At 42.2% G+C, this 72089-nt stretch overlaps 1 protein-coding gene and 1 non-coding gene across 4 annotated transcripts; both read left to right on the forward strand.

The window, feature by feature from the left end:
- The first annotated feature begins 5939 nt into the window (after positions 1-5939).
- On the forward strand, positions 5940-53928 carry LOC144668507 (serine/threonine-protein phosphatase 2B catalytic subunit beta isoform). Of its 3 annotated transcripts, XM_078530548.1 has the most exons (14): positions 6024-6134; positions 12776-12883; positions 13633-13757; positions 19439-19550; positions 20677-20822; positions 26416-26555; positions 26655-26732; positions 31009-31103; positions 31632-31757; positions 31881-31958; positions 32446-32527; positions 34147-34244; positions 50002-50031; positions 52324-53928. In XM_078530548.1, the coding sequence occupies exons 3-14, from the start codon at positions 13665-13667 to the stop codon at positions 52500-52502; spliced, it is 1257 nt and encodes a 418-aa protein (XP_078386674.1). In that variant the 5' UTR covers positions 6024-6134; positions 12776-12883; positions 13633-13664; the 3' UTR covers positions 52503-53928. The 3 variants fall into 3 exon arrangements, with proteins under 3 accessions (XP_078386672.1, XP_078386673.1, XP_078386674.1); XM_078530546.1 differs by lacking the exon at positions 12776-12883 and having other exon boundaries at positions 5940-6134; XM_078530547.1 differs by lacking the exons at positions 12776-12883; positions 50002-50031 and having other exon boundaries at positions 5940-6134.
- On the forward strand, positions 19666-19803 carry LOC144668725 (small nucleolar RNA SNORA84). Its single transcript, XR_013573549.1, has one exon. It is a non-coding gene; the product is annotated as a small nucleolar RNA SNORA84 (small nucleolar RNA).
- Positions 53929-72089: the final 18161 nt, after the last annotated feature.

A 72089-nucleotide genomic window follows, 5' to 3' on the forward strand; every position in this document is an offset into this window, starting at 1 on the left:
CCTAGAAGGGGAAGTTGTATGTTAAGTCCCTCTTCTACAATGATAGAATCATAAAATGGCTACATGCGCAGAAAGAGGCCATTCAATCCATTCTGTCTGTGCTGTCTCTCTGAAGGAGCAATTCACCTCGTGCCACTCCTCCACCTTCTCCCCAAAGCCCTGCACACATCCTTCTCAGATAATTATTGAGTTCCCTTTTGAGTGCCTCAATTGAATCTGCCTCCACTACGCTCTCAGGCAGTTCATTCCAGATTGCTGCTAGAAAACGTTCCTTCTGGATGACCTTTGAATAGTAAGTGGTTTTAGTAACAGGGACCATATCCAGTAATGCTTTAAGTAGTCCAGCCAGATATGGCAATGGATGGTTAAACCAGTTGTTTCCAAAAACATTCACATCTGCATCCTTTGGACTTAAGGAAGCAGAAATGAGGGGTATACCAAGGGAAATGATTAGGGTGTGTGGGAGAGATACAAATGTACAGCTTTTTAGTGCCTTGCTTCTGTATTTATTCTTTGTTGCTGGATCTATGTGCTGCATCTCCCAAAAAAGATAGTGTAACTTATTGGAGGCTGTGCTTATCAAAGCAGTTGCTTGCATCTCTTGATTTTGCCCTTTTTCCAGGATGAAACTTGTTGGAATGTTCATTCCAACCATAGTAAAACTTGTGTCAAGATTTTGGTTACAGCAGTGCTCAAGTACCTTATATTATAAACATAACCCCAAGATTGTTGATCTGTAACAGAATTCCCAGACATCTGTTTTATATAAAGTACTTTTTCTTACTCATTGTCACCTTCTCCCTGTGTTCACTTTCTAGTTCTCTTTAACTGTGTTTATATTGGTGCTGGATCGCTGGGAGAATGGTCTTGAGGGAAACAACCTTCATAGCCATGCACCCCCCCCCCCCCCCCCCCCCCACCCCAACCCTCTCTCTCTCTCTCTCTCTCTCTCTCTGATTTTTCTCTACTAGTAACCTGATCTCGAATGGAGCATTGGGAAGGAGCCCTGCTATTTCTGCTGGCACTGGTTATGCTCAGGTCCAGGAAAAGTCAGGCCCTGGAAACTGCTGGATGTGCAGTGTTTGGCTGTATTATATGATAATGTGTCATCGTTGGCAGGAGTGGCGACCATCTGCTGTTGAAAGCACACTGAATGTAACAAAACCTTTTAACTCCACCCCAGACAAAGCAACATTGCAATAGCCAGTTATTTAATTCTGAACACATCACTTGCGCTAAACAGTTCACATAAGTTGTTGATATTGATTAGCTTTAACAATTTGTGAACACTACCATAGTTACAAGTCAATGCTAACCCACCTACTGACCCCTCAAAGCCTCCATATTACAGGACTGAGGTCCACTGGAATACTTCCACTTCCAATGCAACAACACTTGATTAGCTCACCATCATCCAGGAGAGAGCAGTTCACTTGATTGACACCCCGTGCCACTTCACCCAATATCCACCCCCTTCAACACTGGCGCTTTACGACCCGCAAGATGCACTGCTCTCAACAATGTTACTTCACCAGCAGTTGCTCCCCTGTGTCCTCAACCACTAAGAAAAACAAGAAACGCGAGTTGTGTGAATGCCCATCACTTCCAAGTTCACTTTTATGTGTCTCAGCCCCATGACTGGGGATGGAAAATAAATGTAACCCTGTCAGTGTCATTCACATTCCGAGAACGAATGTGCAGTCCTTCCATGGTCACATAGCCACCCGCCACTATTTAGTTGAGAAGTTTTTGAAAGTTTTATCCCACATAAAGTTTAAATGAATGTTTTCATCAATTTGCATATATCTTGAGCTGCTACTACAAACGCAACTTGGTGATGCTGTTAAAATGTTAATATTTCTGCATCCTTTAATACATTGCTATTTCTCTATCCTTTCCTAAGTATTTGTGTTTGAGTAGTCTTAATTTTTGGCTGTCGTTTGCTTTTTCGAGAAGAGGAGAACTTCCTAATTTTGTTTTCATAATCAATATCTTTCCAACTTGTTATACACAGGCCACCTTTTCTGTACCTTATAAGGTGGCTGCCTAGATTGTTTCTGTATCTTGCCAATCCAATGATGATAAACACAAATTTGAAATTTGTACTTTAAAAGAAGCAGAAGTGTGATTAGTTCACTCATTTATGGATTTTGTTGTCACTGGGGACATCTTTAGGCAGCAGTGAAGCTGTCCTCTTCATTTTAAGTTCTTATATGCATGAAGTTGCACTCGTCTGCGTAACTGATGTCCACATGTTTGCCGTGTTTTAAGGTACATAGTTGTAACACCTAGTTCTTCACCAATGAGTAAACAGTGCTATCTCAAACTCCAGACCTTTAAAATTAAGGCAAGCGAAGCCTGTGGAGCAAGAAGTGAATGCAAGCGGAAAATTTAGTTGCAAGGGTTTCATGGGCCAAGTAACCCAAGGCTAGAGGGGCACAGTTTGGATACCCAAATCCTAGACTCAGTCATAAAGATTGACTGCCTGGGCGAGGTATTGAAGAACTGTGCCCCAGTAGAAGGAAGAGCCTTCAAAAGAGGTAAAAATAGAAGAAAAATGAACTTGTGTGGAAGGCACATTTGATTGTAGGATGTTTGCACAGGAAAATTCCACAGTAATACGTTGTCAGAAGTTAGACCTTTTCAAATAGCAATCTAATACTGTGAAAACCTACATTCAGTGCTCGGGTTCCTTGGTTGCTTGTGCTGTTTTCCAGTGTTCCCTGTCTTCACACTCGTACTGCATACTTCCTCATAATGACAATTTTTTCTTCAATACTGTTGCAGATTCAATTCTCTCCTGTCCGTCCCCCCCATCCCCGTCTTCCCCTCCGCCCCGCAAATCTCTTAACACACGATATTGGACTAAGTTCTTCCCAGTAATGCAATTAGAAACACTATATCCTAAATGTTATACGATATGGTAAACAACCTGTCTTTCGACTGGTTTGTATTTTTGGCTGCAATGATTCCATCTCCAGAAGTTGTGATTGATGTGACCCAGCAGCAGGGGTTCCCCAGTAAGGGTGTCCTTGGTTTCCCCGGGCTGCTTCTTTTGGGATCAGTTTCCTGCATGAGTTTTGTATAATTGGAACTGAAAGGAGGCAACAAGAAAGCTCATTAATGATAGGCTTGAAGTGAAAAAAATGAATAGAGCAGCATCGCATTTGTCATAGCCATAAAGGAAAATGAGGAAGTGTTGCACTCTGAGGTGTTGTTTTTCAGCTGAGATGTTAAACCAGGATCTCATCTGCTCTATCAAGCGGACGTACATGTCCTGGCCAATATTTGTTCGTCGGTTAACATCATTAAAACAGATGATCTCATCTTCATCTCAATGCTGTTTGCGGGCACTTGCTATGCGCAAATTGGATACTGCGTTCCTTATGTTACATCAGTGACTACGTTTCAAAGTACTTCATTGGCTATAAAACACTGGGTCACCCTGAGGGTGTAAAAGGTGTCATACAAATGATTGTCTTTCTTCCAATGGAATACAAGCTGCTACTGCAAATTTAAAGTCATTTTTTGCAGCCAAAAAAGAAATTAGATTATTCAATAATTTGAATGCAGTGCAATTTAACAAACATGGCAAAGTGGAAATTGCTATTCCTTCATTGTCATTGGGTGAAAATCCTGGAACTTGCTATCGTGCAGCCCTATGGAGCGTGTTTCGCCGTATGGGCTGCAACAGTTTGAGGGAAATGGCCCATGACCTCCTTGGGGGAAACGAGAGGTGGGCAGCAAATGCTGAACTTACCAGAGTGAGCCACATCCAAAAAATTTTTTAAAGTCATTTAAAATTACTTAAACCTGGCAAAATTGCATTAAGTGTAAGGCAGGTACTTTGGACATCCCCTGTTGTAAGGGTTGCTCATGTGAAGTTGAGACTGAGCGGCATTGCTGAGCTGCAGGAAAGGATTCTTTACTTTGTTCGTAACCATACTTGCACCTACCTGGGAGTGTTTGGAGCTGATGGTGATTGTCCAACACATCCCAAACCTGACGAAGCCACAAATTCACAAGAGAAAAGCAAGTGTTGCCGTGTACAGATATTGAATTTTAGTAATGCAGTTCATGGCACTTGAGAGAAAAGATGTCCATCCTTCCCTTTCTCCACACTTGCAGGCAGATGTCGTTGAGGATTTTACTCCATAGCAGTAGAAATTTCTGACCTAGTTATGTAACAGGCATTTTATTGGTTTTCATACTCTTACAGCCCTCTCCTGTGCTCAATACACTAAGCAGTTAGACTAGATGAGGGTTTTGCTGTGCACTGTCCATGTGAGCACTAACCTGCTAATACGACAACTGCTGGCAGAAGGGGTTTGTGGGGGCAGTGCACACAAATGCAAGTGCTTTCCGGTTACTGCCTCATCTTAACCCTTGTTAAAAATGAACACACCACTTATCAATAAGGTTAATGTTGTCCCATAACTACCAACTACCTGTGACTCGCCCATCCCTTCTTATTTGGCAAACAACCAAATTGGGTGTGTATGCCATGTGTTCATAAATGTTGAAAAGCGATGTGTTTGGTATTCCTTTCGTAGGCATGTAGTTTCATTTTGTAATGATCAGAATGTTCTAATGATATAAATACAAACTGAGAATTTATATTGGCTTATCAATAAAAGAGGAACTTGAATTTATTTAGGGTCATGTCTCATCGTCAGGACGTTATGAGATGTATCTCACCAATGACTAACTCTTTGAAGCGCAGTCACTCTTGTTATGTAAGCCCACAAGCAGCAAATGAGATGAATCACCAGTTAGTCTGTTTTTGGTAGTGATGGTTGAGGGACGAATGTTGGTCAGGACACCGAGAGAACTCCCCGCTACTCTTCAAATAATGTCATGAAATGTTTTACATCCACTGAACAGACAATCTGGGCTTCAGTTTAATGACTTCCCTGAAAGATGGCACTTCTAAGTCAGTATAGTGTCAGCTGAGGATATGTGCTGAAGTACTGGAGTGGGACTGAATCCACAACCTTCTGATTTAGATGAGAGTGAAGCCAACCGAGGCAGGCTAGCATGAGTTATTATTTAAGAGCTTGTTTCCTTTGGAAAAGCAGAGACTTCAAAATGAGCCGGTTTAGTAACTAAGGTTTGAAATTACATTTCATGATAATTCTTTGTATTGCACTTAAGGGTTTGTATCTTGAATGAATTACCAATAGGACTTGAGACACCTTTTAATTTAGCTGGAAATTTGATAAATATTACAGTTGATTTAATAGGTTGGGCATATATCGTCGGTTCCATGAAATATTGTTTTTTAATTTTCATTGGTTTTTTTCCCCCCTCCCTTTTTGCTCAGTTGGTGGCAGCTACCTTGCAGTACCTTGCCCATGTATTGACCTAAATGATGAGTTGACAGTTTATTCAACCAGGTAGAGTCTCACAACTTATCTCATTCCTTTCCTCAACCATTTTCTGCGCATTTTCCAACAGGAGTTGAATGGTGATGCCCAATATTGTGAGCAGTTCACTGATTATTATTCCCTTCCTCACCCCTGAAGCACTGAGCTGTAGAGTCCTATTGCTTGAAATCAATTTAGCCCTCATTACAGATCAAGCCTGAACCTCATGGGCAATGTAGCCTAGGGCTACACTAATCAGTCTCTTTATCCGCTAAGTCATCGGGGTTAAATCACAATTGGTGACAGGTGGCAGAGTGAGGAACAAAACTTTTTCATGTCGATCACTTTGAGCTACCAGGGGCTCTAGAGAATTCTTCAATATTTGACGCTGAGAGACGTTTGTGATATATTTTTGTCTCATCCTTTCCCTATCCCACATTGCCAACTCGTTCAGCATTGGAACTATACATTGTTTTGCATTGCCTTTGGTTTTTGATTCAGTGTCATCCCATTTTAATTCAGAAGCAATTAACACATTTTTCTTTGCTCTGTGCCTCCCTCCTGCAGCTGTCCCCTTTCCACCAACCCATCGCTTAACATCTGAGGAGGTCTTCGACGTCAATGGCAAACCTAGGGTGGACATTTTGAAAAATCATTTAATTAAAGAAGGTCGGGTAGAGGAAGAAATTGCACTTAGAATTATTAATGATGGAGCTGAAATCCTGCGGAGAGAAAAGACCATGATTGAAGTGGAAGCACCAATAACGGGTATGATGCCAGTTTACTTCCTGTGCCTGCTGATTTAAATGTGTTATATTCCTTCTCTCTCCTCCCTCTCACTCCTGTTAGAAACCTAGTTAAGGCAAAGCTCAGCTGAAATAGATGATCTATTTTAATATTGCTGTCCAGTGGAATTTCTTAAGGCAATGTAGCGTTTTTGTGTGAGCGCGCGGTGTCCTCTTTAGCCCTAAGGCCGCCACTCTGGAATTTGGCTCCTTTTCTAAAGTAGATCATTAAACTTAAGAATTCACTGTTTAAATGCATTTTTAGTGCTTGCCAGATAGCTGAATGGGTGTAGGAGCTACACCATACAAGCCAAAAGGTCCCAGTATTGATTGAAGGTCAGTGTGAAATTAGCTAATTTTGTTCTTTCATTGATAGTGAGTTTAAGAAGGCAGCTCACCACCACCTTCTCAAGGGCAATTAGGGATGGGCAATAAATGCTGGCCCAGCCAGCGACACCCATATCCTGTAAATGAATTTTTAAAAAGTGTCACTGGCAAGGCCAGCATTTGTTGCTCATCATAATTGCCCTTGAAAAGGTAGTGGTGAGCCTGATCAGTGAACTGCTGCAGCCCATCTGGTGTAGGTACACGTGCTGTTAAGGAAGGGAGTTCCAGTATTTTGACCCCACGGCAGTGAAGGAACAGTGATATAGTTCCAAGTCAGGATGGTGTGTACCTAAGAGGAGAACTTGCAGATAGTGCAATTCCATGCATATACGATACATATAATAGACATTCCCATGCATATGCTGCCCGTGTCTTCTAGACATTAGAGAATGACAGGTTTGGAAAGTGCTGTCGAAGGAAGCCTGGTGAGTTGCTGCTGTGCATCTTCTACATGGTGCAGACTGCTGTCACTGTGCACAGTGATGGAGGGACTGAATGTTTAAGGTGGTGGATGGGGTGCCAACCATGCAGGTTGAGTGCAGCTCTAACAACAGGCAAGAAGCTTGACACCATCCAGCACAAAGCCCGCATGATTGGCATCCCATCCACAAACACTCAGTCCTTGCACCCCCGACACATAGTGGCAGCAGTGTGTGCCATCTACAAGATGCACTGCAGGAGCTCACCAAGTCTCCTTCGACAGCAACTTCCAAACCCATGACCACTAGAAGGACAAGGGCAGCAGATAGATGGGAACACTACCATCTGGAAGTTCCCCACCAAGCCATTCACCATCCTGACTTGGAAATATTTCACCGTTCTTTCACTATCGCTGGGTCAAAAACCTGGAACTCCCTCCCTAACAGCACTGTGGGTGTACCTACACCAAAGAGACTGCAACGGTTCAAGAAGGCAGCTCACCACCACCTTCTCAAGGGAAATTGGGGACGGGCAGTAAATACTGGCCTAGCCAGTGATGCCCACATTCCATGAATTAATTTAAAAAAAAAGTCCTCAATGCTTTCGAGCTTCTTGGGTGTAGTTGGAGCTGCACTTATCCAGACAAGTGGAGAGTATTGCATCACACTCCTGACTTGTGCCTTGCAGATGGTGGACAGGCTTTGGGGAGTCAGGAGGTGAGTTACTCACTGTAGAATTCCCAGTCTCTGACCTGTTCTTGTAGTCACAGTATTTAAATTGTTGGTCCAGGTAAATTTCTGGTCAGTGGCAACCTCCAGGAAGTTAATATTCAGCGATAGTAATGCCAATTAATGTCATGGGGAGATGGTGTTCTCTTGTTGGAGATGGCCATTGTCTATTAGTTGTGTGGCGCAGGTATTACTTGCCATTTATCAGCCCAAGCCTGAATGTTGTCCAGGCCTTGCTGCATATGGACACGGACTGCTTCGGTATCTGAGGAGCTGTGAATGGAGCTGAACGTTGTGCAATCATCAGCGAACGTCCCACATCTGCCCTGTGATGGAAGTCATTGATGAAGAACTGAAGATGGTTAGGCCTAAAACTCTACCCTGAGGAACTTCTGCAGCGATGCCCTGAGGTTGAGATGATTGGCTTCCAAGAGGCACCACCATCTTCCTTTGTGCTATTTATGACTTCAACGAGTGGAGCATTTTCCCACGAATTTTGCTAGGGCTTCCAGATCCACACTCAGTCAAATGGTGCCTTGATGTCAAAGGCAGTCACTCTCACCTCACCCCTGGAATTTAATTCTTTTGCCCATGTTTAGACCACAGCTGTAATTAGATGAGGAGCCAAATGGCCCTGGTAGAACCCAAACTGAACATCAGTGAATAGCTTATTGCAGTGTAAAGTGTCACTTGATAGCACTGTTAACACTTGATAACACTCCCATCACTTTGCCGATGATCAAGAGAAGGCTGATGGAGTAGTAAGTGGCTGGATTTGATTTGTCCTGCTGTCCACATTGTCAGACAGTCACCAGTGTTGTAGCTGTACTGGAACAGCTTGGCTAGGGGTGTGGCTAGTTTTTTAAAAATTCATTCATGGGGTGTGGGCTTCGCTGGCTGGGCCAGCATTTATTGCCCATGCTCTTGAGAAGGTGGGGGTGAGCTGCCTTCTTGAACCGCTGCAGTCCATGTGGTGTAGATACACCCACAGTGCTGTTAGGAAGGGAGTTCCAGGATTTTGACCCAGCGAAGTGAAGGAACGGTGATATATTTCCAAGTCAAGATGGTGAGTGGCTTGGAGGGGAACTTCCAGGTTCTATCTGTCTGCTACCCTTGTCCTTCTAGATGGTAGTGGTCGTGGGTTTGGAAGGTGCTGTCTAAGGAGCCTTGATGAATTCCTGCAGTGCATCTTGTAGTTGGTACACACTGCTGCTACTGTGCGTCAGTGGTGGAGGGAGTGAATGTTTGTGGATGGGGTGCCAATCAAGCGAACTGCTTTGTCCTGGATGGTGTCAAGTTTCTTGAGTGTTGTGGGAGCTGCACTCATCCAGGCAAGTGGGGAGTATCGCATCACATTCCTGAATTTGTGCCTTGTAGATGGTGGACAGGCTTTGGGAATTCAGGAGGTGGGTTACTCACCGCACGATTCCTAGCCTCTGACCTGCTCTTGTAGCCACAGTATTTATGTGGCTAGTCCAGTTCAGTTTCTGGTCAATGGTAACCCTCAGATGTTGATAGTGGAGGATTCAGGTACATCAAGGGGCAATGGTTGGATTCTCTCTTGTTGGAGATGGTCATTGCCTGACACTTGTGTGGCACGAATGTTACTTGCCACTTGTCAGCCAAGCCTGGATATTGTCCAGGTCTTGCTGCATTTGGACATGGACTGCTTCAGTATCTGAGTAGTCGCGAATGGTGCTGAACATTGTGCAATCATCAGGGAACACCCCCACTCCTGACCTTATGATGGAAGGAAGGTCATTGATGGAGCAGCTAAGGATGGTTGGGCCGAGGACACTAACCTGAGGAACTCCTGCAATGATGTCCTGGAGCTGAGATGATTGAATCCCAACAACTACAACCATCTTCCTTTGTGCTAGGTATAACTCCAACCAGTGGAGAGTTTCCCCCCGATTCCCATTGACTCCAGTTTTTCTAGGGCTCCTTGATGCCACACACTATCAAATGCTGCCTTGATGTCAAGGGCAGTCACTCTCACCTCACCTTGGGAGCTCAGCTCTTTTGTTGATGTTTGAACCAAGGCTGTAATGAGGCCAGGAGCTGAGTGGCCAAACTGGGCGTCAGTGAGCAGGTTATTGCTAAGCAAATGCTGCTTGGTAGCACTGTTGATGACCCCTTCTATTACTTTACTGATGAGGGAGAGTAGACTGATGGGGCAGTAATTGGCCGGGTTGGATTTGTCCTGCTTTTTGTGTACAGGACATACCTGGGCAATTTTCCACATAGCCAGGTAGCTGTACTGGTACAGCTTGGCTAGGGGCATGGCAAGTCCTGAAGCACAAGTCTTCAGTACTATTGCTGGAATATTGTCAGGGCCTGTAGCCTTTGCAGTATCCAGTGCCTTCAGCCGTTTCTTGACATCACATGGAGTGAATCTAACTGGCTGAAGACTGGCATCTGTGATGCTGGGCACCTCCAGAGAAGGCCAAGATGGATCACCCACTCGGCACTTCTGACTTCAGCCTTATCTTTTGCACTGATGTGCTAGACTCCTCCAACATTGAGGATGGGGAGATTTGTGAGTTGTTTAATTGTCCACCGCCATTCACGACTGGATGTGGCAGGACTGCAGAGCTTAGCTCTGATCCGTTGGTTGTGGGATCACTTAGCTCTATCACTTGCTGCTTATGCTGTTTGGCGCGCAAGTAGTCCTGTGTTATAGCTTCAGCAGGCTGATACCTCATTTTTAGGTATGCCTGGTGCTGCTCCTGGCATGCTCTCCTGCAGTCTTTATTGAGCCAGGGTTGATTCCGTGGCGTGATGGTAATGGTAGAGTCGGGGATATGCCGGGCCATGAGGTTACAGATTGTGTTTAGTACAATTCTGCTGCTGCTGATGGCCCACAGCGCCTCGTGGATGCCCAGTCTTGAGTTGCTAGATCTGTTCAAAATCTATCCCATTTAGCACGGTGGTAGTGCCATACAACACGATGGAAGGTATCCTCAATGTGAAGGTGGGACTTTGTCTCCATAATGACTGTGCGGTGGTCACTCCTTCCGATACTGTCATGGACAGACGCATTTGCGATAGGCAGATTGGTGAGGATGAGGTAAAGTATGTTTTTCTTTCTGGATGGTTCCCTTACCACCTGCTGCAGACCTAGTCTAGCAGCTCCCTCTTTTAGGACTTGGCCAGCTTGGCTGAGCCACACTTGGTGATAGACATTGACATCCCCCACCCAGAGCACATTCTGCACCCTCAGTGCTTCCTCCGATTGGTGTTCAACATGGAGGAGCGCTGATTCATCAGCTGAGGGGGCGGGTACGTGGTAATCAGCAGGAGGTTTCCTTGCCCATGTTTGACCCGATGCCATAAGACTTCATGGGGTCTGGAGTCGATTCTTGAGGATTCCCCGGGCAACTCCCTCCCAACTGTATAGCACTGTGCCACCACCTCTGCTGAACCTGTCCTGCCCAGGGATGGTGAGGGTGGTGTCTGGGACATCATCTGTAAGGTATGATTCTGTGAGGATGACTATGTCAGGCTGTTGCTTGACTAGTCTGTGTGAGAGCTCTTCCCCCAGATGTTAGTAAGGAGGACTTTGCAGGGTTGACAGGGCTGATTGCCGTTGTCGTTTCCGGTGCCTTGGTCGATGCTGGGTGGTCCTTTTCAGTGGTTTGTTACAATTGGCTTAATGAACCGGATGGGCTTTTACAACAATCGACAGTGGTTCCATGGTCATCGTTAGACTTTTAATTCCAGATTTTTATTGAATTCAAATTCTACCATTCGAATCCGGGCCCCCAGAGCATTACCCTGGGTCTTTGGATTACTGGTCCAGCGACAATACCACTAAGCCATCACCTCCCCTCCTGGAGTACAAGTCATCCAGGGTAACAATTGGCCTCTGTACCCTGTGTGATGCAGTGAAAAGGACAGTCAGATTTTCTTCCTTTGCTCTGTTACCCCCACAGGAAAATTGACTTAACCGAAGATCCACTGAGATCTGGATCAGTTTTGGCCTTGATGGTTAAATAACTGGTTAGTACTGACCAGCAAAGCCCACAATTAATTGTAAAGGAACACATTTCAGGCTGTGTGGAAAGAATGAGGGGGGCGGGGTGGGAATAGTGAATAGTTCTTTCAAAGAGCCAATGCAGGCACAGATAGACCCAATGACGACCTCCTGTGCTGTAAGATTCTCCTGTCAGAGGTAAACATGCACTCATCACTGATAATCTGGCTACTGGTTCTGATTCATAGTATAAAGAAGAGTTATAAAATTTCTCCACGTTTGGATTTGTGTACCGTCCATAGCAAGATTGAATGTGGTTCTAGTCAGGACCTGGCCTGAAAAGATATTGCTGGTGACAGAAAATGCCTTGCTGTTCCTTCTCTTGACACTCCGAGCAGAAGGAACCGATTGAGTAGTCTGCCTCACTGAAATGAAAATATACTTTCGATTTGTGAATTTTTCAAAAAGTAATCAGATTCTTGAGGCAATAATAAATTCCCTTCCCATTTGGTTTCTGCGACCTGCATTCCTCAAATACCTTGCACCCTAAGCATTTTGTGAGCTAGGGGCTTGTACACTCTCTGATTGTCACTGGATGCTGAGTGATCTCTGAAGTAAATTTATTGAGCTGAGTTATCAAGTGCCGGACACCCAGGTTGATGAAAGCTCTTCATGCGCGCAGCTAACTTGTCACAATTCACCTTTCAGTGCCATTTATTTTTTTTAGCTCTCCATAGATACCGCCAAAGGTAAAGTTAAAAAGATAAATAGATAACTAATGTATGTTGGAAGCTTCAAAATAAAACTAGAAGCTACTGTAAGTATGGAGCAGGTCGGTCAGCTTTTCGAAAGAATGGTTAAAACTTAGGGTGGAACCCAAGACTTCATAGTTTTAAATGAGTTTACGAAGGATGGATCGTTCTATGTTTTGCACCCTGTGTAGCGGAAGACTGTGGGTGTTCAATAAGGTTAGGAGATTTCTTTGCAACAAATTAGATTCCTAGTGAAGTAGGATTTAATGAAGCTGGAGAAGGGCACAGTACTGCACAAGCATAAATTGAAAATTATCCTGTGTTTTGACACTCTTCTAATTTTTTTTCTTCTTGCTCCCAGCTTAGTTGAGAAGTTAGTCAGCAAGACTGATCACTGCAAGGAACTACAGATGCTGCATCAGCTGCCATGCACTAGAAAAAGTTCAGACAATTGATCTTTTATTTTACGGTAGCTACACTGTTAGTATAAGTGATTTATGTAATTGCTCTTCTCACTGCCCCACACACACAATCTAGATTAAGCCTCTTATGGTAAGCAATCATTTGACTGATGCCTGATTAAGCAAATTATAATTTTGCATTAAAACTATTCCCAACAGACACCACTGAGTGTAAGATGAGTAGTAGCAGCCTGAAGGTTAACATTACTTTATCCATTTCATTTCAGGCTGATTTATCATTGTTTCATATTTTGGAGTTTGCCATTTTAAATGTGATGTCATAAACAAAAACAAAAGTCTCAAATGATTCTATTTAAAGTGTAGAATTAGCAGTTCTACTGTTGGGATTTAAACTTTGTGGCTATTTGTGTCATGTTTTATGACGTTTTAACTTCATGGTTATTTAAGCACGGGGTCGGTTACCTCAGTTGGATAGATGGCTAGAATGTGATGCAGAAATGGAACAGGTTCAATCCCTGTACCAACTGTAATAGTTCATGGAGGCCTATCTCCTCACCTTGTCCAGGCTTGTGGAATAGTGCCCCTCAAGCTATGTATGTATATGCCCAGTGGGATGTCTCTAATGAAGAGAAATGCCTGTGGTCCTTATGGACTGTAGCTAATTACATTAATTACCTATTTAAGCCACAAAATGAATGGGGTACATTTCTATGTGATAGATGTTCTGGGTGAGTATCTATCGGTGTTTTGATGATAAATGTTGATTTGAGTCTAAAATGCAGCTGTTGTCTTCTAGTATGTGGTGACATTCATGGTCAGTTCTTTGACATGATGAAGCTATTTGAAGTGGGAGGGTCACCAGCCAGCACCAGATACCTCTTCCTTGGCGATTATGTGGACCGAGGATATTTCAGCATAGAGGTAAGCAGGACTGGTAAAATCCCTTCATCAGCAAACTTTGCTTCGCACAATAAATGGAGAAGAAGGAAAATAGTATAAAAGAGCCATTTACGAAGTGCTTGCACGTTCATTATTGAATTTGAGCATGTATCAGTCTGTTTAGTTCTCTTTCTAAAACAAGTTGCTTTCTATGTAATCACATTACATTAGACATTATCAAATATTGACTGTCAAACCATACTACCTTTGTTCTGCAGTTGAGCTGCATTGCAGAATATCATGTTTAGTTTCTGGTTGTGTTGTTGAACCTGGGTTAAGATTCTTGCTGCTGATTGCTGTTTAGTGCCTCTTACAGATCTGCATGTGGATCAAAACAGGGATGAAGTTTGCCCATTATGCCTGCGGTAGTTGAATAGTCTGCTGTCCAGGTCCCTCACGACTAACCAGTTGGTCAAGGAAGCACAGTATTGCCACTACCAATGCTGAATTCTGTACCCCAGCAAGAGTCAGCCCTTCTGACACAGGAGGGATGCCCCAAAAAAGTGGTGTCAGCAGAAATATCCTGAATATACAATTTGTTTCAGTTTCGGAACATAACGATTTGCCACTATTCTCTTGTAAGTGTTGTGGGGGGTTTCTTCTTTTCAAACATAGACTCCTCGGGAAACCACCAATGATCTTCATCAATATGAATAGATTTTCAGATTTCTGTGTTTAAGCGCGCATGTTGATAGTGAGTGCTGATAGCATCAGTATTATTCTTATTATTCTAAAATCCAAGCCATTAGCGCCCGCTTGTTTGCTCGCTCTCGCTCTCACACACCTTCAGCTGTTGTGATGGAGGGGGAGATTTTTCAGATGAAGGCTGTCAGTACGTATCAAATCTGGTGTTGCTCGGATTGAGAAGTTTCTGGCCAAAACTTAATGGGGCACAGTTCTGTAGGCTGTGCTGTGTGGCTCCAGGCTGGTCAGTCTCTCCTTATTCCCACCCGGTATTCTCACAGGCACACCCTCCAGTAGAGATCAATGCATAGTGTTTAAGAGTGGGAGTGCTCTGGCTAGCTTTTCTGGCTCCAGAGCTAGTTGTAATACCTTAACCACTCCCTTAATGGGATCAGCTAATTTATCTGAATTAAACCTTGCCTTTTTGGGACAGTTTCCCAGATTTAACAACACCGTTGCCCTATAGGCTGATTTAAGGTACTGCTTGAGGAAGAGATCCCATACACGTTTTAGTAATGTTATTCCCTTTTTCCTGTTTAGCTGCTGCGTTTCAATTAAGAAGTAATTAAAATCTCCCAAACAAGTTTATTTCAATTTGTCTCTCTAACCTGATTCCTTACACAATTTGGAGGTTTGTAAAATATTCTAAAAATGTAACATCATTATCATTGAGCTCCAACTATATTAACTCTACTGTTTCCTTGTCTACATCAGCATGTGTTCCCTGTTTTACCACTGTTGCCACTCCAAGTCCTATCTTATCTTTTCCTCACCTTCTCCATTCCTTCTGCATATTTATTTTCCATTCTCATCCAGTTTTAGAGCCAGGTTCCTACTTGAGTCTAGATCTTCCTGTAACATAGAAACAGGAGTAGGCCATTTAGCCCATCAAACATGTTCCTCCATTTAATGCAGGCTTGTCCAACGTACAGCCCGGCCCACAAAGCCCCTCTATGCACCCCCGGAGCTAGTTTTCAAAATGCCGGTCAAACAGGTAAATTTGAATGGAAGATTCTGCATGGAGAAGCTGCTCCAATCACAGTCAGTTTCTCTCCCACATTTGCTGCTGATAGGCTCACTGTGAGCAAATGTGAGCAGCAAATGTGGGAGAGAAACAATCTGTGATTGAAGGAGCAGCAAACACCAGCAGTGGTGAGTTTGGGGCCCGGGGCGAGTGGCCCAGGGGGCAGAGGTACCAGGGCAGGTGCCCCAGGGAGCAGAGGCGTGAAGGGCTGGGTGCCCCTGGGGGCGGGGGTGTGGGGTGTGAAGGGGCGGATGGCCTGGGGGTGGTGGCGTGAAGGGAAGGGTGGGTGGCCCAGGGGGCAGACGTAGTGAGAGATTGGAAACTGAGAGGATATATGAAAGTGGGGGTGAGAGGTGAGATGGGGCGGGGGGTGGGGGTGGGGGTGGGGGGATGTACAGAGAGAGAATGCGTCCATCAGTCATCTCACTCCCAGTATCTCATTCACCCTCATCCCCATACACTACCATGAGGATGGATGAGAGAACACCCTGAGACTGGGAGTGTGCCCCACACACACACGCCCTATTATTTCTCATTGTCTTTTTGGTCAGTAAGTTGTTTCTTTTTGTACCTTAGTTTTATATTGAAATTCTTATTTGTTGTTGTACCAAAGCTTTTCCTTCCAACACTTGCTCATTGGCCCCTAGAGTGAGAAAAATCTTGAAAAGTGGTTCCCCCCCACGCGAGAAGGTTGGACAGACCTGATTTAATGGGATCATAGATGACCTGTGACCTAACGCAGCATACCTACCTTTGCGCCATAACTCTTAATACCTTAGTTAACAAAAATTTAGCAATCTCAGATATAAAATTAATTATCAATTATTGTTTGCAGAAGAGAGTAAAATAATTGCTTCCACTTTCCCCAGTTTATTTCATGCAATACACGAAATTTTAACCTGTTTATGATTTTTTAAACACTTTGTTTTTAATGACTATTGTACTTCTCCTCAGTGCCTTCTCTTCAGTATTTCTCTAGTCCATTTTATTTTATTCCTCCCTTGGCTATATTGTTTCTGCATGAATATTAGCAGCAACTATTTCATCCTTCATTATTAGCTGTTCCTGGTTGGTTTTATTTTCCCAGGCCTTGTCTATCCTGATCTAAATATCTCATAACTTCCTTTTTTAAGAATGTTGCCAAAATACATTTGCATGCTCCTTCAGAAGAGCTCCCATCTGTCCTAGTATTAGTGCTAATGCCTAACGGAATAGAGCCTCTCTGCTCTCGCAGCTTATTAAACAAGCATTAATTTCCCTAATCTTGCCATTTTACTACATGGATGGGAAAGTAAATCAGAGATTATCACCTGTGAAGCTCTGATCTTCTGCCTGTTTCTTAATCTACACTCATCCTTCAGAATTTTGGACCTCTCTCTGCCTATAGTATTGAGTCCCGCAGAGGCCACGGTAACTGATTGCTGTCTGTCATCTTCAATCTTTTCCAGTTGGTACAAAAAAATGTTAATATATCCAAGCACCCAGGAGCCAACAAAACACCAGGAATATCCACCTAACTTGTAGTTGACAGGCAGTTAACTGTCAACTGGGCTATGATTACAGAAATTTTGATAAGTAAAGTTCACAAGAATGGTTAGACTGACTGCTTGCCACTCCTTGAGATCTTGTGTGAGCCTGGATGACCCTTGAATAAGATCGCACTGTGTTCACTAGAAGCTTTCCACTAACGGACACTGCTGGGCAAACTGTGTTTTGTCAACATAGCTAACCACTTCCAACTTTAAAATGTATGCATATGTTTTTAGTTTAACTAAGCCCACTAGTATTGGTGTGCTCCTCTTGATAGAAACATTTATAAAATCAAATAGTGCTGAAGGAGGCCAGTCAGCCCATCGTGCTTGGACTAGCTCTTTAGCAGAGTTATCCAATTAGACCCACTCTCCCCTTTTCCGTTGGACCTGCCAATTTTCCATTACACTTGTATACCCGTTTGCCTTTTGAAAATTGCTATTGAATTTGATTCCATCATCCTTTTCTGGCAGTGCATTCCAAATTATTATAATTTTGTTGCATTTTAAAATAAATTCTCCTCATCTCCCCTCTGGTTCTTCTGCCAATTATCTTAATTCACTGTCAGGTTACCAACTCGCCCACTAGTAAAAGCTTCTCCATGTTTACTAAAACCCCTCAAAATTTTAAACATCTGTGTTAGATCTCCCACCAGCCTTGTCTGCAATAATAAAAACAAACTTCTGCACTCCCTCCACATAACTGAAGTTAGTCATTCCTTTTTTTCATTTGTTCATGGGATGTGGGCTTTGCTGGCTAGGCTAGCATTTATCACCCATCCCAGAATTGCACTTGTTCAGAGGGCTTTTTTAAGAGTCAGCCACATTGCTGTGGATCTGGAGTCGCATGTAGACCAGACCAGGTAAGGATGGCAGATTTCCTTCCCTAAAGGACATTAGTGAACCAGATGGGTTTTTACAACAGTCAGCAATGGTTTCATGGTCATCATCAGACTTGTCCAGATTTTTATTGGATTCAGATTTCGCCGTCTGCTCTGCCCCAGAGCATTCCCCTGGGTCTCTGAAATACTAGTCCAGTGACAATACCACTGTGCCACCCCCTCTCCTGTTGATCCTTTTTTGTCGAACTGGCATTGTGCTCCTGCCAAGTAACACACTATTTACCCAGACAAAAGAAGCAGAATTTTATAATCTAAACTTAAAATCTCAGTTCAATAAACAGTTGCTGTGCTACTATCCACAGATTATCTCCTCCTTGCCAATAATTTCCCACTCTTGGGTGTCAGTCGTGGCCTAGTTCATAGCACATTCACCTCTGAGTCAGAAGATTATGGGTTCAAGCCCCATTCCAGAGACCTGGGCTCATAATCCAGAATGAAACACTACTGAGGGAGTGCTGCACTGTCAGAGGCACCGTCTTTTGGGTAAGATGTTAAACTGAGGCCCCACCTGTCTTTCGGGTGGATGTAAAAGATCCCATGGCAGTATTTCAAAAAAAGCAGGAGAGTTTTCCTTGGTGTCCTGGCCAATATTTATTATCCCTCAATAGACATCAATAAAACATGTTACCTGGTCATTGCTTCGTTTCTGCCTGTGGAACCTTGCTGTGTGCAAATTGGTTGCCATGTTTGCTACACTACAATAGTGACTACATTTCACAAAAAGTACTTAATTCCTGTAAGAGTTCCTTGGTTTGTGCTGAGTTTATAAAAGCTGCTATGTAAATGGAAAACTTACTTGCCTCTTACCAGATATCCATTATAAAAGTCATTACGTGCTCTTCCCATCTCACTCTGATATTAGCACACTTCACTTTGTGGTCTCTGCTTACTAGAGGGAGCTTTACTCTGTATCAAAACCATGCTGTGCCTGAGCTGGGAGAATTTGATGGGACAGTGTAGAGGGTGCTTAACTCTATATCTGCTGTACCTGCTCTGGGAGTGTCTAATGCAGGAGTTCCCAGACTGTGGTCCAGTCATGAACTCCCAGGCAGCAATGGCTGAGGCTGCATTACACACATGTGCACAATTTTCCTAGCTCTGCAGACCTGTCAGAGTCTTCAAAACTATTGTAGACAAAACCATTTGTCGCACTTAACTCCTCCCTCTCAACTCAACACCTGCACCACCCACTGAATCCACCCTCCATTGCTGCCCTCACTCCTGGGGTTGCACCAATTTGATGTGGGAATGTTTAATGCTAGCAGGAATGACCTAAAACAGTAAGTCTTTCCCATTGCCTCGCACGAATGTCCATCCACAACATTAAAACAAAAGGTGGATAAAAATCATCACTCAAGATGTTTGGTGCAAAAGAAGTAGATGTTACATCAGTGAATTATTGGAAATAAACTATAACCTGTCTAACTCATGAGTAACATTTCCAGTATTTCACAGCTTCTTTTGGAGGGGTGCCTATATGTGTATGCTAACCTGAATCCTAATTCGGTGTTTTTTTTTTTACAGTGTGTACTCTACTTGTGGGCTCTTAAAATTCTATACCCAAATACATTGTTCCTTTTGCGCGGGAATCATGAATGCCGACACCTCACAGAATATTTCACATTTAAACAAGAATGTAAGTAACTGTTAGGCTTATATTGCATAGTTTAAGGTTAAGCTTTGTCACTTGTATCCTGTAGCTGTATAGTGTTCTGGGTGATTGTAATGACTAGACCGTATTCTGGGGTTTTGCCCTGTGGTTACTGTGAACTGGGATGACCATGCAGTTCTGCAGTTATTAAGGATGGGCAAACAATAACACTGTGATATTTGCATGGAGCCTGTAATGGTTGATCTACAGTCTCTGTAGCCCGGTCACAGAGACATTGAATTGAATAGTTGTGATTTTAATTGTGAGCTGCCTTTAAGTTAATAGGGAAGGTTTCTCCTGCACCCCTCAAGTTGGTAACAACCAGGTTGGACAGCTGTTCAATACTTGTGCATCCCAGTCAAATTTTTCAGGGCCTCCTTTTATCCTGGTCTTTGTTGCGCTATGTGGAGCAGCTGTTCCCGATGATTGGCTCTGAATGTAGAATGCTTTACAGTAGTGGAGTCTTTTCCTTATGGGGAAAATATTTCTTCTGGCACGCTACAAAATGTATGGCTGAGCTGGTTTGCGGCTGAGAGTACCTGTGTCATACAGCAGGAAGGCCCCAGTTTCAATCCCAGTCTGAGTTTGCTGATCTGTCATGGTGGCAGTGGTGGCACTACACTTGGCCCTTGTGTCTGAGCTGGTGGGTAGTGAAATCTGCCAGGCTCACACTCCTGGAATTTTCACGTGTATGGACATTAGGTGAGGACAGAATCAAGTTGGTAATTAAGAGCAACTGTCCCCAATTAGGCAAAGATTAGGGAATCATTGCAAGAGTCTAAAAACAAGTTCATATGGGTGTTGGGGGGAACAAGAGGAATCTGTGCCATTACTCTGCAGTCTTGGAAATAAACCTGGCTTAAAGAAAAGACTGGCTTCAGATTCATCCTTTCTTCAATATATGATTAGTGAGATTAATAGTAGTCTCTGTGAAGCTGAAGGACTCTGCTTGGAAACAAGTAAACCCTATGGGTTAATATTACAAAAGGGATCGTATTGGGAGGGGAAGAAGCATGAAAGTAAATGTTACCAGAGGTAAATATGAATATTTAATTGCATACTTATTTAGTATGCAAGACCAGAATATTAATCCTTATTTCTTTTTAAATAGGTAAAATCAAGTATTCCGAAAGAGTATACGATGCGTGTATGGACGCTTTTGACTGCCTTCCTCTTGCTGCACTTCTAAACCAACAGTTTCTTTGTGTTCATGGAGGGCTTTCACCAGAAATTCATAGTTTAGAAGATATTAGAAAAGTAAGTATATTATGCAACGTTTATATCCATAATATAAATGGCCGTTGCAGTGGTAGCACTTCAGACAGGGATGAGGAGAAATGACCTTACGAAATCTGCAGAAATTTCAGACCTTGTGTTTGGAATTTTGATCAATGTTTTGATCTTTCCCATGGACCTGGGCGATAACTAAAATACAGAAGTGCGCTCCTTCTCATTTGCTTAACTTTCTCATGTGAATGGATTACTTTCTCCATCCCGCAGGAGGGAAAAAGCAGCCGAGGACATTGCCCTTGAATAAGTGCAAGAAGCCCATTCAGCTGATCAGTGCTTATTCACTAATCCTTCCTTTCCCCCCACTTTCTAGTAGACCTGATTTCTTTCCCGTGTCAAATTTTTGTAACTTCTTTTGTTGTGCTCAAGTTTTCAGACAATGAAATAGAAATTCCTCTTTCCCTGGTGCTTACTGACATCGTAACCACCTCCCTTTAAAGGCATCATTTCCCTTCATTCAGAGCTGCTTTGAACCTCTTCAACGAGCCCATGCTGAATAACTCCATCCTCTTAAACTTGTGCCCCTTCTCTGAACACCTCTTACTCAAGTTCCTTCAGTGTGTTCTTGCCACCTCCCTAAATGCTCAAGTTTTCCATGGACATGCCTAGTGTGCTTTCACTGTTTATCTGCCCCTATGTTACCAAAGCATCTCTGGCAATGATGCCTGCTGCTGCTCTCATAGCCCGAGGCTCCATCCTTGACTTCTGACTTTTCCTTGTTTGTTGTTTCTGAATGGCATGATTCACAGCAATGCTATTCACTATGTAGCCCTCAGGCGGCTCCCAGCCCACACATCTTTCTTGCTGCGCCCCTCCTGCCTGTTGTGTCCCTCCCGCCCCATCACTCATTTGCTTCCTCTCAAATGCTGAATAAAGGCAATTACAAAAGTATGAAGACACAGTTGGCGAAAGTGGACTGGCTAATTGGGTTAAAAGGGAATGGTGGTATAGAAGCAGTGATAGACATTTAGGGAGATATTTCATAACGTGGCTAACGAATGAAGTTAAGAGTGGCATCAAATTGAAAGAAAATATGCACAGTGCTGCAAAGATTAGTGGTTATGCCAGAAGATTGAGAAAGTTAAAGAGACCAGCAAAGGAAGGCCAAAAAAAAGGGAAAAATTGGGAGTATGAGAGAAAACTAGCTAGAAATATAAAAACGGTAAAAGCTTCCACGAGTATATAAAAAAAAAGACAAGAATAGCTCAATGAGTATTGGTCCCTTAGAGGGTGAGACTGGGGAATTAATAATGGAAACAAAATGGCAGAGGCTTTGAACAAGTATTTTGTGTCTGTCTTCATAGTAGAAGACACAAAACATTCCAAAAATTGTAGAAAATCTAGTAATGGGAGAACTAATGGGACTAAAGGCTGACAGATCACCTGGACCCGATCGCCTGCATTCTAGCATCTTAAAAGAAGTGCCAGCAGAGATAGCGAATGCATTGGCTGCAAGCTTCCAAGATTCCCATGATTTTGGAAAGGTCCAGCAAATTGGAAAACCACCATTGCAATATGCTATTCAAAACAGAAAGCAAAAACTATAGGCCAGTTAGCCTAACATCATTGGGAAAATGCTAGAATCCATTATTAAAGAAGTAGTAACAGGACATTTAGAAAATCATGATACTATTGGGCATAGTCAACATGGCTTTGCGAATGACAAATTTATTAGAGTTCTTCGAGGATGTGGTACAATCAAGCGTGGTTAAAGAGGAACCAGTAGATGTAATGTATTTAGATTTCCAAAAAGACATTCTATAAGGTGCCATGTAAAAGGTTACTGCACAAGATAAGAGCTCACAGTGCTGTGGATGATATTTTAGCATGGATAGAGAGGGTCGACTGACTGGGAGCAGAGTTGGGATAAATGGACCATTTTCAGGCTGGCAAACTGTAACATGTGGGGTACCACAGGGATCAGTGCTAGGGCCTCAACTACTTACAAACTATATTGATGACTTGGATGAAAGAACAGTGTGTATTTTAGCCATATTTTCTGACAGTACAAAGTAGGAAAGCAAGATATGAGGAGGACGTAAAACCTACAAAGGGATAAGGGATTTGGATAGGTTAAGTGAGTGGGAAAAAATTTGGCAGGTAGAGTATAAAATGGGAAAATGAGGTTGTTCACTTTGGCGGGAAGAGTAGAAAAGTAGAATATTAGTTAAACAGAGAGCGACCAGAGAAGACTACGGTACAGAGGGAACTGGGGATCCCTGTACATGAATCACTAAAAGTCAGCATTCAGCTGCAGCAAGAAATTAGGAAGGCAAATGGAATGTTTGCCTTTATTGCAAGGGGGCTGGAATGTGAAAGTAGGGAAGTCTTACTACAATTTTTCAGGCCATTGATGAGACTGCACCTAGAGTAGTGTGTGCAGATTTGGTCTCCTTATTTAAGGAGGGACTTTCATTGGAAGCAGTTCAGATAAGATTCACTCAGCTAATTCCTGGGATGAAGGAGTTTGACTTATGAGGAAAGGTTGAGCAGGTTGGACCTATACTCGTAGAATGACGGTGATCTTATTGAAACATTTAAACATTCTGAGGCGGCTTGACTGGGTAGATGCTGAGAGGATGTCTTCTCTAGAACTAGGGGTCACAGTTTAAAAATAAGGGGTCTCCCATTTAAGATGAAGATGAGGAATTTCTTCTCTGAAAGTTCTTAATTTTTGGAAATCCCTCCCCCAGAGAGTAGTAGAGGCTGGGTCAGTGAATATATTCAAGGCTGAGTTAGACAGATTTTTGATTTGCAAGGGAGTCGAAGGTTATGGGGTGCAGGCAGGAAAGTGGAGTTATGGTCATGATCAGATAAGCCATGATCTTATTGAATGGCAGAGCAGGCTTGAGGGGCTGACTGGCATACTCCTGCCCCGATCTCTTAGGTTCTTTCGCTGCCCCTTTCCTGAGTCCTCACTTACAGTGAAGGAGAGGGTCGGTCGGGGAGGGAAACAATGAGCAGGAGGGAGGTGACAAGTGAGAGAGACACGGCAAGCAGGATGATCAGTGAGCTGGTATGTGGGAGGGATGAGTGGGGGTGGGGGGTGGTGGGGGAGTGTCAAGGGAGAGGCCCTGCGAGCAGGACAGAGGCAGCAAGCGGGAGATTGGAGAGAGTGAGGGAGGAGGGAGGTAGCGAGCGGGAGGGTGGAGACACACAGGAGGGGGGGCTATAAGGGGGAGGGGGAAGGAATAGGTGAGAGGATTGGCAAGTGAATTAGATATGGCGAGTGGGAGGGTCAGCGAGCAGAAGGGGCTGGGAGTCGGGGAGGGTTGAGAGAGAAGCGGCAGGTAGAAGGATCAGAGAGGAGGTTGGGGAGGGAAGTGGCAAGCAGGAGGGCCAGCAGGGTAGGCAAGAAGGAGAGGCGGCAAGCAGAAGGTAAGTTATTAAACACAGTAACTGTATGCTTGGTGTACTGTGTACAGTTACTAATGTTTATATTTTGTAATCATTCTTTGTGTTTTGCATACTAAGATACCTTTTTAAAGAACTAAATCTCAACCTAAGTATTTTTTAAGTTGTACTTGTGGCATGGTCAAAATTTTCCCAATACCCCAATTGGTCCTCGTTATTTTTCCAGCTAATACCACTGCTTAGTTTTCACATGTGGACAGATGGCATCCAGCGCTCTCTTTAAACCCCCCCCACCCCGACTGCATAACTAATGTTATGTTGACAGCTTGCTGTCTGACACCATGTTGAGCATAAGTCAAACTTTCTGCCAAACCTGCACTGCCCATGTCCTGTGCCATGCATGCAGTATCCCACTGACAATTACATTAAAAGTTGTTGTCTACAAATATCCCCTGTCTAACCCCACTCTACACCTGTAAATTGACAAAGCCTATGTCCCATTCTGTTCTCTTCAGTTCCGGCAACTCTTTGCTTCAGTTCGCTATGCCGTCGGTGGAAGACGCTGCACCTTTTGAGTCCCGGCAATGATCATCTTCCTGATACCCCTTCTTTGCCATATCTGTCCCAGCTCTAAAGGCCTCTTCAAGGCACGTCTTTCTGATCATGCTCTTTGTTATAACTTTTTTTAAAAATATGCTTGACAGCCATTTCCTCTCTGAAAGGCACCATGGGGCATTGCCTACAATAAAAATGTATGTACACTATTAAAAAGCTGACACAGATATCCGCTGTCAAGAGGGATCTCTTAAAGGCATGCTCTTTATTTCCCTGCAGTTGAATTTGCAGGGTATGGGGATTGCAAGGTTATATGGAAGCGGGGAAAGATTGAAGGAGTGGCAGTGAGATGAATTGGCTCTGGAGCCAGAGCTGCCCGTACCTCCCACTACCTGCTGGCTCAGACATGGATTCAAGTACCAAGCAATTTCTGCGGAGACCTACCCTCACAGGCACAGATTCGGCAGAACCGCGCTATATGCTGCAAGGAAACCTGTAGCCAACCTTCACCATACAGCATAAATGGCAGTCAATGTCACCACTGCCCTCAAATTGCCAATCTGCATCGCTTTCCAGGCTAATAATTTACTGTCCATAAGTATATTAGACTGGTAGAAAAGCAAAGTACTGTGGATGCTGGAAATCTAAAGCAAAGACAAAAAATGCTTGAAATACACAGCAGGCCAGGCAGCATCTGTGCAGAAACACTTAACATTTCAGCTCAAAAGATCTTGCATTAGACTTTTCCCAGTTCTGACGAAAGATCATCTAAACCTAAAACATTAACTCTCCGCACCGATGTTGACAGACCTGCTGAGTGTTTCCATCATTGTCTGTCTATCTTGTATCCAATAACAGTCTGATGTAGTCTTGGCCAAAGCTAACATTTATTTTCACCTCTAAACCCAATGAGTAATGACAAGAGTAGAACGTGGGCCACTCAGTTTCAGCTCTTGACAAATGTAACCCAGCAGGTGTATCAGATGACTGAACTGACCCACCAACAGCATCGTAGCAACATGGAACTGAAGGAGTAAGTTAATAAATTGAGGGACCCCTTTAAGAACTCCTTTAGTGCTATGGCCTGAGCCATTTAAATCCTATACCACGAATTGGGGTTGAATTTTAACTCCCAAAAATGGGGTTGGGGTCATATTAGAGATTAAAATGCAAGAAGCATGAAATGGGAACCAAACCACCCTTTTTCCTACTTTTACAGAGTTGGGATGAGGGGCAAGCCACCTTGCAGGAAGCTGGTTGGTCATTTAAATATTATAATTGGGTTGCATGCCTTCATTTTAACAATCGTTGTACATAGGCGGCTGGCTTTCGCAGGCCTTGGGAAACTCCGGAGGTTAAGGGAGGCACCCTGTGATCTGTCTAATTTTCTTCCCTCCCTGTTGCCCCTAACCAGCATCAGGTGTACTGCGCCTTCCAACCCCCCCCCCGCCCCTCCCCAAAACCAAGCTCCCTGAATTAATGTTGGGCCCTCCTGTGAGATGCAGGAACACGCCCCCAGGTTAAAATCCAGGTCATGGTCAGTTTTGTGGAGCTGTCTAGTCTGGAAGTGTTTCTGATTTATATCAATTGAAATTGTTGTGTTTGATAAGTACTATTGACTCTCTTGTTTTCCTGACTTGTCTCTTTGCAGTTAGATAGGTTTAAGGAGCCACCTGCATTTGGGCCAATGTGTGACTTGTTGTGGTCGGATCCTTCAGAGGATTTTGGAAATGAGAAAACACAAGAACATTTCAGCCATAATACAGTGCGGGGATGCTCCTATTTCTACAGGTGCAGTTTGTGGGCAGGTGCACAGCTTTGTCAATGTGCATTCAATTGCAGTTTTTTGACATTTTAAATGGATATTAATTGGTCACCTTTGTGTTTCAGTTACCCAGCTGTTTGTGAATTTTTACAACACAATAATTTGCTATCAATAATTCGTGCTCATGAGGCCCAGGATGCAGGGTAAGCAATACTGAATTAAACCATTTTCATTGACACAAAAACATTTTGATTAAAGTTTAGCTGTAAAACAAGATTCCAGAAGCGCATGTGAAAATGAAGGAGGATCGTTGAGCTGTGGTTTTGTAATTTATGTTATGAGCAAGTGATGTGTTGGAGTGTCGACATATTGCTGGATGTGTTTGAGTTGATGCCAGTTCTAATGAATTCTTCTATAACCTGCCCAGTTCAGGTATTAGATACAGCTGAAAGCAATGCGAAGTATGTTGTGGTACAAAGTTAGCAGTCTGTGCCTGTCAGCCCTGTGTGAAGAAACAGAGCTGTGTTTTACCTCTGCGATTGTGCTAGGAAGGGTTTAAAATCGGTCAGGATTCGCACTTGCTGTCTGGTGGCATGTGAGATATGAGCTTGGATGTCTTGTGGACTGGATTGTGCTAGACTGTGAGACCCTTTGTAGTGGAATATCCTGCTAACATTTAGTGCAAAGCCCCACACAAGGAAATGGCCACTTGGGATCAGTGGAGCTGTCGGTTGAAATGTTTAATTCTCAGGCCCAAGTCCACATCACGATTGAAAAATTCATATCACAGGACATTGCACCCATACCCTGGTGATGAGTAGCTTGAAAATCCTGACCAAACAGTGTATCACGGATGCAGGGAAGATATCAGAATAATCTTGATGTCTAGAGTTTACTGTATGTTGTGTTTATCATAGATAAGTAGTGATGAGCAGCTCAAAGTTGTAGCTCCTAACAATTTTTCTATATACCTGACCAAAATGTTGAGGTAACCTGGTAATGGGAGTAATCAGAAATAATGCGGTGACTGGGTTTCATACCTACAATAGCACAGGGTTAGCTGGGTTCAGGTTAACATAACATAGCTCAGTCTGTCAGCTCTGACTGGGTTTAGTTTAATATAGCATCTCTTAATTCAGCAATTAGTTTGGAGGATTATGTTGCACACATTCTAATGTAGTTTGGATAGCAGTATAGTTGGTAGCAGTCATATGTTCAATGTTGGATATTAGTAAAAGGTGTGCACCCTTGACTTATCTGGGCTGTTCATTCATGTGGTGGCTGGTTGCTGCATTTGGATCATGCCTTCAACTAGTCCTTTACAGTCTTTCATTCCTGGATCATCAGGAATCTTCTATGTTTAACTATTATCCTATACTTGTCATTCAGGAGCTTGCATTACTTAGTTGTCGTGACTGTTACACCTCTCTGAAATGAATTTTTGCGAACTTTCTAATGCTTTCCAATTCCCTTTTCTTTTTCTCTGTTAGTCCTTTTTGGCTTTTTTTCATACCTAAACTTTAGGCTATCTGGCCTGATGGTCATTCTTTTGTCAAGCCCCTAATCCTTTGCCTTCTAGCGAATCTATTAACAAGGTGGCTGCGAGCTGCTTTGGCTCCAGGATCCATTAAAGTCACCACTACCTCAGGGTAGTCAGGAGACCGTTTTGTTATCCCAACACATTCCTAAGATTTTACTGCTGTCGATCAGAAATTGCTGCAGAGAGTTATTATTATAGTCGTCACTCGAGCCTAAGTGGTCAGTAGTCCTTCGGTGTCGTTGAGAGGGAACAGGGTAATTGTGATAGCTGTTTTTCTGCTTATTCTTGACTGTGCTCCATTGGCTGTTATAGTGCTGCAGAGCAGGAGTTTATCTGATATGGGCTGTCATCAGGAACTGATCCTCAGGATTTAAGAGCTTGCACAGTGCTGCATAAGGGATCCTCCGACTTGTCAAAGTTAATTCAAGGAGCCCCAGAAGCCCAAGGAAAGTAATGTAAAAGGAGTTTTCATTTTGAGTTTCTGAAGCCACTCACCCAAAAGTACGGTGATGGAACAGGAGAGCCTCCTTGGAAATTCAACCGATAAAGCACATTTTATCAGTTTAGGGTTTGTGAAGTTTAGCCATTTGCTCGTGTCCTTTTATTTAAATCAATAAATCAACATTTTTAAGAACCTTCCAGCATTGAGCAAGGTGGAGTTTTAATCTTATCCTAGCTAATGAACTTAATTTTATTGCAGTAGTGTTAATGGACAATGAAGAATAAATATGGTAAAACATTGCAAAGAAATTCATCACTGAAATAATCTATCTCTACAACTATGCTGCAAAACTGATAATGAGCTCTTGGATCCAATTAGTAATCTGGTTTGATAACAGTTGAAGTAGGAAAAATGAATCACTCAACAAATTCGAGGGGTTCTGGTGCATTTGCAGACAATGGGGTAATTTCAATCTCCTGGAGTTGGGTGTATAACACATCTGAATTTGATAATGTAACTTAGTAACCAAGTATATTGTAAATGCCGCGTTTTGCTTATAACTCAATTGATTAAGCAAAGTATCCTTCCTTCCCTTTTCACTTTATTTTCAGTCATTATTTTTGATATGCGCATGTGTGTTACTCAGCCACCCTTCAATAGTATACGCTATCTTGAAACCCATAGTATGTGCAGTCTCTCAGTATGTACAGTCTTGGGGCCCATCATATCTGTAATTCCATAGCATACGCAATCATGTTACACAAAGCAAATGCACAATGCAGCATAAGGCAACTGATTAGTATTAAGAGTGGAATGAGAATTTCATTCAAATGGTCAGACTTAGAAATATTTAGTGCATCACAAAGTAAGCATGCAAAAATGAAGATTAAAAGCATTAACCAACCTTCCTTGATGGCTCAGTGGATTTATTCTGAGAGTAGCTGAGCCCCCACTGACCAATAGTTTGGACCGTACTCTGTCCTGATTTAGCCGAGTTGGATATTTTAGATGGGCTTCAGTGCACATGTAATCTCATGTATCAACTATAAATATATTCCCATTAATTTGAGTTGAGGCCTTAGCCACCAACGAGGCAGCAGAGTTACCACAAGTGCTAGTCTAGATTGTGTTGAAACAGCTCTTTTCAAAACTCAGGGCCCACAAAATTCAAACAGGGCGCTCCGTCTACTGCAAGAATAAATAGGACTGAACTGCCTGGCTTTAAGGCCCCAGATTTTCTGGATGCAAGCGTGTCAGGGTTGGACAGCTGTGCTCTAACGGGCTGAATTTTCACGGTCCTTCCGATGCAGGCTGCGCGCAAAATGAGAAAATGGCACGTTGGGTCACTTCCCTGGTGCGCTCCCACTTGCAAGCAGTTTTGCCAGATGTGGGGACAAATTTGCACGAGATACCCAGCTGCCAATGGGTGGAAAATTGCTGATGCCACCAAGATATTTTTGTTGGATAAGCTCCCTGCTAAGGCTGAAGCCTGGCAGTTGCCTGGAGGCAGCCTCCGGCTGACAGGACACCTCGTATGATTCCCTATGTCACGGAGCCACGGGGATCAGAGAGCCATAGCCATAACCAAACAATCCTGTGGAGGGGCACACCACGCCTTGCTGGCCTGACAGCTGTGGCCATTCTTTATTTTTATCTTTGCCAGAATGCCTCCATCTTGAGGTGGCATCACACTCCCCACCCTGCACCTGTGGTGCTGCTTTTTGATCTGTGCTGTGGATCCCTGATTGGGCCTCTCGCTTACCATCTTTATTTCGACGGGCAGGAGGCCAACTCTCAGAGTATAGTGCTGGCAGGCATCCTGATGGCACACATGCAGGCACCAAAGCCCTATATCTTCTCAATGTCGCTGGAAAATTTAGCTCTGTCTGCTTGTTTTATTCCCATTTCTCACATCCACCTTCTTAGAGGACCTTGCCCATTATGACGGTTATTAGGATGCACAAACTAATTTCATATGGAACTGTTCCATCAGACTGCACCAGATTACTGGTTTCTGACCCACTGCAGTAGGACTCTTGCCATTATTGTGGTTATCTCAGTCCAGAGATTTAAGCACATGATCCAGGCTAATGCTGGCATGCTGTATTGTTAGAGATATCTCAATTTGGCTGTAATGCTAAACTAAGGTCTCATTTTCCTTTTCCCATTATATAAAAGATCCCCTGACAGTGAAGCTCTCTGGTATTCTGCCCAACATGTCGAAGGTAATTGTCTTATTGCTGTTTGCAGGAGTTTGGTGTTTGCAAATAGGCTGTCAAGATTCCCTATGTAGTAAGTGACTGCACTTCAAAAGCACTTCATTGCTTTAAAGTGCTTAGGGATGTTTTGAGGTTCTGAAATGTGTTATATAAATGCAAATTATTTTTCTTTGGTCACCAGTTCTGATTTTATAATAACTACAAGGATAGTTTCATTATAGGTTATAAATTCATCATGTAATTAAATATGACTGCTTTCAATATTTTTGTTTCTACAGCTACAGAATGTACAGAAAAAGCCAAACCACTGGGTTCCCGTCATTAATTACAATCTTTTCTGCACCAAACTATTTAGATGTCTACAATAATAAAGGTAAATTATTTGAATCCTATTTAATTGGTTTATACCTTTTTCCAAAAAAGAATCTTTCCTTTTATCCAGCATTGACAGAGGCTTACATATTGATGTAAATTGTGTGCCCCCAGACCACTGTAATCTTCACATACAAAACCTGTCACTAGAATGCTTGACTGTAGGGGAGCACCGCTCTTGTTCTCACACGAGCTCATCCATTGTTACTGTTGGATAGTGATCAGCATTGGGAATCTTGCCTAATTTTCATGTCCTTTTCTGTACCCCTGAGCCATTGAGGCCAATTTTAGTAGCATTTTGACCGTCATGAACAGAAGCTAATTCAGCAGGTCACCCAGGGAATATTTCGTCAGTGTGCTTCTGTTTTACTTTTCACAGTACGTTTACCAACTCAGCCCTCAAAGTAATTTCAGCATTTTATTAAAAACGGTCCGAAGAAAAAGTTTTTTTCTCTTTGAAGCATCTCTCCTTTTTTTTTGATATAGTGCAATGCTTAGTACATCACTGAGAAACTGTTTTTCATTTCAGCTGCTGTATTGAAGTATGAAAACAATGTGATGAATATTCGACAGTTCAACTGTTCTCCCCATCCCTACTGGCTGCCTAACTTCATGGATGTCTTTACATGGTCGCTGCCGTTTGTCGGAGAAAAAGGTATAGCTATTGAACACTCATTTTGCTAAAGGTAAATTTAAAATATTGGCAAAGTAAAAATTGAAACATGTGGCACAGATGAAAGGTAAACTTAAATTAAACAAAATTATTTCTGTTGTACAGTAACAGAGATGCTGGTTAACGTCCTCAATATCTGCTCTGATGATGAGCTCATGTCTGAGGGAGACGATGCATTTGACGGTAAGGGAGTTTTGTGTTTAACTGGTGTGCGGCTTAATCCATTTACCAATGGGTATTTAGGGTGTAAGAGTTCTGAGAATGTTTAGTTATGCCTATGTATCACAAGCACCATTTTTGTTATTTGCAGAGGTGCCCATGTCAAGGATGATGCCTTCGTTGCTGGGAATTTAAGTGGTAGCTTGAAGACAATTGATCAATTTGCATTGCATTGGTCCCACCCAAAGATATCTGAAACTTTTTACAAAACTTCCTTCCACCCACCTTTCAATTCCAGCCTCAACACCTGTAGTTTGTCCCAAGCCTTGCTGGAGCAAGGATGGAGCCAGGTATCCCATTGGCAAATTAGCTTTCTCTGGATGGGATTTGAACCATTAGCTCTGCAGAAGGGGAACAGATCACAGAGAGCCAAGTGTACTTGAGAGAATGCAATGTAGAAAAGTTGTTACAAAGTGATTCTAAGCTTCAAGCATTGTCCATTTTTAAATAGGCACAGCTGCAGCTCGGAAGGAGATCATTAGGAACAAGATTCGAGCGATTGGCAAAATGGCCAGAGTATTCTCGGTCCTCAGGTGAGGGTTTCAATATGGGTTTCTTTTTTAATAATCTTATTGGGCTTTTCTCCTTGAGATGCTCCTTAAAACCTCTCTTTGAGCAAGCTGATCATTATATCGCTGTCTTAATATCTGCTTACATGGCTTGCTACGACCAGGATGGGAGGAGTGCGCGAATTATCAAACCCCACTACTCCACAGGCCATACCATTAATTTAAATGTTTAATTTTCCCACCAAAATGGCCAGTTGTGTACCTATATCTCTAGTACCCAGAAGAAAAGAGACTCTGACCAAGCTTCTTTCAAAAACTCAATGATTAGTTTATTTTAAAACAAAACTTCTTTTAACAAGTTGCAAGTACTGGTTGACACAATTGTAATCGGGTGGTTAACATACAGTTATAAATGGGAAGTATAACTATCTATCTCTTTCTAAAGAATTCCCCCAGCGCGCACACAGACAAACAGAGTCTCTCTGTAGCGATAGGCTTTGGAGGGTGGGTGTTATGAAATAAAGGATAAAGCCCGCAAGGTCTCGACACTATCAACCTGGAGTTCTGTCGTGTGCTGACGGGCCACTGGTCCCGATAGATGCCTGGACGTTCCCACTTGCTGTCCAGCATTGCAGGTCCAAATGCAGACTGGTTACACTCAGGTGAGGGTTCTCCAGCTACAGGTTGATAGCGCCACACAATTTTAGGCAAGATAAAAAGAGGGAGCCACTTTTCCTCAGCTTGTTCTCCAACAAGACTGCCTTCAACAAAGCAGGTTCACAACTTTAAGTTTTTTTTTTCTCTCCCATGTGATGGCCTTTTTTTGTGTCTCCCAGCTTCGTTAATTAAAATGCTTTGCAACTGAACACAAGCAGAACAACTCCTTCTGAAGTACCCTATAGGTCAGGTGATTTCTTGGAAGAGGCCTGCTTGTTTACAGTTCCAAGATGAACTTATGGCCTTTTTCAAAAATAAAAACCCAGGTTAGCGCCCACATGTCTAGATCATGTCAAATCCTTCCGTTTTGTAAAATAAAACTTTAGTCTTGAGAGATATGATTCTGATAGGCTCGGTGTCTCTAGATGCTACATTGGTTCCAATTTGCTAATCCATTTTATAAATCTAAATGAATAAAATCATGGATTTAAAAGGCAAATATGGCTCCCCACTCCCATCATGGCTTAGTGAGTAATTAGTAATTAGGTGCAATATTGATCGGGATGTTCCTAAATCAATGCCATCTTGAGGTAGCTGATCTTGATGGTGACCCTACAATTGATCTTAGTGCAATCTTGATAAGGAAGGGAGTATCCAATCAGGCCTGAGTCTCCTGAGCACAACTCAGTGACACCCCTACTTCACGTTTCTCCCGCCTCCTCTGCCCCCACCCCAGCCCTCACTAGAAAGTACACGTAACTGGTGAGTAGAGTTGTGAATTTGATAGCCTGATACTCTCAGATGAAAACTGGCTACATGGATGAAAATTCGGCCCAGCATGGGCCAGAATCTTAGAGTGGTGGGGTTGGGAATTTAAATAGCAGTTTCTCTTCAAGTGACAGAACATGCTCGCTTTAGACTGTGTAGGAATTTTATTTCCCTTATTACGCAGTTCTGAATACATTCTCAATGTTCGACATTTGCAGAGAGGAGAGTGAGAGTGTGCTGACGCTGAAGGGATTAACTCCCACTGGAATGCTACCAAGTGGAGTGTTGGCAGGAGGACGACAGACCCTACAAAGTGGTAATGATGCATTGCGTCTTCCTGTGCCTCAGGTGGATTGGGGCACATCTCGCTGTTTCACTAGCACTGCACATAATGCATGTTGGGAATTTGTGATGCTTTTTAGCTCCTGTCTCAGTGGCTGATCCAAGCATAATGTTACATGTAACCTGGGCAATATGAATGCACGCTAACCAGGGTTTAGATATGAAAGCTAATATTGGTCATGTTTTCTTAAATTATTTTTTATTTTTCCTGGCTTTTGCTTTTGCTTAGAAGCTTCTTTCCGGCCTGGAGTATTGATATTTTCAAAGAAGGTGATTATTTTAGCAGAGCCGTCCTGTATGTTGTGAATTCAGACATTTAAATATTTTAAACCTTGTAAACTACAACTCCTGGTGCCTTTAGCTGAACAGCCAGGCTGTATATCATGTTGACTTCAGTTGACCGTGATCATACGTACTAAGCTTTGTGTTAGATCACAAACATTTACAAGCTACATCCCATACTATAAGCCTGTTTATTTATGATTATTGTACGCTGTTTCAGCCTTTTACTTGGGAAGAGGAATAAATGAGGCACAGTAACCATGGAGTACATCACATTTACCCCATGAAATGGCAGCAAAGTATTTGTCTTTTGTTCATATTTATGTGTACTGTGTACCGGTGTCTCTCTGCTGCCAGCTTGTCTTCAGACCTTGTAACATGCCTTTCCTTCCTCTGCAGATAAAGCAGTCTTCTGTGACTCTGTCTGTCAGTGTTAGGTGTAGTTATATGTCTGTACAACTTTGTCAGAAGCATCTTTGCAGGAAATATTGTGCAGTCTGTATGTTAATTTATATCGGCACTTTAGATGGTTGCTTGTGCAAGAGTGAGTGTTTGAAATTGTGATCAAATCTTTTGAGACTATTTCAATTGAATGGGAAAAACTCGTATCCCAGCACTGGTTCGTGATTAAACTTCGTTTGAGTGTGCATATACTTGTTTTATTTCAAAATAAAAATAGTCTGTGCAATTCCAACTATAACCTGGTTTGATTCTAATACTTTGCAACACGGAGGGAGAAAACTGTTTCCCAGAATATTGCTCATGTTCAGCTGGAACATAATTCAGTGTTTGCGAGAGCATGTGTTTGTGTCTGTAACATCATAGGACACCTATGCTGATGCTAGTTGCTTAAACAAAGCTATCTAACCTAATACCATTTCCTTGTGCTTACCCATGTCCTTTTTATTTTCTTCCTATTAAAATGCTGATCCAGTTCTACTTTAAGTGATTTTATAGCCTTTGCCTCATTAGCCACTTGTAAAATGTTCTGCTGCAATTAACCCTCTGTGTGAAACATTATTCTAACATCCCCCTTTGTCGCCCCTCGTTAGTTGATTCACTAACCAGTAGTAACAGTCTGTCATTTGTCTCAATAACCTTTCATTGTTTGTCAAACTTTCACTGGATTCTTCCCCTTAACTTCGGTTCAATTGGAAAAGTAAACCATTTCTAGAACCTTTCTTGATAATAACCTCCCATTGGTATCATTCTTGCTGGACTCTTTGAATGACTCTAACCTCCTACTATTAAGTTGTCCACAATCACATGGTACTCTGGTCTACCCAAGGTCTTGCTTTTATGCATAAGAACATTGATTTTGTAAAATCTGTTATTTCATGGTCTTTTCTACCTACAGTCTTCACCATTTAAAGATTTGTATATCTTCTCTGTTACATTTCAGTTCCTGCAGTCTGTTCGGGATCTTACTGTGTAGTGTATGTTTTCTATCACTATTTCCGAAAATGTATCCGTTTATGTTTCTCTGCATTGAACTACATCTGCCATTTTTCTGCTGACCCTGCTACTGCATCTGTGCTCTTCACAGCAGCTTTCCTTGTTGTCTAAGTTGGTATCATCAACAAACTTTGATATTATTTCTCTTGTTCCCGGGTCCAAATCAATACTATAAATAGCAGAGACCCCAGATCCCTGATACCCACATCCCTGCAATCTGAAAAAAATAACTAGTTATCCCAAATTATGACTTGTGTCCTCTTGCCAGCTTTGTAGCCTTACTCTAATACAAGGCATTAATTTCATAGTAAGTCTGTTAAATGATGAGTTAAGTGCCTTCTGGAAATTCATATACATAATCACTGCATTTATTTTATCTTTGCACCTTAATTTCATCTAAGAATTAATTTCATCAAGCAGTCTACCTTTCAGAAACATTTGTCATCTAAACCTACCTAACCCTTGCCTTTTTTAATTGTTTACTACCCTCATCCCTTATTATGGGCTTTCAAAGTTTACCAACAACTGAGGTAAGATTAATTGTATATACTTCCTTGTCTGATTGCTTTCCTGGCAGATTATTGGTAGTGTTAGATTACTGTAATACCTCGTGATTTGGTGACATCCGTCATTCCGTGTGATATGTAAGCACAAATATTTCTTCCCAGTACTAATAACTTAGTGATTGCTCACACTGATTTTTTTTCACAGAAAAATGAGCTATTAAACATTTTTAATGTCTGAATTACACTTTACTGAAATCAGATGATCTATAAATTTGGACTTGCAATGAAAAATTACATTTGCCCTGCACTACTGAACTCATGACCAGACTGCTACAGCTTCACAAGTGTACATTCCCAGGTTCTGTAAACATAAAACATAAATTGGTTTCAAAAGTATAGTGATTGTTCAGCTATACAAATCAGATCTCTCTTTCAAATCTATTTCCTATTTATACCAGTGTATCTGTCTTATATAATGACTGGCAAACTTTTATTTGTAGGAATTAAATTTGTTTCTGTAATGTTTGAGGAGAAGGAAAATTTTGCATCTTAGTTAATTGCAATTCCTTGTCAGAAAAAGTATCTAAGCACTCGTCGGAGTTCCATTTAGAACTGATTTGACCTGCGTGAGTGATAAGACCAATCAATACATATTCAAGTCAGTCAAGGGCACTTTGTGGTTCAGAGCATCAGATGCCTCCAGTAAGTAGACTATGCACATGGAGTTGACCCCACACTGCACAATATCTATTTACACCTCTTGGTTACAGTACTATATAACAATGTGTCCCTCCTTGACATTTTAAATTGGATATTATAGGTGCAGAATTGGTCTTCACCAGTAGTGTGAAATGCGCTCATAGTAAATGGACAGTCTGGTTTTCTTTCCGATAGAAATCAATGATAAAGAAAATCGAGCATGGTGTAAAACAAGTATCAATTCGCTATGAGCACATTCTGCACCACTGCCAGAGACCAATTTCATTTTCTGTGCCTTCTGCATGAGTTTCTTCAATTATTTTGCAGACGGAAGAAGTCGTCACTTGGTAAGATGAGGCCATGCACTATTGCTGGAGGTCCTTTGTTTTACATGCAACAAGTCAACATGGATCTATTTAATTTAATCAATACAATTTGCCTTCATGCAGTAATGCAAAATAATGAAAATATTACATTCCTCACATCAATGGATTAATTTACTATGACAAACAAAGTGCTGACTAACTACTGCTTGCATTCTAATCTGTCAGCCTTTGCTGGAGCTCCCCACCCTCAACTTTCTGTTTTCTTTAAAAAGAGCAAGCTGACTGACTGCCTGTGTATCTGTCTTTTAATCTCTTTTTATGTTTGCAACCCCTGCTGAACACATGGAACTAAGCACCCATCAATACAATAAAATGACATGTTTATCAATTGCCAAGACCAGCTAACGAGTTGCATATTTGTAGTTTTGAGAGTGGGGAGAGGGAAATGACATCAAAGCTTAACCCATTAATGGTTCAATTTAAAAAAATCACAGGGCGTCCAGGAGCAGAGAGGTACACAAATCTTTAAAGATAAGATAATGAGGCAAACCTATTTTTAACAACTCTTCTATGTAGCACATATTGTTAACATAATGAAACCTCCCAAGATACTTCACAGGAGCATTGTAAAACAAAATATGACAGTGAGCCACATAAGGAGCAATTAGATCAGATGAGCAGAAGCTTAGTCGAAAGAGTGTCTTAAAGGAGGAAAGTGAGATGGGTCAGGAGGGTATTACAGAGCTTAGGGCCTTGGCAGCTGAAAGTGTGGCCATCATTGGTGGAGCGATTAAAACTGGATGCTCAAGAGGTTGGAAAACATTTGGGTTCCTTGTTTTATAAACAGAAACATAAGAGTTCAAAAAGCAAGGAAGTTGTGTAATCCTTGACAAATCATTGGTTAGGTCTCGGCTGGAGTATTATGTCCAATTCTTGGCACCACGCTTCAGGAAGGATGTTGAAAGCCTCAGAGGGTCCAGAAGAGATTTACTAGATCTTTACCAGGAGAGGGGAACATCAGTATGTGGAGAATCTGAGACTATTTTCCTTAAAGCAAAGAAGGTCACGGAGATTTAATGTAGTTCAAAATTATGAAAGGTTTGGATAGAGTAAATGTGGATAAACTGTTTCCACTAGTAAGAGGGTCAATAAACAGAGGATACAGATTTAAAATAAACCAGAAGGGAGATGACAATGTTTTTTGCACGGTGAGTTTGTGATTACTTGGACTACACTGCCTGAAACAGTGTTGGAAGCAGGTGCTATAGTAATTTGCAAAAGAGAATTGGATACTTAAAAAGGAGAAATTTTCAGGGATATGGAAAAAGAGCGGGGAGTGGGACTAATTACAAAGCTCTTTCAAAGCTGGCACAAGCAGGATGGGCCGAAGGATGACCTTATCTTTGGCATCATTTCAAATCTCACCATAGCAATTTGAGCATTTGAATTCATTTTTTTGTAAAATTGGAAATAATCTGGTGTCTGTAAAAGTGGTCATGAAGCAGTTGGATTGTGGTTAAAAACACAACTCATTCACTAATATTCTTTAGGGGCAGGAGCCTCTTCACGTTGATTCGTGCTGACATTTATGTGACTCAGTCCAACACCATTGTACATGTCTGCTATCTGAAATAGCCTAGCAAGGTACTGCATGATATCTAGGGATAAGCATTAAATTCCAGTATTGAAAGCAATATCCAAATCCTGAGATGGAATTTGTTTAAAAGAAATTAGAACCCATATTGGAAACATATCGTAAAGGCTCAAATGTTGAAACTGAACTTCTAAGCTACTTTAAACATTTCAGGCAGAGACTCTTGTGTCTATTGTTTACTGTACTGTGATTGCAGCTGTTTCCCAGTAATTAATGAAGGCCATTGCTTCGAGGTGTACACAGTGATCAACTAGTCTGTAACCAAGAGTTAACCCAATTCCACTCAACATGATATAAAAACAGAAAATGCTGGAAAATCTCAGCATCTGTGGAGAGAGAAACGGAGTTAACGTTTCGAGCCCAATATGACAACTCTTCGGTGTTCCGAGGAAGAGTCATATTGGACTTGACATTAACTCTTTCCCTCTCCACAGATGTTGCCAGACTTGCTGAGCTTTTCCAGCACTTTTGTTTTTGTTTCAGATCTCCAGCATCCACAGTGTTTTGTTTTTATTCTACTCAACATAATGCAGCCCAGATAGCAGATTTATTTTTTTTTTACAACTTCCCATTCATTTCAATTAAAACTGAAGGTCTCCAAAGCGAAGCAGACCATTATAGATATTACATGTAAGCATGCTAAGGACTAGTTGTGCAGTTTCTTTCCCCTCCAGATTTTTTACAGCGAGGGAATAAACCTCAATGTTCTTTTAAATCTGTTAAGCTCTGCTTTCGTTGCCTATTTAAGCAGAGATTGAATAATGCAACATGTTCTTGATGGGGAGGGAAAAGAAACTATTGTGTGATTTAAGTTGAATTCTGTCTTTCCACCTCCATTTTGTTTGCAGAATTCTTAAAAGTATAGTGGGGGAAAAACCTTTTAACGTTTTCCCCCTCCCGATATTTTTTTCCACTCCGCCCCTATCTAGTACTCAATGTGTGTGCGAGGAGCATGATGTGAAAAGTTTTGAACTCTGACACCGGTGATTTAAGATGACTGCACTGACACTGGAGTCTCAATGATTGCATTTACGGAATCTAATTATCCCCACAGTCTCACCCAAATTGCCTGTCTGCAACATTTATCTTAATATCGCTCCTACTTTCAGACGTGGTTGTTAAACCATTCGTTTGTCTAATCCAAACGGTACCACAAATAAAATTTATCATTTGGAGATTTAATGAAAGCTTGCTTTTCCAAATTAACGTGTGGGGTTTGAAATAAACCTCGTGACCGACTATGCTTTACTTTTAATACTAGTTTATTAACTTTTGGATTGCAAGTAATAGCATGGAAAGCTGGTTTAAACCACAGAGCATACAACCGAAGGCAAAAAAAAAATTAACTAGATGCTTTAAAATAGTTTATTGTGCTCAGAATTGCAAAGTAACCCATAGTACCTCTCCAAGTGCTGCTACCAATGGCAACCCAAACGCCATGTTGATGAGGTGATGTGGTTGTCTCCAGGGGCACTAGGATCATCTGATGAGGTCTTTTGGAGACTCTGATCACCCTATATGGCGACCACGAGCAGGCTGAGCACGGAGGCTCCTTCCACAGGGCAACCCTTTGGCTTATATCTACCTTCCCTATTCGTCAGGGAAAGGTCAACAGTTGCCAGGCCACCCTCTCTGTTCGCTGGATTCTGCCCTGCAATATAAAGGAGGTAGAATCCAATGGGGCACTCTCTCTCCTATTGCAGAGCTGCTTTGACCATTAAAGAAACTATGTAAAAGGCTGCTGTTCAGCATGCTTCTGTGAATGTAATGGAGTGCGCATGACTAGGGTTTACAAGTGCCTTTAAAGCGATGCTACATACACTTAAGTATTTGACATGTCACCTGCTCTTCTGTTCCCCGCCCAACGTTCCACCAACTTTAGAAGAGAGCAGAGCCATACCTCGCAAAACCAAGAGCAAAAAGTGTGACCGGTTCAGTGAGAGTTGCTTCATTTTATTGTGTTGGCTAATTAATAATAAGGTTGCCAGTTGTTTAAATGAAGGTACTGTCCCTGTAAGTAAGCCCCTCAGCTTGACTTCTAAATAAAGATTTTCTTCAGAAGTTCTCTGAAATGCCTCCGAGGTTTTACCCAGCTTAGCTGTACACCTGGAACGTCCCAGGTTCGTGCTGAACTCAGCTGTAGCGGCTGTAAAGTTGATGTGATCGATCTGGTGCCCCTCATTCTGCTCAGGCAAGATTAGCGTAGATTTTCCGCTCCTACTCGTCATCCAGAGGTATGAGAGAATGGGCCTGGTTGTGATGCCTCCCCACCCTGATCCATAACCTCACGGCCTATCAAGACTTCTGGGTTCACCCGCAAGCTTTGGCAGCTTGGGTGAGATATCTTAAGGGGCCATCACCCACAGAACTATACCCGAGAAAAGTGGAAAGAATTTGGCAGGGGGGCCAGGGATGAACTTGGCTGGAGAAGGAACAAAAATAGTGGAATGCAAACCAGGCCTCAAAATGGTTGTTGGCTTCATTGATGTGCAGTTGCTTTCAGAATATTGTTGCGGACCATCTAAAGCTGTAGTTTCACCACCCTCGATAATCCCTGTGGACAGAGAAACATAGAGTTAACATTTTAGATCAATGACCAGTTCTTACAAAAGGTCGTCAACTTGAAAGGGTAATTCTGTTTCTCTTTCACAGATGCTACCTGACTTTCTGAGAGTTTCCAACATTTTCTGTTTTTGTTCCAGATTTCCAACATTCTCCGTATTTCGCTTTTTCCCAACAATCCCTCTCTGCTTTGCTGCCAATGTTAGATTCTGTTCAGTGGGAATAAAATTTGCTCTTGTGCCACTAAGTTTTAGAAAGCAAATACATTCTTGAAGAAAATACAGGGCAAAAACCTAAGGACTGAAAGTTAGTTTAAAATAAATCTGATAAAATGTTTGTCCACGTCACCCAGTCTGTCAGTCTGTGCTTTGGTGTCTGGTCCAAGCCATGGTCAGTGTTACCTTATATGGGATCTTGCTTATTGGAATAGTTCCTGAAATTCTGTCTAGTATTTGTATCACAAAAATGGAGATTGGTTTTTAAAGTGATGGACATAAACATCTAATATGCTAACTTCACTTTCCCTGAATTATAAACACCAATATGGTAAGTAGTTGTGAAAACAATGCAGAAAATATTGAAAACAGACAGCAAGCCAGTCAAGTCAGTAAGGCCCTGTCTCTTACACCTGGAACATTCAGTTGCTTCTTACAGGATATCAGTCAGCATCTACAAAGTATATTTCCAGCTTTTTCCATCTTTATTTCCAATGTCCCACTTTTGCAGTTCACCTCTATTTGATAAATTGTCAATTTTACCAGCTAATAAATCTATTTTAATTAAAGCTTATTTTACAATGTTACATTAAATGATAACAAAAGCTCCTTAGTGTGGGGTAATTCCTTGCTGGCACCACTGAATGAGCTTGCTGTTCAATTACATGAAAACTTAAAACTACCTCTGTGTCAAAAAGCATTTGTTGTGTAAGATCGCTGTTTGGTCCCACGTGTGTTTGTGCCAGTACATTCATCTTTAAAACAGTTGCTGCAATGGCAGATCCTGACTTATAATTAACTCTTTTTTGCATGTAGTCAACAGAGTTTGTATTTTAAGAGAACTGTACTCCTGTATCTCTATACTTGAACTGTACTCCTGTATCTCTATATTTGTGTTGAGAACCAGGTGATCCTTAGGAAGAGTAACATGGAAACCAATATACTATGAATGGAGCGACTGTGAAAAATGAAGCTAAGTAGAGAGACCTTGGTGTCCATAAACACAGATCCTTAAAGGTGCCAGGGAAAGTAGAAAAGATGCATAAAAACACGTAAGGGTTTCTTGGATTCATAAACAGAGGAAGAGAATATAAAATCAGGGGGGGCGATGCTAGAATTTTATAAATCACTGGTTAGGCCTCAGCTGGAGTATTGTGGACAGTTCTAAATACGCTTCAGGAAAGATGTAAAAGGCTTAGAAAAAGTGTACAGAGGATGTTTACCAGGATGTTGCTAGGAATGAGGGACTTCAGTTACGAGGAGAGGTTGGGCAAAGGTAAACATTTTGATATAAGTAGGTAGAGGAAGATTGTTCTGTATGTTGTGAGTCAGATACAAAATTATTGGCAAAGTGTCGAGAGGGGAGAATTATTTTCACTGAAGTTGTTGGGATCTAGAATGCTGCTCCTGAAAGGTGACGGAAATAAGTTCCATAAATAATTTTAAGTTGGTATTTGAGGATGGGGTCAAACAGGTTACAGACAAAAAGCAGGGATACGGGTCTACGAACAACTGCTCCTTCAAAGGGTCAGTGGAAGCATGATGCCAATGAAAGACTGTCAAGCCCGCATACATTTCTCCTCATTTTGGCAGATTTCACCCTCGTAGCAACTCAATTCCACCTGCCGGAAGAGGTAGAAGGCCACAGAGCCGTAGCCAGTTCATAGAATCATAGAACGGTTACAGCACAGGAGGAGGCCATTCAGCTCATTGTGTCTGTGTTGGCTGTCTGAAGGAGCAATTCACCCAGTGCCACTCCTTGACCTGCCCATAGCCCTGCACATTCTTCCTTTTAGATAATCTAATTCCCTCTAGAATACCTTGATTGGCCCTGCCTCCACCACACAATCAGGCAGTGCATTCCAGATCTTAACCATTTGCTGCGTGAAAATGTATTTCCTCATGTTGCCATTGGTTCTTTTGCCAAATACCTAAAATCTGTGCCCTCTGGTTCTCTATCCTTCCACCAATGGGAACAGCCTCTCTCTATCTACTCTGTCCAAGTCCCTCATGATTTTGGACACCTCTATCAAATCTCCTCTCAACCTTCTCTTCAAGGAAAACCATCTCAACTCCTCCAATCTATCTACGTAACTGAAGTTCCTAATCCCTGGAACCATTCTCGTGAATCTTTTCTGCATCCTCTTTAACGCCTTCACACCTTTCCTAACGTCTGGTGTCCTGAACTGTATACAATACTCCAGCTGAGGCTGAACCAATGTTTTGTCCAAGTTTAGCAGTTTTTTGCTTTTGTCTTAGGATAACTTCCTTGCTTTTGTACTTAGTGACCTTATTAATAAAGTTTAGGATGTTGTATGTTTTATTCACCGCTCTCTCAACATGTCCTGCCATCTTCAGTGAATTATGCACACATACACCCTGCACAATCTTCAGAGTTGCACCCTTCATTTTATACTATCTCTCCCAAAACTTCTCTACATTAAATGTTATCTGCCGGTTCTGTCCATTTCCATCAACATATGTTCTTTGACGTATTACACTAATGCCTTTCCGTTCATAATACTTCCCAAGTTTTGTATCGTCCTTAAATTTTGAAATTGTGCCCTGGGTCTAGGTGGCTAATATACATCAGCAAGAGCAGGGGTCCTAACACTGATCTGTGGGTAACACCAGTCTGAAGAACAACCACAACTACTGTCACAGCCGTTTTCATATCCATGTTGCCACTGTCCTTTTGATTCCATGAGCTATAACTTTGCTTACAAGCCTGTTGTGTGCAGCACTTTATTAATGCCTTTTGGAAGTTCATGTATACTATATCATTACCTTCTGTTATTTCATCAAAAAACTCAAGCAAGTTAGTTAAACATGTTTTGCCCTTAAATTGTGTTTAACTAACTTGCTTGAGCTTTCCTTAATTAAACCGCATTTGCCCAAGTGACTATTGATATTGCCTCTAGTTATCATTTCGAGAAACTTCTCCACCGCTTAAGTTAAATTGCAGTTGCTGGGCTTATCTTTACACCTTTTTTTGAACAAGGTGTAGCATTTGCAATTCTCCAGTCCTTTGGTACCACCCCGAGTCTAAGCAAGACTGAAAAATTACGGTCAGAGCAATTCAAGAGTTAAAGAATCCCCTCTGAACTCGAGTAATCAGACAAGTCCTGGGTGGCCTCAAACCCATTAATTATCCAGAATGATTCACTCCCCCTTCCATGTGCTGTGCTAACTCCTGTGTTCCCATAAATCCTAATAACTTCCTGGAGGTTGCTGTAAAAAATCACGTTCACCATCTCTAGAATCTCTAGAACCCCACTTTACAGGACCATTAGCCTTGGGGTTGGAGGGTGGTGGAGGGGATGTAAAACTTGCAGACCTCTAGCGTCACCTTGTTATGATCCCAGCTGAGATTACCCCTAGACAAACCTGATCCCAGGGTGAAACCCAGCTTGTTAGATCCTAACATTTAATTTGTCTGTTTAGATACGTGTAGAGTGGCTACTGAACAGTCACCAGAGTCAGCTAGTGAGCTTGTAACAAAAGAATAAAACATTTATTAAACAAGAAAAGATGAACTATATTACAATATAGTAATAACACACAACTATACCTTTACAGATATATACAGATTTGTAAGGATAACACAAGTTACAAAAGCTCTCTCATATTTTAATGTTCACACTAAGTACACAGTCCATGTTTCTTTTAATTCATTCATGGGATGTGGGCTTTGCTGGCTGGACCAGCATTTATTGCCCATGAGAAGGTGGTGGTGAGCTGCCATCTTGAACCGCTGCAGCCCGTGTGTAGGTAAACCTATGGCACCCTGTGGTCAGACACACCACACTCTGAAACCAAGTGACAAATACCACCTCAATCAGATGCTATGGATCTCTCCTCAACTCCCCCCAGACGCTTACTACACTGTGAGCCAACCAGCCTCTCTGCACTCCGTCTTTCACACGTCAATCTCCACTTTCCAAGGATTCACTTTGGAATCTTCTCCCAAATGCCTCCCCCATCCCAAACACCTCCCCCAAGCATTCACTCCAGGGTTTTGAACTCTCCTGATGTTCCTCTCCCCGGGTCACCACATGCATTCAAGCTGTCTTCCACGCCCTCCCTCCCTCCCTTCCTCCCTCCCTCCCTCTCTCTTTCTCCCCCCCCCCGACTCAGCCATCAACGTACACCACTGCATCACATGCCCATAGCAAAGAGTTACAGACTTTCAGTTGTCCCTTTGAACCTTCTGGCTTCTCAAGCCTTTACCTCTTTAAGCTTGAAGCTTTAAACTTGAAGTTTGGAGCCTTTCGCTGCCCGTCACTCTTAACTTCACTTAACGGGACCTTTTCCCCAGCTTCCTGTCTTTCCTTTGACTAGAAGGCTTGCTTGGGACTTTCTCCTGTTCCACCCCCCTGAATTCTTGGGGTTTTCTTTAGCTTGGGACTTGCTCTCTGTCCTTTTTGCTCCAGTCTCTCTGGCAGCTACTTTCAACCAATTTTAGTTTGGGATTGGCTACCTGTCCCTTCTAGGTGGCTTCTGTTTGGTAGCTGTCATCAAAACTGCTGATTCTTTAGTTTTTCTGTGTGCGCCTGTGGGACGGACCAGTTTCTCTGGACCCCTGTTGCTAGGCCACAGCACTTTTTTTTTCTACTTTTGTGTTTGCCTAACTTAAGTCGTAAAACTCTCATTAGAAATGCAAGCACCTTTTAAAGTGAAACTACAACTCAATTTGATCCTTTTTAAGACATAGATTCAGAAATACAAATCAAACCTAAACATTTCCAGAGTCCCTTCATCTGATTGCTTTCCAACTGAAAAGTGCATACATTTAGGCACGGATTGAGGACATGATCCAATGTGATGCCTCTACAGATGAATAGTCTGCCAGCATTGAATTCCTAAGCTTGCACATAAAAAATGATTCAAAATGTTTTTATACAGATTAAAAATGTAGCAGCAATGATGTAGAGAATTGACAAATGTTTGAGAGAAACTATTTGGCCTGTGTTAAAATTCTGCATTCCCTCCCCTGATTCTTTATTCGACCTTTCACCTTGCAGATGTTTATACCCTGGAGTCTCAATAATTGGCATCATTGCCCAAAACAAAAAGCTAAAACTCATTCCTAACACTGACAAATATAACTACCTCTGTTTCCTAACAACCTCAAGCCTTCTAATTTATGTGGCTGGGCCCTAGTTCTACCTAGTCCTATCATATCTACTCTTACGGCAGCTGTAGCATTAATAATATACACCTGGATTAGATCCCTCTGTGTGTGCCCAGGGTGCTGAGTCGATGTAGCTTACTGTCCTCGGGCTAGGGCATTAAGCTCCAAAGATCTTTTACCTTTCTCCAGAGTCGTCATGTTATTCTTGGGCTGGGGACCAAAACTGAGCAAAATACTGTAAATAAGGTCCTTCCAACAAAATGGTTACACTTAATTCAGGAAATACTGTGCCACTCTTGCCTCTCAGTCAGAAGGTTGTGGGTTTAAGTCCCACTCCAGAAACTTGCAGACAGAATCTAGGCCAACGCTCCGAGTGCACACTGAAGGAATGTTGCGCTGTTGGAGGTGCTGTCTTTCAGATGAGACCTTAAACTGAGGTCTGCCCCCTCAAGTGAATGTCATAGATCCTATGGTACTATTTCAAAGAGAAGGGAAGTTAACCCTGTAGTCTTGCCCAATATTTATCCCTCATCACTAAAAACATTATCTAATCATGTATGTCATTGCTTTTTGTGGGACTTTGCTGTGCACTAATTGGTGACCGTATTTCCCTATATTACAACATTACAAATTACCTAATTGGCTGTAAAGCGCTCTGGGACGTCCTGGTTCATGAAAAGCACTATATAAATGCAAATCCTTTCCAGAGAGGCAGGTTAGAAACTAGTGATAATAGTAATGGGGATATGAGGCTATCCCCTGGGTAGAGGGTGTGTATTTTCATTCAACAGGCAAAAGATCTGGTTCCCAGAAGCTGAATAATGTTAGAGGGAGTTAACTGGTTCAGAAACTGGTGGTGAAAACCAAATTTGATTTCCTGTGCTGTTTCTATTGGCGTGTACATATACATTTTAAATTTATACTGTCAGACTGCTGCATTATGATGTACTTAATCACATAACTTCTACTTACTGATGCACGACAGATATTTGTACTATGTTTTTATAAGAAAACTGCAAATGGCTGAATAATTTAAAACCAAGTCCCCTTCGAAAGTTGCTGATACTGCTTGTGTTTGCTAATGCAAATTAGAACCCTTTTCCGGATGTTTGGACATTGCCCAGAATAGTACTAAGCTATACACATATGAAGATCCCAGATCAAATTTCTGTTCTGTGGGGAGTTAATTGATCGTGCCAGAGTGGCAATTGGTGTATATGTCCTCTAGAGGTTGGGGAAAAAAAAATATCCAAGGTTCCTTCATCTGATTGCTTTCTAACTGAAAAGTGCTTGCGTTTAGGCATCGATTGAAGACATGATCCAATGTGATGCCTCTGCAGATGAATAATCTGCCAGCATTGAATTTCTAAGCTTGCACATAGAATTGCTAATTTAGTGAGGTACTGGAAAGCTACCAGAGCCCAGTGAGAGAGCAGAGACTTGAAGAGGGTAGAAAACTCGAAGGCAAAATAATTGAACTTCCCTTAATTAGGCTCAAGGTAGAAGGAATACACAAAATAAGTTTGGGGCTTTTACTCCGAAATTAAAAGGGGCTTTTCAAGCCTACAAGCTTGGTGTGAGCTGACTAAATTATATTTGTTGGTTAGTAGGGTATTTACAGCAGAAGTCAATGTCCTGTATCATGCTGCTCACGACTTTCTTAACCACAGAGAATGCAGTTTGATATTCACACCCGATGAAACCTTTGATTAAATTGATTTGTTTCAGCACTGCCTATATATCTTGTTATTGAATCCCGATTCTAAATATAACTTCTTTGTTTGACTACTCCAGCTTTGAAGTGGGACAGGTGGACAGGGCTGAAAATGAGCCACAAAATCCGTAATCCTGGATACCTTTGAATTCTTGCTGCCCCTCCGTGTTTCAGTCTGAAGCAGTTGGATATGGTAGAGTAGAGGGAGCTTTACTCTGTCTTACAGGGATGCTTGGCACTGGATCCCTGAAATGGGTTGCGTTCCATTCCCCAGTACTAATGCCCCTCACATTAATGAACATAATAATTCAAAATGTTTTCATACAGGTTAAAAAATGTATCAACAATGATGTAGGGAGAATTGACAAATGTTTGCGATAAACTATTTGGCCTGTCTGTTAAAATCTTGCATTCCTCCCCCTTATTCTTTATTGGACCTTTCTCCTTGCAGACTTTTATATCCTGGAGTCACAACAATTGACGACATTGCCCAAAATCAACCCAACATAAATCGTCCCACAGACCTGTCCCAATTTTCTTTTTAAACCACAACTCTCAGTTCTGTTACTACTAACCCCTTAACACAATACGTACATATCGGAGTTAAGAGCAGGAGTAGGCCATTCGGCCCCTTGAGCCTGCTCCACCCTTCAGTGACAACATGGCTGATTTGATTGTGGCCTCAGTGCCACTTTCTGCCAACCCCCTGTACCCTTTGACTCCCTTGTCAGTCAAGAATTTCTTGAACACTGCCTTAAAAATATTCAGTGACCCCCACCTCTACTGCTCTCTGGGGAAGGAGTTCCACAGACTCACGATCCTCTCAGTATAAAATTATGTCTGAGCCGTTATCAATTTTTTTTTTCTCTTGAGGCCAAGATAAAAAAGCAAAACTAAACTGAGAGCTGAAATGATTCATTTCCATATTGTTTTGCATTAAAGTATCAGTATTAATTGTGGTTTGAATGAATGGTAAACTGTGCATTGTTTGTTGAAACTTCTCTTTCCTATATTGTGTATTAATGCCTTTGTGTATTAAAGCTGCGGTTCTGAATCTGGAGTTCATTACGGTTCTGACTGGGGATAATATGTTATGCTGCTGTTTGTTCCTTGCTATTTCTATGAAAAACTACGCTACTCATCTCTCTTATTCATTTTGCATGCAACTGCTCACTTCTGTACAGCCACAGTTGAGGCAATTGAGGCTGATGAAGGTACGCCCAGTATGTCAGCAATCAGATGTGGTGCGGAGTTTGGGGCGGGTTGGGGGGGGGGGGGGGGGGGCGGTGAGGAAGGGGAGAGGAGGGTGAAAATGATTGGATTTTGGGTGTATCTTAACTTGCACAAGCAGGAATTGAATTGGTTTATCATTCATTTTTATTGTGAATATAGAATATTTTTGAGGAATATTGTGTTTTTTTGCTTTGCAAAGGTCAGTTAGGCTTAGTCTCACTGTATTACCTTGTACAAGGTAATATTGTGGAAGTGAGTTGGTATCTGAATAATTTCATTAACAGTTTTGTCAATTTGTATACAGCATGTTTCATTAGTTTGATTTCTGCATGTTAGAGTGAAGTTTGAATGTCCAATGTTTGAAGTTACTGCATGTGAGTGCTGAAACATTTTGCACGCTTCTGTTTGATTCTTGAAGTCGGGTATGCCACCATCTTGATAGTAAGTGTGCTGAAGAGGGATTTCCCATTCCAGCATCTTTGTTTTTTCCTTCTGAACTAACCGGGATATTGCAGTTGGGCTTTCTCTGAGCTGTGCCTCAGAAATTCTTTGCACTGCTTGTTTCAAAAGTGGATGGTTTAAAAAGTGAGAATCCTGCTCCTCCCAATGGGCCCGTGAGCTGGTCCAGGGAGTGGCTGAGCTCGGTCACACTAGGGTGCAGTGTTGGGTGTTGCAGCATTTGTGGAGTCAACTTTGGAATGCTCAAATCAACATAAGAGGGGGAAAGATTGGGGCAATTTCAATCACAAAAGATGGTTAAATTTGTGCATTTTCTTAACTCCTTTTTGAATATGCGATTGACTAAATTATGATTTCTTCTGGAACAAACTGATGCATCAGAATTTGCCTGAAGAAATCAGGCAAACCAACTGAGAACTGTAAAACGCCAGTAGATATTTGGCCCAAATAAGCTGCCTGCAGATCTCACCAATGTGAGTTGTAGTGAAATAGGCCTTCAGCTTACTTACAATCTGTGAAACAAGGTTGCTCCTTGTCTTTATGTAGATTAGTATTTGGTTCACACCTCATCATCTGCCTGGTTGTGCAAGATTAATGGTGATAGACTTTAAACTGTAAATTTGATGGAAGCCCTACGTATTCGTGTTGATCTTTTCAACTGTCTTCAAGTAAGATAACTAGTGTTACACTCGATAGATGCTTATTTTCCCTCTGATAAACTACTTCATAATAGACATTTTAATTGTTAAGTGCAATGTTGTTTTACATTTTACATGGATGTTGGTATATTTATCAAATAGTTAAGTATCTTTCAAAAATTCTTAAATTTGCTTGTACCAAATTCTTATGTACCAGTCTAAGCTCTGTTAACACATCCTTAAGATAGCGATCATGCAACCACGGAGACAGCCACTTTATATGATTGCACTGTAACCCTTTAAAACTCTACCTTTTTTACAAAAACTGTCTCTTTTTGAGTAGCATTATTTGAAATCAAACTCACCAACATAGTCCTCTGTGTTTAAAGTCAGTTGCTTCCATTCCTTTGCTGCCCTACCAGCTCCGTTCTGGGCCAGATGATACAATAGGTCCCAGCTGGCCGTGCGTAGCAGAAGATGGCTGCGAGGCTCCCAGTGCATATTTGGGAATTTGATCCTAAAGATTGATTCTAACTTCTGATTGCAAATGCAAAAACCCGAACCAAACTAATTAAAAATGAACTAATTCACACTTTTTTTTATAAGGGAAGAAACTAAAGCCTTTCCAATGATTGCTGATGCCTGATTTCACTCACTGGGTGGGGGAGGGTGGTGGTGACGCAGGATAGAAGAATCCTTGGCTATAAAACACACTTGTAGCCATGACAGATGGAGAAAATGACAACTTTCAGATACTAGATGTACCTTTGCTTCTCTGGCAAACTTCTTATTAGATTATTCCACTGTTTTGGTGAACAATGCAGGGCAGGGGAACCTCACTTACCCCAATACGCTATGGGGAAATCCAGCCCTTGTATGCCCTTAGTTTTCTCTGATTGTTCTCAGGCAGCTTGCTTCAATAGGACTTGGGTGCTCTGTAGTTTTCTCCGTCTGGTGCTCAGTGCAGTTTTTCTCTCCAGTAACAGTGAAACAGCGTCTGCTGACAGACTATTATGTTGGTGAGCAAATGACAGAAATGTTTCACTTAATGATAATCAAAACATTCTTAAAACTGCCCAATACCTCTGGTTTTGAGCAGCCCGTCTGTCGTTTCTAAGAAATTTACCTTATTGTGCCATTTCCATCACTGACTCGTTTATTCTGCATTTCATTAAGCAATCCGAGGATTCTCACCACAGCACAAAATCTGCAGTTTTGAAGAAGCTAAGGGCCTGGACAGGATTAATGAGCGAATGCCTCCACGGAAAGATGCTCCCCAGCAAGATGGTATCAATTCAGTGAACACGACAAATACTAATGAGAACAATGGAACTGGCAACAGCAACATACAGTGACCGTCTCCCCTTCACACACTCACATTGCCTGAGATTTCCCTGAATCACAGCTTCTGAAATGGCTTCAGTTTCTTGGCCAAAACGATCTATCCATATGTTTTTGAATGGCTGAACAAATTTGGTGACCTTTAAATGATCAGATATGGTAAAGCCATCCTGCTTTTGAGAGAACAGCCTGTGGTAGATGAAGATTCATGTGCATGCAGCATATATTCAAGACTTCTGGGCCCTTGGAAAGACATTACTGTTTTCACTAAATCACATCTAGAATAGCATCTCACGCCCATCGACTTCAACACCTGTTAAGTTTACAAGCAGAATCCTCCTTGAATAGCTTTAGCCAATTCCAATCAGAATTTGAACAGAGACCCTAATTAATGCCGAAGAGCTGACTATTTATTGCTGAACATTGTTTCGTAATGTCTACTAAAGACAAGTTTTTAAATGGTAGAATGGTCTTAAAAAGTAATTGAGGCTGCAAAAAGATGTATTTTAAATTTAGAAAATGCCAAAATAAATCTATTGGATGGCAGGGCCTGGTAACATGCTGACCTCAGCTTTATTCCTTCTATTGGACGTTATTAATCTTGTGTTACAATTGCTGCATCGTAGTTTGTAGGAACGTTCTTGCTTCAAAAGAAACCAAAGCTATTTAACCCAGAAAGAAGACACTGACCCCATAGAACCCCAGCTGCTGTTAAATTGACATTTCTGGTCCCTTTTAAGTTTTAACATGTATTTTGAATTAATAGCCCACACACAATATTAATTGAAAGGTACTTTTAATTGAATTTTGTACATTATGGAAAGACATTTGATTCATATCAAGTCTGTAAAGCTTAGCTGTGTAATTTGTGTATGCATGTTATTTCATTTTGCAGATATTTAATATATAGACTTATAATGTACAGGACAGCATCCTAGGGTTACATAAATGTAATGGGTACCTTTTAGTGCATTGTGAGTATTCGACTGGCTTATGTTGCACCGACCCCCCCAGGGTGGAAAAGCTTCAGGCATTTTGACATGTTTCTGTTTACGCGATGCAAGCTATGGCCCAGTTTAAAAACAGGATTGTGATGGCAGTGTCAAATCAAGGTTGCATGTTAATTTTTTTATAAGATTGCTTTGTTCAAATACATCGTGTCAAAAAGGTAATGTTTCATTCGATTAATAATGACACTGATTGTCACAGTACTTGGCTGCATTATTTACGACCTGATTCATTTTTCAATCTCTCCCCCCCTGTCGAACTTAAAACATCCATCATCGGTGGGAGGGGGGGGGTAAAAAGTCATCTCCCCTTTTTGTTTGCCATGAGCACATGTACATAAGTCTGTCTCAGCTGGAAGCTGTATGCCTGCTCTGAAATATTTAAATATTTTCTAAGACAGTACACAATAAATGTTGTGTATGGGTCACTGCTTTTATTGGACGGTGTGGATTTATTCTTTCTCCTCTGCTGAAAATGGTGAAGTTCCTTCACTGTCACTGCTGAAAGTGTGGGTAATGTTCAGTCTCTCCAAGGTAAATGGGGCATTCAGTCAGCTCCTTGAGTCGATTTGATCAGAATTCATTAACTTGCAATACGAGTGCTAACTTTTCATTGAGTGTTAAATTTTTATGGATATATTCAATGTTTTTAAACATGATGCTTCCTTGCTCCGAGGTGACAAAGGTTATAAAAACTGTGATTTAAGGATAGATTTTCTCCACTGTTCTTCCTCTCCTGAAAGTTCTGCCTCTACTCCAGATTAGTAGCTTTACATTTGATGGTTTCATGTCTAATTATAATGGAGTTTAAGTTTAGCAACTTAAAATATTTTGACTTGCGTTTTGTGACCAACTTGTACACAAAAATTGAAATAGTTCCTTTCAGAACTCAATCTTCATTCTGCATCCTGTATGCTGTATGTGAAACTTTGGCCCACGTTGAGAATATCACTGTATGCCTTCAAAACATTGACATGAGGATGTCATGATCTTCCTTTCCCACAGCATTTAAGGTGTCAACCTTGTCCACTTGGTACCACTCTCGCCACTGAGTCAATTTCTGGTTCAAGTCCAATTCTAGAGCCTTCAGTGCATAATCTCGGCTAACATTCCTGTGCAGTACTGAGGGTGCTGCCTAATTGATGGAGCATTAAACCAAAGTCAGTGTCTGGCTACTCAAGTGGATGTAAAAGATCTGATGCGTTATTCTTAAGAGCAGGAAAACTCTCTGGCATCTTTGCAAATATTTATCCCTCAACCAACAATTAACCTAATTAAATATGGACATAGGTGAGGGTACCTCACAGCCATCTGTGATGAGCAGGAGAGTTTGAGTAATTAAATAACTCTTTAAAATTCTAATTACATTGATGAACACGCTGAAAGTATTGTAGCTGTCCTTTCTCAATTATCAGCCTCTATTTATAATTTGTTCTTATTTTATTATCGTGCTTGTCTGTTAATACCCACTATTTTCCATAAGCAGAATATGTTGAAATTGTGAATCTTTTGTTGAGCTACTTTTATTATCCATGTCTCACTGTCAAAAAGGATGGCTGGGGTGATGAGATGTGAGGAAAGGTTTGGCTCCATTTTCACATTGGATGTCAGTCTCCTCCTCCTCCCAATGTAGATGAGCAGGTTTTGCTGCTTTCAGTTGACAATGGAACATAATCCTGTCCTCCCTTTCTTCAGCCACACATCCTTTAGTGATGAAAGATTGGCGTGTCTGCCCACAGCATCTGCTTTCATCAGATCTATGATCAAAGCGATATTGTTCACAAACTAAACAAATTGAGCCATTTTACCTGTGACAGTTAGACTATCTTTTGGAAAATTGCCCAGATTTTCCAGGTTTACATCATAAACTACACCAATCTTGTTGATTTGCTTCCTCCATAACTTGTCAAATTTCTGATCAGCAATATACTGCCATGAATCATAATCACCAAAGTCAATGGTCAACACACTGACCCCTCTGCTAATGATGTGATTTCTTTGTCTTGAGTTATATCACTAATTTATATCTGACGACTGCAAACTAGTTGGATATCAGTCCTCGAGAAGGATTCGCCAGAATGTTACCAGGACTTAGAATGTTAAATTGAGGACAGGTTGCATAAACTTAACTTGTATTCCCTTGAGTTTAGGAGATTGGAGGGTTGTTAAAATAATAAAAGGATTCAATCGGGTAGAAATGCTCTTTCCTGTGTGAGGGAGCTCAGAACAAGGGGCACGATCTTAAAATTAGAACCTGGTCATTCAAGGGTAATGCCAGGAAAGGTTTTTTTTATGCAATCTGGAGCACTCACCCAAAATGTATTTGATGCTGGAACAGTTAGAGCTTTTAAGACAAAGATTTTTCTTGGGTAAGGGTATCAAGAGATATTACAATCCCTGTAGAGACCGATAACTTGTAAAAAGATACTTGAATTTCCAGTGATCGATTGAAAGGATCACACTGTAAGATTTAGGTTTTAAGACCTTCACTGTAATAAACCAAATGCAGCATTGGCTAAACACTAATTTTGTAGGCAGCTTACACTCTAAACTACAGAATTTAACCTTTAAAACGACTAAAAATCCTCCACCACAGTAGTACGTTATGCTGTGTCTTAAGTAGACATTTCATTCTCCTGAAATCAGTCCAAAATAATTATCTGATGCCAATGGTCTACTTTCCTTTTTTTTTCTCAGCCAAGTAACATCTAAACCCAGAACTGATTTTCACTGAGGGTTACACTGGAGATTCCTTCCCTCTAGCCCAAGCAAGGCAAATCTTCCAATCTCCTTTAAATCCTCACAAACTCAGTCTCTTCATAGGGTCAGCATTTTGTCTGCTTCAGGTGTAGGACCAGCTGCCTCTATCACCTGTTCTCTACCTCTTACAAGGCTGGAGACTGACGAACTGAGAGTTTCAGGGATATCTTTGTAACCCGATACTACAATGGCTTTGCATGGACTCTCCCCTTCCCAAAGCCCATCTCTGTCAATGTGAATCACGTGAGCTTGTATCCAGGTAGAAATGCTAATCAGATATCCTCTAGACCCCCAACTCAATTCTGTCTTTGAATTACACAGTTCAAAGTATAACCATTTATAAAACCTGACATTCCTAACACCTCCCTAAGAGACTTGGAGACTAATATGTCTACAAGTGTGAGAACTTTGCACCTTGCTCAGCAAGTCTCTTGTCTTGGGTTGCCTGGTCCAGATAGCAACCTTGCCACATGGACTTGCTATCAGGCAGAATTTGGAGCAGGTCACATGACCCTTTCATCACCCCAGTTTATTTGAAAATAAAGAGACTATAATCTCATAAACTTTGTAACAATATGGATCAGTGGGGTGGTGGGTGGGGTGGCACGTGTGATCAGTGAAGTTGTTACAGCTCAGCCACAATGTATTCGAATGGCATATCATGGCAATGACCTTCTGCTGTCCCTATGAGTTCAGCCAATTTGAGATCACAAGGAATTGGCTTTTCCAGGTTTATTAGAAGTTTGATTTCTGTAAAAGAAATGAAATATAAATGTGCCCATAAAATGTGTTAGCAACAGTGAATCCCAATTCCCATAATTGATCATATCTGATGGGAGGGCTGGATTCTTTAATCATCTTAAGTTTCATAAATCTTGGACATCTTTATTAAACTAATTTGCAAAGGTGAATAAGCAGGACCATTCACTGGTTGGGTCAGTATCAGGAAGGTTTGATTCCATCGTTGAGCAGAGGTCTTTTTAGCTATTAATCAGAATATTTTCATAGTTGACCCCAGTAATCAGATGCTTCTGTGACAGATGGAAATTCATAAATACTGCATGAGAAACAATTTATCAGTTGATTTAGACTGCACAAACTATGGGTTTAAAATATAGTTGTCAACAAATTGATTCACCCTGTGTTTTAAAGATGATTGACAAAATTGGTGTTCCAAGCTGGTCTCAGCATCATCCACATATTCCGAATACACGTCTGGAGCCTGAGTCTGATTATAGATGGGGGTTAGTTGCTGCGTATGCATTGATTACTGAGCTATGTTATTTATTATACACCAGCTGAATTCTGATCAAGGTGTAATTTGTTTGCTAAGTTGGGGTAGGATTGTGCTGTCGATGATGGTCATTACGGCTAAGTTCAGGTGAGACTCTTCACACGGACCCATCTGATTTCAGTTCTCTGTTTTACAGAGTGATGTTGAAACAATGTCATGCCGCTGCTGTGCCACTTCGGCTGTTCTATTTAGTAACAGTGGCCTGAATGCAGGGAACTTACGATTGCCATTGATAGTAATGAGGGCAGAACTTCGATTACCATCTGACCGTTCTTATCATAAACAAACAGTGCAGTGGTGCCAAAGCCCTAGGAAAATGTGGACTGGGGTAATTGTTTTTCATCCTTTGGGATGTGGGCAAGGACACCATTTGTTGCCCCATCCCTAATTGCCTTTGGACTGAGTGGCCTGCTAGGTCATTTCAGGGGGCAGTTAAGAGTTGCTGTGGATCTGGAGTCACATACAGGCCAGACCGGGTAAGGAAGGCAGATTTCCTTCCCTAAAGGGCATTAATGAACCAGATGGGTTTTTAATGACAATCGATGTTAGTTTCATTATAAAGACTAGCTTTTCAATTTCAGGTTTCTTTTAACTAATTGAATTTAAATTCCACCAGCTGCCATTGTGGGATTTGAACTCATCCCCAAAGCATTAACCTGGGCCTCTGGGTTACTAGCCCAGTGACATTACTATTATGCTTCTATCTATAAGTTCCTGTTTCGTGCTGTTCAAAATTCGATCTGACGTAGTTATGCTATTACAATGCGACAAGTCCCCCGAAAGTTGTGGACCAGTATCTCCTTTTAGCTCTGGTGTGATGCTCTGTCCTCCAAACCCTTTACTAAAATCTGGTATTCTGAAACATGAACCATTCCTTTGAGACTTTGACATTGATGTCAATCCATAGAAACCATTCTGCCAAAAAGTGGCAATTGAACTTGCACTTATATGCTGCCTGTTAAACTCAAAAGGCTTCACAGCCATTGACATTCTTGTGAAGCACAGTCACTATTATGTAGCCAAATGCAGTGATCAGTTTGTGCACAGCAAGTTCCCAGTAAATGGTGCTTAAATATTGTGCAGGACATTGAGAGAATTCCCTGCTACTTGAATTGTGTCATAAGACCCTTAATGTCCACCTGAGTAGGCAGGATTCTGCTGAAAAGTCACCAGCCTAAAACATTAACTGTTTCTCTCGCGCCACACTCACCTGCTGAATATTTCCAACATATTGTTTTTATTTCAGATTTCCAGCATCTGTGGTATTTTGCCTTTGTAAGTATGTAGGGGCTCAGTTTAACGACTCACCTGGGAGAAGGTACCCCTGACAGTGCAGCACTCTATGCTACACTAAGACTCAGCCTAGATTATTCGTATTATATCTATAGCGTGCTGTGCATTAGAACCAGTCTCACGTGAGTGCCTAGGGCTCTCACCAAACTGTTTGGTGGCACATATGTTTCTGACCTGGTTGCAAATACAGGCCTTGGAGACAGAAGGATTCCTGCTGCAATAAGGGTGTACGAGGGCACTGCTCTATTGTGGATCGAATACAGCACAGTTTGCATGTTGGGAAGATATATGGGGCTGTAACCTGCTGCACTGTCATAGTGAACTGGTTCCAAAGATTTGAACACTGAGCAAAATGCAATAATCGATTTATGATGACTTGTCAGTCTAAGCACAGGTTTTAAGTGATTTACCTGATTCACCTCAGGTTCACTAAATATTTTAGCATGTTTCCACAACTGACTGGAAATGAATAAATCTATGCCTAGTCGGTGTTGCCAACATGCACTGGGATCAGACAACTTCATTTGCCTGGAAGAATAACAAGGGTCAAAAAATGCTGGTGGGTGTAGTTTATAACCACCTAACAGTAGTTATGCCATTGAACAGGGCATTAGACAAGGCGTTATTGGAGTTTGTAACAAAGGCAATATAAACTGGACCGATCAAATTGACAATGGAAGATGAGTTTGCAGAATGCTTTAGTGACAATATGTTGTGGAATCAGTAAGGGATAAATCTGTTTTAGATCCAGTATTGTGCAATGAGGTAGGGTTAATTAGTAATGTCATAGCTAAAGACCCATTGGGAAATAGTGATCATAATACAATTGAATTCCACGTTAACTTTGAAAATGACATACTCCAATCACAAACAAGAATCTTGAACTTAAGCCAATTACCTGGGTGTGAGAGGAGAAATGGTTACGGTTAATTGAGTAAATAGACCAAAAGTTATGGCAGCAAATAAACAATGGGAAACACTTAAAGAAACAATTCAAAATGTTCAACGAAAATATACTCCATCAAAAAGCAAAAACCCAACCAGAAATCTCCAACCATGGCTTACAAAGGAGGTTAAGGATAGTATTAGATTATAAGAAACGTATAATGTTGCAAAGAATAGTGGTAAGTTTGAGAATTGAGTGTTTTAGAAACTAGCAAAAGGCTACCAAAATGTTGATACAAAGGGAGAAAAATAGAATATGAGGAAACCAGCCAGAAATGTGAGAAGAGTTTATAAGAGCTGTTTTAAGCATCTAAAAAGGAAGAGTATCTAAAGTAAACACTAATCCCTTAGAAGCAGAGACGAGGGAAATTATGTGGAATGAGGAAATGGCAGAGACATTGAACAGATATTTTGTGTCTGTCTTCACAGTAGAAGACACATTTCATTCCAGAAATATAGAGTAACCTAGGGGCTAATAAAAGTGAGGAAATTAATATCAGCAGATATAAAGTACTGGAGAAACTCAAGGGACTAAAATCTGATAAATCCCCAGGACCTGATGACTTACACCCTAGGGTTCTAAAAAAGATAGTGGATGCACTGGTTACGATTTTCAGACTTCCCTAGATTCTGCAGTGGCCCCAGGCAGAAAGGGAATGGGTGACCACCAGACAGAGTAAAGGTAGTGCAGGAGTCCCCGGGTCCATCTCCCTTTCTAACAGATTGTCCATTTTGGATACTGCTGGGGGGAGATGGTTTCTCAGGGGAATGCAGCAAGAGCCAAGTCCACGGCACCATGAGTGGCTCTGTTACACGGGGGAGGGGGAGAAAAGGAGTGGGAGAGCAATAGTGATAGGGGATTCTAATGTAAGGGGAACAGTTAGATATTTCTGTGGCTGCAGACGTGATACCAGGGTGGTATGTTGCCTCCCTGCTCAAAGATGTCACTGAGTGGCTGCAGGACATTCTGAAGGGGGTGGGTGAACAGCCAGAGGTCATGGTCCATATCAGTTCTAACGGCATAGGTAAAAAGAGGGATAAAATCCTGAGAAAGCAGGATATAGGGAGCTAGGAAATAAATTAAAAAGCAGGACCTCAACGGTAGTGATCTCAGGATTACTCCCAGTGCCACGGCCTAGAGAGATCAAGAATAGGGGAATAGACCAGATGAATATATATCTGGATAGATGGTGCAGGAGGGAGGGATTTAGATTCCTGAGGCATTGGGACTGATTCTGGGGAAGATGGGATCGGTACAAGCTGGACGGGTTGCACCCCAGCAGGACTGGGACCAATATCCTCTCAGGGGTATTCATCCTGCATGCTTTTGCCTTTGGTTGGCTTTGCGTAGTTCAATGCAGTCAACCCTCACTAAAGTCCAAAGTGTTGTTTTTACTTTGAAGAGATCATTTGAGGTCGAGGAAGTAGATCAGCCACCAAATCCCAACTTCTCTACTGAGACCAACGCCATCACCTGGATACCGATATTAAGATTTTGGGGCAAAGTTTACAGATCCAACTTCAAAACAAGTAGAACCACCTAATGCAAAGTCACCAAAATCATCTGTCAAGACTAGTACTGTGGAGGAGTTTAAACTAGAGTGGCAGAGGAATGGGAACCTGAATGGGGAGACACAAGAGAAGGAAGCAAGGGCTGGCAGAAAACAGGGCCATAGTACAAGAAGTGTGTGTAAAAATGTTTTTTAAAAAACAAGTCTAAAGGCACTATCTGAATGCATGGAGCATTTGCAATAAGGTAGGCAAATTAACAGTGCAAATAGATGCAACGGGTACGATATAATTGCGATTATGGAGACATGGCTGCAGGGTGACCAAGGCTGGGAACTGAATATCCAAGGGTACTCGATATTTAGGACGGACAGGTGAAAAGGAAAAGGAAGTGGGGTGGGGTTGTTAGTTAAGGATTAAATCAGTGCAATAGTAAGAAAGGATATTGACTTGGCTCCACCCAGACTGATTGTACATGTAGATTTTCTAAGTAGAAACAAGGGGCAGAAAATATTAATGGGAGTTGTCTATAGGTATCCAAACAGTAGTGTTATGGTAGGGGACAGCATTAAACAGGAAATTAGAGATGTATGTAACAGTATCATGGGTGACTCTAGTCTACATATAGACTGGGCAAACCAAGTTAGCAATAATACTGTAGTCGAATTCCTGGAGTGTGCATGAGATGGTTTATTAGACCATTATGTTGACGAAAAACTCAGGAACAGACTATCCTAGATTTGGTATTGTGCAATGAGAAGGAGTTAATTAATAATCTTGTTGTGCAGAGCCCTTTAGGGAACAGTGACCATAACATGTTGGAATTCTTCTTTAGGATGGAAAGTGAAGTAGTCCGATCTGAAACTAGGGTCCTAAATAAAAACAAAGTAAACTTTGAAGATATGAGGGATGAGTTGGCTATGATAGATTGGGAGACTTCATTAAAAGGTGGATAGGCAATGGTTAATATTTAAGGAACGGATGTATGCATTGCACAGTTATACATTCTTTTCTGGCGCAAAATCACAACAGGTTAAGTGGCCCAACCATGGCTAACAAAAGAAATTAAGGGTAGTATTAGATCCAAAGAGGAGTCATATAAAGTTGCTAGAAAAAGTAACAAGCCTGAGGATTGGGAGCAGTTTAGAATTCAGCAAAAAAGGACCAAGCGATTGAATAAGAGGGAAAAATAGAGTACGAGAGTAAACTTGGAAAACACATAAAAGTGGACTGTAAGTATGTAAAAGGAAAAGGTTTAGTGAAGACAAATGTAGGTCCCTTACAGTCCAAAATAGGAGAAATGGCAGAGCATTTGAACAATCACTGTAGTCCTGTCTTCACGAAGGAAAACGCAAATAACTTCCCAGAAATGCTAGTGAACCAAGGGCCTAGTGAGGAGGAGGAATTGAAGGAAATTAGGATTACCAAAAAATAGCGCTGGAGAAATTAATGGGACTAAAAGGTGATAAATCCCCAGGGCCTGATAATCTACACCCCAGGGTACTAAATGTGGTGGCCATGGAGATAATGGCTGGTTGTCATCTTCCAAAATTCTGTAGATTCTGGAACAGCCCTGGCAGATTGGAGGGTGGCAAATGTAACCTCACTATTTAAAAAAGGAGGGAGGGAGAAAACAGGGAATTACAGACCGGTTAGCCTAACCTCAGTAATAGGGAAAATGCTAGACTCTATTATAAAGGATGTGATAACAGGACACTTAGAAAATATCAACAGGGTTAGGTAAAGTTAACATGGATTTATGAAAGGGAATCATGTTTGACAAACCTACTAGAGTTTCTTGAGGACATAACTAGCAGAATAGATAAGGGAGAACCAATGGATGTGGTATATTTGGATTTTCAGAAAACTTTTGATAAAGGCCCACATAAGAGGCTAGTGTGTAAAATTAAAGCACATGGGATTGGGGGTAATATATTGGCATGGATTGAGAATTGGTTAGCAGGCAGGAAATAGAGTAGTAGGAATAAATGGGTCTTTTTCAGAATGGCAGGCGATGACTAATAAGGTACCACAGGGATCAGTGCTTGGGCCCCAGCTGTTTACAATATATATCAATGATTTGGCTGAGGGAACCAAATATCATATTTCCAAATTTGCTGATGACACAAAACTAGGTGGGAATATGAGTGGTGAGGAGGATGCTAAGAGACTTCAAGGTGATTTAGACAAGTTGAGTGAGTGGGTGAATACATGACAGATGCAGTATAACGTGGATAAGTGTGAAGTTATCCACTTTGGTAGGAAAAACAGAATGGCAGAGTATTATTTAAATGGTGATAGACTGGGAAATGTTGATGTTCAAAGGGACCTGGATGTCCTTGTCCACCAATCACTGAAAGCAAGCATGTAGGTGCAGCAAGCAGTTAGGAAGGCAAATGGTGTGTTGGCCTTCATTGTGAGAGGACTTGAGCACAGGAGCAAGGATGTCTTACTGCAGCTGTACAGGGCCTTGGTGAGACCACATTTGGGGTACTGTGTGCAGTTTTGGTCTCCTTACCTAAGAAAGGATATACTTGCCATAGAAGGAGTGCAGCAAAAGTTCACCAGACTGATTCCTGGGATGGCAGGATTGTCATATGAGGAGAGATTGGATCGACTAGGCCTATATTCACTGGAGTTTAGAAGAATGAGAGGGAATCTCATTGAAACATAAAATTCTGACAGGGATGGACAGACTGGATGCAGGGATGATTTTTCCTCTGGCTGGGGGAGTCTAGAACAAGAGGTCACAGTCTCAGGATACGGGGGAGACCATTTAGGACTGAGATGAGGAGAAACGTCTTCACTCAGAGGGTGGTGAACCTGTGGAATTCTTTACTACAGAGGGCTATGGAGGCCAAGTCACTGAATATATTTAAGAAGGAAATAGATGGATTTCTAGACTCTAAAGGCTTCAAGGGGTATAGGGAGAGAGCGGGAGAGTACGGCATTGAGATAGAGGATCAGCCATGGCTATATTGAATGACGGAGCAAGCTCATAGGGCTGAATGACCTTCTCCTGCTCCTGTTTTCTATGATTCTCAGTTAGCCAATGTAACACTTCGAGAAAGGAGAGAGGAAGAAAACATGAACTACAGGCCAGTTAGCCTGACATCAGTCATCCGGAAAGTGTTAGAATCTATTATTAAGGAAGTCTTAACAGTGCATTTAGACAAGCACAGTATGATCAGAACAAATCAACATGGTTTTACAAAAGGGAAATCCTGTTTGACAAATTTATTAGAGTTTTTTGAGGAAGTAATTGGATAAAAGGGAACTGGTAGATGTAGTATACTTGGATTTCCAAAAGGCTTTCGTTAAGGGGCCATACAAAAGGGCTCATGAGTTGGGGATGGTGTAGTAGCACATGGATAGAAGATTAGTTAATGGACAAGAAGCAGAGAGTAGGGATAAATGGGGCATTTTCAAGTTGGCAGGCTGTGACTACTGGAGCAGCAGAGGATCAGTGCTGGGGCTTCAGCTATTTACAATCTGTATTAATGACTTGAACAAATCACCAGAATTGTTACAGCACAGAAGGAGGCCATTCGGCCCATCATGTCTACACCAGCTCGCCAAATGAGCAATTTGCCTAGTGCCATTCTCCCGCCTTCTCCCTGTAACCCTGCACATTCTTCCTCTTCAAATAACAGTCTAGTTCCCTTATGAATGCCTCAGTTGAACTTGCCTCCACCACACTCTCAGGCAGAGCTTTCAGGCCCAAACCACTCTGCCTTCATTTTTCCCCTCATGTCACTTCTGCTTCTTTTGCCAATTACTTTAAATCTGTGCCCCCTCATTGTCGATTATTTCACGAGTGGAAACAGTTTCTCCTTCATGATTTTGAACACCTCTATCAAATCTCCTCTTAGTCTTCTTTTCTCCAAGGAAAACAGCCTCAACTTCTCCAACCTATCTTCATAACTGAAGTTCCTCATCCCTGGAACCATTCTCATGACTCTTTTCTGCACCCTCTCCAATGCGTTCACATCTTTCCTAAAATGTGGTGTCCAGAACTGGATGCAATACTCCAGCTTAGGCCAAACTAGTCTCATACAAATTCAGCATAATCTCCTTGCTCTTGTTCTCTATGCCCCTATTAATAAAGCCTAGGATACTGTATGTTTTATTAACTGGTCTCTCCACCTGTCCTGCCACCTTCAATGACTTTTGCACATATACACCCAGGTCCCTCAGCTCCACAGACAGGCAGTAACGTATCTAAATTTGCTAATGATACAAAGCTGGGTGGGACTGCAAGCAGTGTGAAGGACATAGAGAGGCTGCAAAGAGCTTTAGACAGGTTAAGTGAGTGGATAACAATGTGGCAGATTGAGTGAAATGTGGAGAAATGTGAGGTTATTCATTTTGGTTGTAAGAATAGAGAAGAGGAACATTTTTTTAAAAGACTTGAAACTTGTTAAGGTTGATGTTCCGGGAGACATGCACAAAAAGTTAGCAGGCAGGTACAGCAAGCCATTACGAAAATAAATAGCATGTTGGCTTTTATTGCAAGGAGAATGGAGTACAGGAATAACAGTCTTGTTACACTTATATGGGGCCTTGGTGAGTCCACACCTGCAATACTGTGTGCAGTTCTGGTTTCCATATTTAAGGAACTTGCATTAGAGGCGGTTTAGTGAAATTTCACTAGATCAGGCCCTGGGATGAGGGGTTGTCCCTATGATGAGAAGCTGAGTAAATGGATCTACCTTCTCAGGAGTTTAAAAGAATGAGAGGTGATCTCATTGAAACATTCATGAGCCTGAAGAGGCTTGACCGGAGAGATACCGAAAGGTTGTTCCCCTGGCTGGGGAATCTAGAACAAGGGGGCACAGTTTCAGGATAAGGGGCGGATTGTTAAGGCTGAGATGAGGAGAAATGTCTTCACTGAAACGGTGGTGAATCTTTGGAATTCTCTAGCTCAGACGGTCATGGATGCTCCATTATTGAATCCATTTAAGGCTGGGATAGACCGGTTTTGGGTCTCTCAGGGAACCAGGGGAAATGGGGAGTGACTGGGAAAGAGTGTTGAAGCTGAAGATCAGTCATGATCGTGTTGACAATGTTCCCGCGGGTCATGGGAAAGCTAGAAAAGTCATGGAAATATCAAAGAAAAGGCTCAAGTCATTGAAAATTCATGGAAACTTACAAAGACAGGGATGAGACCTTTTTGACTTTAGGCGGTATTCCAGCCTTTTCCAACGTCTTCCAGATGTTCACTTGCCCCTCTCCATAATGGCTTGCTTTGCTTTGCATGTCCGGAATGCAGTCCAGGTTTTGTTGCAGCTGCTTGGCTGCTTTGGGCATAGCCAGAGCAGCAGCAGTCACTGGCTAAGAAGTAGAAGCCAGATCCCCCAGTCCCTCGTTCCTCACTCGCCTGGTGTGAGGGGAGCTGTGTTTGTCGGTGTCAGTTGGGGTTTGTCTTGTTGTGGAGAGGAGGGGTTGAGGATTCAGCAGGCCGGAGCGTGGTAAATAAGATGAGGCAGGGCAGGAACAAGGATCCGGTGAAGGAAACACTATCTAAAATCCCGCTGCATGTCTATAGTTGAGACCCACTTGCTCTGACCGTGTGCACCAGAGCGACTGGAGTCTTCTTCATCAGATTGGATAAGTTATGGAAAAGCCGTAGAATTTTACTTTACTAAAAGCGCTGGAACCCGGTGTTGAATGGCAGGGCGGGTTTAATGGGCACATGGTTTTCTCCTGATCCTAATATGTGACTCTATGCCAATGATGCCTTTGCTCATTGCCACCCACTGAGGGCAGCGGGTGCAGGAGAATTATCTGCACTAAGATGTGATCAGGACTCAATTAAATGTAAATTAAGTTGTAGGTTATACTTTTAAAAAAATTCATTCATGGGATGGGCTCAGCCAGCATTTATTGCCCATCCCTAATTGCCCTTGTTCAGAGGGCATTTAAGAGTCAACCGCATTACTGTGGGTCTGGAGTCACATGCAGGCCAGACCAGGTAAGGACAGCAGATTTCCTTCCCTAAAGGACAACAGTGAACCAGATGGGTTTTACAACAATGGTTTTATGGTCATCATTAAACTTTAATTCCAGCTTTTGCTGTTACTAAAGTTAGTGACACTGGATATCCTCAGGTAAATGCCTCTTTGGACAGAGCGTTCGGCTTTGCAGAAGCAGCGTTTGGAACCTAGCCCCTCACGGTAATTCACAACAAAGTCCAAACTACTCAGCAGGTCAGGCAGCGCCTGTGGAGAGAGAAGCAGAGTACTCTGCTTCAGAGCTCCATTTATCGACCCTGCAATTGTGGAAGATTCCCAAAGAAGTTGATTTTCTAATCTCAACCCTCTCCCACTGGGACTAAGCCAACTCTATTTACAGGGAAGTAATTACCCATCAGCTCATTCCTCACCAGGGGTTTGTAATCATTGAGATTGACTCTGTGGGGTGCCAGTGGGATCTTACTGTGTAATGATGGACTATATTAAAACACACTTTATATTGGAACACTATTTGCTCAGTAGGTATGGAAAGGGCTTTGCACATCCAGCAATTAACTTACAATATTGTCCCTTATTTCTCCCCTTGTATAAACGCCCCTACAAATATTCATGGGCACTCCTTTTACCTTGAATTCTCTCTACGGCTACCACATCAATCGCAGACAAGACAATCCCTGATCTTGTCCCTTGTACTTCTCCTTGATTCTCTGTCACCCAATGACAAAATCTGGGCCTTTGTGGTGGTCACAGGAGGGCAAAGATTACCATCACACACAGGGATGACGATGGCAACTCCTGTCAGAGGTGTTGGGTATTCTGGTGTCTGCAAGTTAAGGGTAATCCTCGGTGACAGCCAGCCCCCAGGTAACAGCGGTAACCAACGGCAGCAGATGCCTGGGCTCAGGGGCATTACTGCTTGGCACATTCACTGATTGGAAATAAGTAAGTGCAGTAAACATCCAAATTCTAGGTGTGGGCATGATTAAGTAAGACAACAACACCCCTCTACATCACAAAACAGGATGGTTCATCAGCTGCTAATAAGACAACCCTTGAGGATTTCCCTCTGGAGTCTCCAGGAATTGAGGATTAACCTCCCACACCCTGCTGTAAGCAACCACCCGGGAGGGAAATCCTCAGAAGCTTTAAAAATAGTTTGCGCTTCTTTGAATGTTATTATTTATTAGTTAGAGGTGGGGAAAAAAAGGCTGTTTGACTAGGCAGGGGGAGTTGGAGAACATAAATAATACGGGGAGACCATTCAACCCTTCAAGTCTTCACTGCCATTCAATACAGTCACAAATCTCAACTCCACTTTCCCACCCACTCCTTATATCCCTCGATTCCCTAAGAGATCAAAAAATGATCAATCTCAGTATTGAATATTTTCAATGATGGGGCATCCACAACCCTCTGGGGTAGAAAATTACAAAGGTTCACATGTGAAAAAATTTCTCCACATCTCAGTCCTCAGTAGGACTAAGAGGAAGGGCAGGCAGGGAGAAATGACTGAACACAGTGGGACTGGGGGTCTGAAATGCATTTGTTTCAATGCGAGAAGTATAACAGGCAAGGCAGATGAGCTTAGAGCTTGGATTAGTACTTGGGACTATGATGTTATTGCTATTACAGAGACTTGGCTGAAGGATGGACAGGATTGGCAGATAAACGTTCCAGGATTTAGATGTTTCAGGCAGGATAGAGAGGGATGTAGAAGAGGTGGGGGAGTTGCACTGCTGGTTAAGGGGAATATCACAGCTGTACGACAGGAGGACACCTCGGTGGGCTCATGCAGCGAGGCAATATGGGTAGAGCTCCAGAATAGGAAGGGTGCAGTCACAATGTTGGGGGTTTACTATAGGCCTCCCAATTGCCGGCGGGAGATTGAGGAACAGTTATGTAGGCAGATTTTGGAAAGATGTAAAAACAATAGGGTTGTTGTGGTGGGTGATTTTAACTTTCCCTATATTGACTGGGAATCACTTAGTGCTAGGGGTTTGGATGGTGCAGAATTTGTAAGGAGGGCTTCCTGTGACAATATGTAGATAGTCCAACTAGGGAAGGGGCAATACAGGACCTGGTATTAGGGAATGAACCCGGCCAGGTGGTCGAAGTTTCAGTAGGGGAGCATTTCGGGAAAAGTGACCATAATTCAGTAAGTTTCAAGGTACTGGTGGATAAGGATAACAGGAGTCCTCGGGTTAAGGTGCTTAATTGGGGGAAGGCTAATTATAACAATATTAAGCAGGAACTGAGGAATCTAGACTGGAGGCGGATATTTGAGGGCAAATCAACAACTGACATGTAGGGGGCTTTCAAACGTCAGTTGATAAGAATTCAGGACTGGCATGTTCCTGCTAGGGTGAAGGATAAGCATGGCAAGTTTCAGGAACCTTGGATAATGAAGGATATTGTGAGATTAGTCAAAAAGAAAAGGGAAGCATTCATAAGGGCTAGAAGGCTGGGAACAGATGAAGCCCATGGAGAATATAAAGAAAGTAGGAAGAAACTTAAGCAAGGAGTCAGGAGGGCTAAAAGGGGTCATGAAAAGTCATTGGCAACCAGGATTAAGGAAAATCCCAAGGCCTTTTATACATATGCAAAAAGCAAGAGGGTAGCCAGGGAAAGGGTAGGCCCACTCAGGGACAGAGATGGGAATCTGTGTGTGGAGCCAGAAGAAATGGGAGAGATACTAAATGAATACTCCTCATCAGTATTCACCAAAGAGAAGGACTTAGTGGTTGATTTGTCTAGGGAAGAGTGTGTAGATAGCCTGGATCATGTTGAGATCAAAAAAGAGGTGTTAGGCATCTTGAAGAATATTAAGGTGGATAAATCCCCAGGGCCAGATGGGATCTACCCCAGAGTACTGAGGGAGGCAAAGGAGGAGATTGCTGGGGCCTTGACAGAAATCTTTGTATCCTCACTGGCTACGGGTGAGGTCACAGAGGACTGGACAATGGCCAATGTTGTTCCATTGTTTAAGAAGGGTAGCAGGTATAATCCAGGAAATTACAGGCCGGTGAGCCTTACGTCAGTGTTAGGGAAATTATTGGAGAAGATTCTTCGTGACAGGATTTACTACCATTTGGAAGCAAATGGGCGTATTAGTGAGAGGCAGCATGGTTTTGTGAAGGGGAGGTCGTGTCTCACTAACTTGATCGAGTTTTTCGAGGAAGTGACAAAGATGATCGACGATGGAAGGGCAGTGGATGTTATCTACATGGATTTCAGTAAGGCCTTTGAAAAGGTCCCTCATGGCAGACTGGTACAAAAGGTAAAGTCGCACGGGATCAGAGGTGAGCTGGCAAGATGGATACAGAATTGGCTTGGTCATAGAAGACAGAAGGTAGCAGTGGAAGAGTGCTTTTCTGAATGGAGAGCTGTGACTAGTGGAGTTCCGCAGGGATCAGTGCTGGGACCTTTGCTGTTTGTAGTATACATAAATGATTTGGAGGAAAATGTAACTGGGCTAGTTAGTAAGTTTGCAGACGACACTAAGGTTGGAGGAGTTGCAGATAGTGAAGAGGATTGTCAAAGGATACAATGGGATATAGATCGGTTGGACACTTGGGCGGAGAAATGACAGATGGAGTTTAATCCAGACAAATGCGAGGTAATGCATTTTGGAAGGTCTAATACAGGTAGGAATTATACAGTAAATGGCAGAACCCTTAAGTGCATCGAAGGGCAGAGGGATCTGGGTGTACAGGTCCACAGGTCACTGAAAGTGGCAACGCAGGTGGATAAGGTAGTCAGGAAGGCATATGGCATGCTTGCCTTCATCGGCAGGGGTATTGAGTATAAAAGCTGGGAAGTCATGCTGCAGCTGTATAGAACCTTGGTTAGGCCACACTTGGAATATTGTGTGCAATTCTGGTCACCACATTACCAGAAGGATATGGAGGCATTGGAGAGGGTGCAGAGGAGGTTTACCGGGATGCTGCCTGGTTTGGAGGTTATTAGCTATGAGGAGAGGTTGGAGAAACTCGGATTGTTCTCACTAGAGCGACGGAGATTGAGGGGCGACTTGATAGAAGTTTACAAAATTATGAGTGGCATGGACAGAGTAGATAGTCAGAAGCTTTTTCCCAGGGTGGAAGAGTCAATTACTAGGGGACATAGATTTAAGGTGAGAGGAGAAAACTTTAGGGGAGATGTGCGGGGCAAGTTTTTTACGCAGAGGTTAGTGAGTGTCTGGAATTGGCTGCCAGAGGAGGTGGTGGAAGCAGGTACGATAGTGGTGTTTAAGAGGCAGCTTGACAAATACATGAATAGGATGGGAAGAGAGGGATAGGGACCCCGGAAGTGCAAAATGTTTTAGTTGATGGGCAATATGATCGGCGCAGGCTTGGAGGGCCGAAGGGCCTGTTCCTGTGCTGTACTTTTCTTTGTTCTTTGTTCTTATTCTAAATGATTGAGATGGGAGGTTGGGTAGTAAAATCTCCAGGAACATGTCTAACTCGATTTGTCAATGTTAAAATCAATTGAACATCCATAGTGTCCAGGTCACCACATTTTTGTTTTGGTATAAAGGCCAGTGTGAAGAAAACAGCAAACATCTTTAATCGTCTTACACCGCTCCGTGCCTCAGGGAGATTGCTGCACTCTTTTGTGCGTGAAAGAGGGCAGGCCCCGACTCTCCCCCCTCCCGCACAGGGAGCGCTGAGCACCGCCGGGCAGGTCCCGACTCTCCCCCCTTCCCCCCGCCCGCACAGGGAGCGCTGAGCACCGCCGGGCAGGCCCCGACTCTCCCCCCTTCCCCCCGCCCGCACAGGGAGCGCTGAGCACCGCCAGGCAGGCCCCGACTCTCCCCCC

Source organism: Cetorhinus maximus, chromosome 27 (genome assembly GCF_964194155.1).
Source record: "Cetorhinus maximus chromosome 27, sCetMax3.hap1.1, whole genome shotgun sequence".
Taxonomy (NCBI): domain Eukaryota; kingdom Metazoa; phylum Chordata; class Chondrichthyes; order Lamniformes; family Cetorhinidae; genus Cetorhinus; species Cetorhinus maximus.

Excerpts from the sequence above, each read along its gene's own strand:
- LOC144668507 (XM_078530546.1), top strand. The coding sequence starts at position 6,107 with ATGATTGAAGTGGAAGCACCAATAACGG. Across the intron at positions 31,758-31,880 it reads GCCGTTTGTCGGAGAAAAAG|TAACAGAGATGCTGGTTAAC; the intron begins GTATAGCTATTG and ends TCTGTTGTACAG. Across the intron at positions 34,245-50,001 it reads ACGACAGACCCTACAAAGTG|CCACAGTTGAGGCAATTGAG; the intron begins GTAATGATGCAT and ends ACTTCTGTACAG.